Source organism: Mobula birostris, chromosome 6 (genome assembly GCF_030028105.1).
Source record: "Mobula birostris isolate sMobBir1 chromosome 6, sMobBir1.hap1, whole genome shotgun sequence".
Lineage (NCBI taxonomy): Eukaryota > Metazoa > Chordata > Chondrichthyes > Myliobatiformes > Myliobatidae > Mobula > Mobula birostris.
In genome coordinates, this window is record NC_092375.1 from 21,380,683 (window position 1) to 21,452,771 (window position 72,089).

A 72,089-nucleotide genomic window follows, 5' to 3' on the forward strand; every position below is an offset into this window, starting at 1 on the left:
AGCACCTATTGACTTCAAAAGTCATGCACCACGTGTTTCTGCCAATACCAACATAAAGTGGAGCTTTCTGGACCAATTTGTGATCTTCATAGTGATGTTAATTAAAGAGTCCACACTGTGACATTAGAACCTTGAATACAGCATCCACCAGCCTCAGTTTTCAACGCAGGACAGCAGAACCACCATCACTGGTTGTATCTTCTTCATTCATCGCCTATCCACGGCTTTCACATAGGACATGCATGTTGCAGCCTCTGACTGTTGATCACCCTGTAGCTGTCAGGGGAATGAGGTCAGTTGCAAGAATTACATCCAGCATTTAGCAAACAAATATAGCCTGACTTAGGAATTCATAAGGCCCTGCAGAAGGCACTGAAGATAATATTAGCTTCACACATCAAATTTGCTGAACGCAGCAGGCTAGGCAGCATCTCTAGGAAGAGGTACAGTCAACGTTTTGGGCCGAGACCCTCCGTCAGGACTAGTCTGCTTGAATTTCCAGCATCTGCAGAATTCCTCGTGTTTACACAATATTAAGTTGCTCAGTCAGGAAAGACCATCCTGTGGAGGCTGGCCAGACATCACATTTCCCACTTTTCCTGTCTTTTCCCTCAGCTTTGTGGTACTTTTATGCAGTAGCTCTATGGGTGTCACGCGGTGAGACCTTTACCTTCTGACACTTCTCTAATGATCGCCATGACAATGACACAGCTGCCAAAATCTGTCATGCATCTTCTGTCAGGAACCCCTCGGATCCTCCCTGGTTCATTTTCTGAATGCAAGCAGCCATATTGCGATTTCTAACATACTTAAACAACATAAGACCATAAGATACAGGAGCAGAATTAGGCCATTTGGCCCATTGATTCTGCTCCACCATTTCATCACGGCTGATTCATTTTCCCTCTCAGTCCCAATCTCCTGCCTTCTCCCAATATCCCTTTATGCCCTAACTAATCAAGAATCTATCAACCTCTTCCTTATATATACGCAATGACTTGGCCTCCACAGGTACCAGAGGCAACAAATTCCACAGATTCACCATTCTCCAGCTAAAGAAGTTCCTCTTCATCTCTGACAGCACACACAAAATGCTGGAGGAACTCAGCAGGCCAGGCTGCACCTACAGAAAAGAATGTTTTGGCCAAGAGCCTTCTTCAGGACCCCTTCAACTCTGTTCTAAGAGGATGCCCTCCCCCCTATTCTCAGGCTGTCCTCTGGTCTTAGAATCCCCACCATACTTCTGCGTAGTTGCATAACTTTCTGAGCAGTTCACCTGGGCGTTTGTGCTGTACAGTAGATTGTGTATGTTTAGTGTGCCAAAAGAGTGTAAAATCCACTTCCAAAATACGCTTATTCAAATTGCACGTAAGTATTTGCTCTCAAGAAAGTTATATTAGAAACCTTATACAAAATATAATAATGGACAAGCTTACAGATGGGATTTATGATACCTGAAATTTAGCTGCTCCTTTACAAAAGCACTTAATTAGTATGTTAAAAATACCTCTCTGGTTTTTCAAATCTCTCGACAGCTTTGTGTTCTCCCTACCTTTATGACCTGCTCTAACTCAGCAAACCCATGAGATCTCTGCTCTCCTCCAAAACTGACCTCTTTCGTGGCTCCTTAGGGCAATCTAAGCCCGAAGCATTGGAATTCAATCCTGCCCACCACTTTTTCTTGAAGGTTTGGGGTGGCACGGTAGCGTAGCAGTTAGTACGATGCTTTACAATGCAGCTGTAAGTTCGGGGCTCTGTTCCAGGCCCAGAGCCATCAAATGCTCCTTATACAATAACCTTTTGATTCCCAGAATCGTTCTCATGAACCTCCTCTGAACCCTCTCCAGTGTCTGCACAACTTTTCTTAGATAAGGGGTGTAAACTGCTCACAATACTCCAAGTGAGGTCTCACAAGTGCCCCCTCATAAAGCCTCAACATTACATCCTTGTTTTTATATTCTAGTCCTCTTGAAATGAATGCTAACACCACATATCCCTTCCTCACCACCAACTCAGCCTACAAGTTCATCTTCAGGGAATTCTGCGTGGGAGCTTCTAAGTTCCTTTGCACATTGGAGTTCTGAATATCTTCCCCATACAGAAAATAACTTATGCTTTTATGCGTTCTACCAAAGTGCATGACTTCCTGACACTATATGTCATCTGCCACATCTTTACCCATTCTCTTAAACTGTCTAAGTCCTTCTGCAGCCTCCCTGTTTTGTCAACACCACCTGCCTCTCCACCTATCTTTGTATCATCTGCAAACAAGGCAACAAAGCCATCGATTTCATCATCCAAATCATTGACATATAACATAAAAAGAAATGGTCCAAAAACTGACCCCAGTGGAATACCACAAGTCACCAGCAGCCAGCCAAAAGAAAAGCTCCCTTTATTCCCATGCCTTGCCTGCTGCAAGTCAGCCAATGCTCTATCCACATCTGTCCTATAATATCATAGGCTCTTATCTTGTTAAGCAGCCTCATGTGCAGCACCTTGTCAAAGGCCTTTGGAAAATCCAAGTATACAACATACACCGATTTTCCTTTGTCTATCCTGTTCACTATTTCCTCAAAGAATTCCAACAGATTTGTCAGGCAAGATTTTCCCTTAAGGGAGCCATGCTGATTTTAGCCTATTTTATCATGTGCCTCCAAGTACCCTGAGACCTTAACAATCGACTCCAACATCTTTGCAACCACTGAGGTGAGGCTAATTGGCCTATAGTTTCCCTTCTTCTGCCTCCCTAGCTTCTTGAATAATGGAGTGACATTTGCAATTTTCCAGTCCTCCGGAACCATACCAGAATCTAGTGATTAAAATACATTTCTTCAGTAAAGCTCTTGATGACCTCTTGTACATCCATGCAAGTCTGGTTTTGATGAAATATCTTTTGACATTTTCCCATGTTAAAGATGCTGATAAAGTGAAAGTTGTGATTGTTGTAGTTGCTCAGTTAATTGTTTTTTTTTTGCCGGAAGCTAATATGGTATTTTGTGGGGTTATATTACCTTTCTATAGGGACTCATGAATTCCTAAGCCAAGTTATATTTGTCTGCTAAATGCTTAAAATAGTTTCTGTTGCTGATGTTTGGAGACCAAGGAATTGAAATATAGTATTTAATCTTCTGCCTCACAATCTTGAGACTAAGAACTTGAACGGGCTTGTCCTAGATAAATGCTGCTTCATTTTAGTCAAACCTCTAGGGTTTCACTGTTGAGACCTAAGCCTTTATGGTTTGATAAACGTTATTCATCAACACAGTTAGCCACAAGTTAAATTAAAAGTGCACACGGGATTAAAATATAAGCATTTTAGGAGAGAGAGTGAGAAAAAGTCACATATTAAAAGTTATCAGGTTAGAATGAGCTTCTATAGAATCAGACAAAGGATCTCTAAAAATAAAACAGCTTAACAATGAACAATCAGGGGCAAACTGAAAGACTGTGTGGTTATTTTAAAGATTAAAGATTAGCTTGATTTGGTACATCGAAAGTTGTCACGTTTGTGCTGTACATCAAAATATAAAGTGAAAGATGTTGTTTTGCATCAGTGACGAACCAGTCTGAGGATGTGCTGGGGGCAGCCTGCAAGTGCTGCCAAGCTCCTAGCAGCAACATAGCATGCCAGTAACTCACTAACACAAGCTCTAACTGTACGTATTTGGAATATAGGAGGAAACCCTCGTGGGCATGTTTCTTCAGCTTAAAATATTACAAAGTATATTTAGGCCAATATAGGACATAGAGGTGCAGACATTATTGCGATTATGGGAACTACAGCAGACCACTTAGTCAGGGCCAGTGAGATAAGTTACTTGGTGGTCTGATAGTAGTTCCAACAAGGCTGGGCAACGTGATTTAAACTGAACTTACAAAGGTTAGCACAGCAGTTAGCAAGTTTCCACAAAGATACAGAGACATGGGCTCAGTCCTGATTTTGGGTGTCATCTGTATGGAGTTTGCTGGTGACTGTATGAGTTTTCATAAGGTACTCTGATTTCTCCCTACACACCAAAAACTTGCCTGATTAGTTAATTAGCTACTGCAAGTTACTCTTAAAATCTGTAAGAAGCAAAAGAATTAGAGGTTTGACGGGCATGTGAGAGAGAATTAACAGAAGTAGTACACAGAAATTAGAAGAAGGAGAATGTGCCCGATAGGAAGCTCCACTTAGAGCTAACATGAACATGATGGGGTGGATGGCCTAGAAAAGATAAAGATAAAAAGATAAGCTCTATTTGTCGCATGCATACCGAAACATCAAAATATACAGTGAATGTGTCATTTGTGTCAACCACCAATACAGTCTGGGGATGTTTTGGGGGCAGCCCGCGAGAGTCTCCAAGCTTCTGGCGCCATCATAGCATGCCCACAAATTACCACCCCTAACCAACGTATATTTTGGAACGCAGGAGGAAGAAGGAGCATCTGAAGGAAACCCATGCAGTCATGGGTGAACATGCAAACTCCTTACTGTCAACAGAGGAAACTCACATGGTCACAGGGAGAAATTACTGTTATGTTTTGTAACTCGAAAATATAAAACTAATTGGAAGAAAAACAAGGAACGTGAGTCTAGGGAGGGGAGGGGAACGTTGACTCAGACCATGAGAAGCCTGCGTCGGGCATTTTCATGCCTTACAAGACGCAGATTGGAAGTCTATATGGGGCGCCACTCCTCGTATAGACTAGAGCAATGTGTGATTAAGTGCCTTGCTCAAGCGCACAAACACGCTGCCACAGCTGAGGCTCGAACTAGCGACCTTGAGATCACTAGACGAACCCCTTAACCACTTGGCCACGTGCCTGATGTGAGTCTAACTTCAGTTTTACTTTTAGCCAGGTGCACACATATGACTTGGTGGTATATGCCATCCACGTAATGTTACGTATAACCTGCAATGATTCATTTAAACAACAAAGAATGCTTAATCCAAGAATCTATTTACAATATTACTCAAGTAACACTGAAATATTAAATACACAACACGTACAAACTCTACATGGGAATTGAACCGCAGTTGGTGATCTCCAGCGCTGCAAAGCATTTGTGCTAACTGTTATGCTATCGTCCGCATTACTTTTGATTTCTAATAAATAAGTGGGGCCGATCACAATTTTATGTGAGATCTTTGTATCTCGCATTATGCGAGGGTTGGGAAGCTGTGGTAATTAGATTCTACTGCACACTCCAAGATGCAATCACATAACACAAGATCGCATGGTAGCACCTTGCTTCACTGTACCAGGAACCTGCCGCTGCCTGTAAAGAGATTGTATGTTCACCGTGTGACTACGTAAATTTCCTCTGGGTGCTCTGGTTTCCTTTCACTGACCAAAAGGTGCTAGTTGGTAGGTTAATTGGTCATTGTAAACTATCCCATGATTAGGCTAGGATTAAGTCGGGGGATTGCTGGGTGGCGTGACTCGAAAGGCTGGAAGGATATATTCCGCACTGTACCTCAATAAATCAATCAATCAATCAATAAATAAATGCGTTGCATTGAAGAATTTCCAGCTCAATTTGTTTTAATGATGGGGGGTTGAGGTCAGGAAATGAAGGATAATTCTTCTGCTCTCCTTTAAAATAGCTCTGGGATTTGTTTTGCATCCACCCGAGAAATCAGTTGGACTTTAGTTAAACATCTTATCTAAACGACATGAGTTCCATCTGGCAGTATTCCCCTCAGTTCAGTACTGTCTGCCTAGATTGTGCACTTATCTCTGGTGTGAAAGTAAAACCTACAACCTTCAGACAAGATAGAACAAATCAGGTAACTCCCTTGGGTGGTATACTTAAGATAACATTAGATACAGATAGAAAATACATGCATTTCCACTTTACAAGGTACCATGTGCTGAATGACATCATTATAACGGTTTTAGTACTAATCTAAAAATTATTTTTAAAGGTTTGTATCAGGAGCTTAACTGGTTGTTATATGTCTTTGTGCTTTTGTTTCTTTCAAACTAATTACTCGCTGTATCAGAATAGATCCTAAGGAGAATCTTGATCAGAATCAGAATTTTTTATTGCCAGTACTTTATACTTTATACTTTATTGTCGCCAAACAATTGATACTAGAACGTACAATCATCACAGTGATATTTGATTCTGCGCTTCCCGCTCCCTGGAGTATAAATCGATAGTAAATATTAAAAATTTAAATTATAAATCATAAATAGAAAATAGAAAATGGAAAGTAAGGTAGTGCAAAAAAACCGAGAGGCAGGTCCGGACATTTGGAGGGTACGGCCCAGCTCCGGGTCAGGAACCGTTCAGCAGTCTTATCATAGTTGGAAAGAAGCTGTTCCCAAATCTGGCCGTACAAGTCTTCAAGCTCCTGAGCCTTCTCCCGGAGGGAAGAGGGACGAAAAGTGTGTTGGCTGGGTCGGTCGTGTCCTTGATTATCCTGGCAGCACTGCTCCAACAGCGTGCAGTGTAAAGTGAGTCCGAGGATGGAAGATTGGTTTGTATGATGTGCTGTGCTGTGCTGTGTTTATGATCTTCTACAGCTTCTTCCGGTCTTGTACAGGACAACTTCCATACCAGGTTGTGATGCACCCTAGAAGAATGCTTTCTACGGTGCATCTATAAAAATTAGTGAGGGTTTTAGGGAACAGGTCAAATTTCTTTAGTTTTCTCAGGAAGTAAAGGCGCTGGTGGGCCTTCTTGGCAGTGGACTCTGCTTGGTTGGACCAAGTCAGGTCATTTGTAAGATTGACCCCAAAGAACTTAAAGCTTTTGACCTGTTCCACTTGCGCACCACCGATGTAAATGGGGTCGTGCGGTCCGCTACTCCTTCTGAAGTCAACAACCAATTCCTTCGTCTTGCTGACGTTGAGGGATAGGTTATTGTCTTCGCACCATGCCACCAGGTTCTTAATTTCCTCTCTGTACTCAAACTCATCATTACCCAAGATACAGCCTACAATTGTGGTGTCATCAGCAAACTTATATATTGAGTTCAATGGAAACTCAATATAGTGAGTACAGCAGGGGGCTGAGTACACAGCCTTGTGGGGCACCGGTGCTCAGAGTGATTGTAGAGGAGAGCTTGCCCCCTATTTTTACAGCCTGGGTCCTGTCTGTAAGGAAGTTGAAGATCCAGCTGCAGACCTGAGTGCTAAGGCCCAGGTTCCAGAGTTTAGGAATCAGTTTATTTGGAATGATGGTACTAAAGGCAGAGCTGTAGTCAATGAAAAGAAGCCTTACGTATGCGTCTTTATTCTCCTGGTGTTCTAAGGAGGAATGTAGGGCCAGAGAGATGGCATCTGTCGTTGACCTGTTGCTCCGGTAGGTGAATTGCAAAGCGTCAAGGTTGACCGGTAGGCTGTGGTTGATGTGTGCCATAACTAATCGCTCGAAGCACTTCATAGCAATTGATGTCAGAGCCACAGGTGGATAGTCATTCAGGCACACCACCTTGCTCTTCTTCGGCACTGGGATTGTCGTTGCCTTCTTAAAACACGAGGAGATCTTAGACTGAAGCAAGGAACAGTTGACGATGTCAGCAAACACTCCAGCTAGCTCGCTTGAACAGGCCCGGAGAACCCATCCCAGGACGTCATCTGGGCCCGTCGCCTTCCTTGGATTTATCTTCAGGAAGGCCCTTCTAACGTTCTCCTCGGTGATGATGAATCTTGATGCCACCAGGTCCAGTTCATCCGGAGGAAGCAGGACACTCCTCTTCTGTTCGAATCTTGCGTAGAATATGTTAAGTTCATCAGGAAGAGAAGCGCTACAGTTATTGATATTCCCAGTCTTTTCTTTGTGCCCAGTGATCTCATTTAGACCCTGCCATAGTCCACCGACATCCCTCTGGTTAGCCTGGGCTTCCAACTTGGCTCGATATTGCCTCTTGATGCCCTTAATGGCTTTCTAGAGTTCACGCCTGGATTCCGAGTAGCGACTGATATCCCCCGACCTAAAAGCCGCAGCTCTAGCCTTCAAAAGGGACTTGACCTCATAATTCATCCAAGGTTTCCGGTTAGGGAATACCTGACATACCAGAATTGACTGTGGTTCGGTGTCAAATCACAGGACAATACCATAACACACAACACAATAGCAACCAGCAACTTACAAAAACATAGTAAAACAGCCATTAGCAATTAACAATTAGCAAAAATGGTCACCAGTTCAAATGCCAATAATCAAACTTAAGTAAATGTGAACATATGAACAGACTCAATAACTATCAACAGAACGTGAGAGAGCAGGAAAGACCATTTAATAGATGTTGTGTAGGGACAGTTAAGAGTATTAAGTTTTGTTGAGAAGCTGGATAGCTCTGGCAGTTGATGTGTACTTCTGGTGGTGATGGACTTGTAGTGTCTCTCTGATGGGAATTTGCTGAATGGGCATCTGCTCGGGTGGGTGGAGTCAGCAATAATCTTTTCAGTTCTTTTCTTCACTCTGGCGAAGAACGAGTCCTTTAATGTCAGTCACTGACAGCCAATGATCTTCTTTGCCGAGTGGACCACTCACTGCAAGTTGGAGTTGAAGAGGGAGGAGGTGGTGGGAAACCGAACAAGGTGGTTACAACACTTGCAAAGCTGGCTGAGTAAAAATTCATCAGAATAGACCCTAAGATGTTAATTTTTCTAAGCTGGTATAGGAAGAGCGATCTCTGCTGGGATTTCCTAGTGATGAGCGTAATGTGCTTGTCCCACTTCAATGTTTAGGTAATGGTAGTCCCCTGGAATATGAATAACTTGACCACAGACACAGCCTGACCATTAATTTCCAAGAGGGGGCAGGTGGAGGGGTTGTCAGCAGATGCCAATCCTCATTTCCACTGTCTTGATAGCATTCTGCTCCAAATTGCTATAAGCACACCATGCTTATATAGTCTACCTCTCAATATTAGACCTAAGACCAACTGCAGTTGCAAATAATTACATTAATCGGTTTGCTACCACAGACCAGACAGCATATATGGAGAGGAATAGAAAGTCCATTTTTTTTTTGGGCAGGCTCCTTTATTGGGTTTGATGAAGAGTCTCAGCCCAAAACAACAACTCCATTCCTCTCCATAGATTCTGCCCGAGCTGCTGTGTTCCTCTAGGATTTTGTGCGTGTTACTCTGGATTTCTAGCATCGTCAAAATCTCTTGTGTTTATGATTTACTACCACAGACTGTTATAGTTCAAAGTTATTTGCTGAAGTGAGTTGCAACCTGCCCTCCTTCCTACACTTTATTCATATGTGGTCACTTTTTTGCAGGGGTGTGATGGTCTTATTAAGAACACAAATAGTACAAAGCATTCACGTACAAGTTGAGCAATAAAATATTCACAATCCATAGACAACTTGTACTCTAAAGTTAGAGAAAAAAGGACATTAAATCCAAGAGTATATTAGTTGAGTTATAAAAGTACAACTTCATTACTTCCAGGTCCAAACCAGTTAGTCATTTCATTTTTTTGTTGGTTACATATTAATTGCTATTTGAGAACAAATATTGTATTATATGTACATCAGTAGAGAAAGTGAACATTGTTAGGATTGTGTGTGTGTGGAAGATGTGTCCATCTTAAAATAGTGGTGAGCGACATTTCATTGCCATGGTAACAGAAAGGAGAAAAGACAAGTAATTGAGGTCTGCAGAGGGCAGTGTTAAAACCTGCTGTTTTGCATGTTTTTGCTGTGTTAGCACCTGCACTCGTTTGGCAGGTGAAAATTTGCAAGACCTTACTTGTCAAAACATAATGCTGACTTAAAAAGAATGTATCAGCGCAGGCTCATAGTTCATAAATGTTGTATAAATCAAAGGTACCTAATGGGCCTAGTGATTTACCAAAATTAACCCATGGAGTAAAACTCAATTCAGTAATGATAACACATTTATGAAGTGCCTGTATAACTGGTTGATTTGTCGTATTTGCTGCACCCTGTAATGACTTACTGGACTCAAAGCTGGTATCATCTGTGGCTTTCTCATGTCTCAGCTGGAATTTTATGGCTTGAGTTAACCTGAGATAGAGAGTCAAAATCTAGGTGACACTTCACGAGAGCTTTGAAAGAAGGTCATTGACCTGAAAGGTAAATTTGGTTTCCCTTTTCTCTACAGATTCTGCTTGGCCAGCTGAGAAAATGTGTCTTTTTCTCTTCTGAAAGCAGAAGGATAATAGTGAGTATTGTACAAAAGAATGTGACAACCTTTAATTAAAGTGCCTTCTTAATTCGTAAACTCATTCGTAAGGCCAGTGATGTTGTGGGGATGGAACTGGACTCTCTGATGCTGTCTAAGTTGCATGCCATCTTGGTCAATGTCTCCCATCCACTACATAATGTACTGGTTGGGCACAGGAGTACATTCAGCCAGAAACTCATTCCACCGAGACGCAACACAGAGCGTCATAGGAAGTCATTCCTGCCTGTGGCCATCAAACTTTACAACTCCTCCCTTGGAGGGTCAGACACCCTGAGCCGATAGGCTGGTCATGGACTTACTTCCTGGCATAATTTACATATTACTATTTTATTGTTTATGGTTTTATTACTATTTTATTATTTATGGTGCAACTGTAACGAAAACCAATTTCCCCCCGGGATCAATAAAGTATGACTATGACTATGACTATGACTAATTGAAAGTTTAAAAATAATCTCATACACTGTTCTGAAAAGTAGCATGCCACGATCTCTCCAGTATGGACAATTATTCCTCAGACAGCAGTTCAAACTTATCACGTTACTCTTGCCACCTGCTTGCTGCGCACAAGTTAGCTGATAGATGTTTGATGTTACAGAACGGAGCACACTTTAAAATAATCTTTATAAGATATTAAGAGCTTTTGAATGCCAGAAAGGAGGACAAATTCCGACCATGATGGCTAAACAATTGTGTATTGTTTGTAATGACCTCAATAAAAGGAGAAAATAACAACTCAAGGCATTGTATGAACTGGAAACTGGAAATTAATCTCTCAGTATCAAATGTATCTAAGCTATTACTTTATTGATGTTATTAAAATTATATATTACACTATTGTTTTGGTGGCTTACATGAAGGCATCAAATATTATATAGCTATAACCATACAAAGGCAAACTGAGTTTATAAATCAACTTGCAAATATCCATTCCCTCTCATCTCCCTGCTGCCATCATAAGAAGGTATAAGAGCCCCAGGACTCACACTATCAGGCTCGAGAACAGTTACTACCCCTCCACCATCAGGCTTTGAATAGAAAGGGATAACTACTTTCACTTGCCCCATCATTGAAATGTTCCTACAACCAATGATCTCACTTTCTTTATCTCATGTTCTCATTCTTTATTGATACTTAATTATGTGTGTGAGCACATGGCCAAGTGGTTAAGGCATTGGACTAGCGACTTGAAGGTCGTGAGTTTGAGCCCCAGCCGAGGGAACGTGTTGTGTCCTTGAGCAAGGCACTTAATCACACATTGCTCTGCGACGACACTGGTGCCAAGCTGTATGGGTCCTAATGCCTTCCCTTGGACAACATTGGTGTTGTGGAGAGGGGAGACTTGCAGCATGGGCAACTGCTGGTCTTCCATACAACCTTGCCCAGGCCTGTGCCCTGGAGAGTGAAGACTTTCCAGGCGCAGATCCATGGTTTCGCAAGACTAACGGATGCCTTACATTTGTATTTGCACAGTTTGTTGTCTTCAGCGCTCTGGTTGATCTTTCATTGATCATATCATAGTTGCTATTCTGTACATTTGCTGAGTATGCCCACAAAAAAATTATACTCAGGGTGGTATATGGTAACATATATGTACTTTGATAACAAAATTTACTTTTAACTTTGAACATTTTGGCCATTAGTGTTCATAATATATATGTTGTTCATATTATATATACAAACGTGTATAATATATGTAACACCCTGGGAAAGGTTTCAATACTAGCCTAAAGGTCTTCCAGGTGGATGGACACAATAGTGACAAGTATGAACATAAGGCTTTCAATAATAAGCCGACTCTGTGAGGATTGAAACTCATTCTGGGCAACTATCCATACGATCACCATGAGTCAACGAAGACCCGATGGCACTTAACAACAACAACAGATGGACTTCATTAAGGACTTTGACAAGGTCCCACATGGAATTGAATTGAATCTGAATATGAATTGAATTGACTTTATTTCTTACATCCTTCACATACATGAGGAGTAAAAATCTTCACATTACGTCTCCATCTAAATGTGCAATCATAGTAATTTTTAATAATTTATAATAAGTAGAACAGTCAATGTAACATAGAAGTACACTCAAATTGGCGTGAGTTAATCAGTCTGACAGCCTGGTGGACAGTCTGATCTGGAAGTTTAGGTCACATGGAATTCAGGGGGAGCTAGCGAGGTGGATTCAGAATTGGCTCAGTGATAGGAAGCTGAGCACAATGGCTGAAGGTTGCTTCTCTGACTGGAGGACTGGGACTAGTGGGGTACCTCAGGAGTCAGTATTGGGACTTCAATGGTTATTATTTATATAAATGATTTGGATATGAATGTGCAAGGGGCAACAGGTAATTTCGTTGCTGATACTAAATTCTTCCTTAGGTTATTAATGCTTCCTTAGGAGTTTGTGAAGATTCGGCATGACATCTAAAACTTTGAGAAACACCTATGGATTTGTGGTGGAGAGTGCATTGAACGGGTGCATGGAGAGGAGGGGTTTGCACAGTTATGGGCTGAACACAGGCAACTGGGTCAAGCATGAAGAATGCTGTGGTTGTCATGACCTAGTTGGGCTGAATGGCCTGTTATCCTACTGTATTACGCTACGATCTCAATTAGATCATCTGGAGGAGGAGCTGTGATGAAACAATGGCTGAACAGTTAGGTAGTATTATTCCAAATGAATCCGCAACAACCCAATTTTCCTACTCATGGTTTGTCTGGTCTAAAATCAGTTGACGGATTTCAATTAAGAAATACACCTGAACAGTCAAGAAGAGTCAATGCACAGTGAAGATGCGGAGAGACTTATCAGTACCCTAGCACCAGCAATTTCAGCTTCTCTGAAATTTTCCAGTCTTTGGTTTAAATGCCCATTGCCTGCCCCCTACTTCCAGCCCCCCGAATTGTATTAGCCTTGGACTGTGCTTGTTAATGAGGCAACCATTCATTTCTTACGAATACAATGGCTGCCTAGATTCAAGACTCACCTACAAATTTGTACCACATACATCTGAACCAAAACGTTGATCACCTTAGCATTTTGCTGTGCAGTTCTACGCAGTGAGTACTAAAACTGACTCAATGTCTTCATATTGGAAGGAGACAATTCTAATTGTCCACTGCAGTGTTGGTAGAAATTCATAGAGATTCCGCTGGAATAGCTTTATAAAATTTATATGATGTGTTGGCTGAATTTACAGCAAGAAATTGGGAAATCTGCTTTGTAAGTTAATTGTCTAACTACTTAAGCATTGCACTGAGGGCTTGGATACTTAATCTTTAATCAAAGATCAGAGTACAGCTGAATGCTCAAGTGATGTTTAAAAAGCGACGACACTGCTACCTAAAGGTTTCAGCCAAGAAGCATGAAAGCAGCAGAGATTGCATTATAGCAGGAGAGCCTAGAGACTGATTTATGGGACTGCATATGTAATACAGTACCAGAAATATAAAATCTTAGAAAAATAGGAACAGAGGGATGCCTAAAAAGTTTGCTTAAAACTTTCATAGATACACATTGGGGAGTATCCTGAAACTCCATTACCTGAGAATGGAAAAGCCTACAAAAAGTGGTAGATACAGCTCAGTCCATCGCAGGGAAAACCTTCCCCACCAGTGAACGCATCTACAAAGAGCACTGCCACAAGAAAGCAGCATCTGTCCTCAAGGAGCCCACCATTCAGGCCTTACTCTATTCTAGATGCTGCCATCAGGAAGAAGATACATGAGTCTTAGGTCCCACACTGCCAGGTTCATGAACAATTGCTATCCTTCAACCATCAGGCTCCTGAACCAGCAATGAACTTCCTCAATTCTGAACTGAATCCACAACCCATGGCTCTACTTCAAGGTCTCTTTTTGCATAGTTTCTCTTCTTTTGCTGATTGATTGTATGTCAGTCATGTGTAGTTTTTCACTGATCATATTGTATTTCTTTGTTCTACTATGAATGCCTACAAGAAAATGAATCTCAGGGTAGTATATGGTGATATATACAGGTATGTTCTTTGATAATAAACTTACTTTGAATATTTGTCTTTTCAAGTCTGTCTACCTTTCAAAATAATCATTGCTGATTCTATAGTAACACACACACACACAAAATGCAGGTCAGGCAGCACCTATGAATGAGGCCTTGTGTCTGTGAATTACTGACTCTATGCCTCAGTATCAAATTCCTGCTCTTTTCCCATACCCTTTACAATCTCAAGATGATCCATGAAGTTGGTCTAACAAGATTCACCTTTTGAAATCTATTTTGACTATCCATAATTATGTTCTTCAGTTGAGATTCAATTACTTTTGTACTGCCAATGCTCAGCTGACTCTTAAAAAGTCCCAGGATATGTTCAATTCCTCTTTTTAAATATATGCATTTTATTAGCTACCCACTAGACCTTTGATTTAAAACAAAGGATTAAATATTCATGTTTCATCTCTTCTTAATTTTAAAATACCTGAATGAAATATATCTGTTTCAGATCTACTGCTTAAATAATATCTTCATGAAATTTAAAAGAACTAATGCAACTTCACTTGCTTCTTAAGTATATGGTTTTCTTTATTTTAATTATGGAGGCGAGAATTTACTATAAAATGGATCTAATATTTTTCAGGTAGGTTAATTTTAATTAGATGTGAGTAAATGCCAACCTTGAATGTAATTATAATGCAGTTAAAAAAATAGCTCTTAAAAAAGGTTATTCATGTTAAGTGACATAAAGCCATACTTACAACACTTAGTGATGCTGTGTTACCACCTCTTCAGTCATCTTGAAAAGGTTAGCAATATAATAAGGGGTATATCGCCTCCACAGTGCAAGAGTTTAAAACACATGCACCAGTTGTTTAGAACTTCACTGAAGCCCAGTGGTAAACACATAGCAAAGAAGCGTAGAGAATCACGCAAAGCTTTGCCTCTCAAAAATAAATTCTAACCCATTATACTTCCTTTATTAATTTTCATATTGTAAATTCCAAAATCACTTTGGTGTCAGCTGAACTGGACCTAAATTCTAAAATTCCCTCCCTAAACCCGTTTGGTCTTCTCTACTCTCCGCATCTTATTTCAAGAATATAGACATTGGGGAGGAGAAGATGGTGGCGCGACGCAGCGTGTGCGGCCGTTCCGAATGATATCGTATGTGTTAACTAGGGGGCCGTGCGCAATCCTGATTTGATGGAGACAGCCGTGTGAAGCACAGAGGAACATCTGGAGAAACTTCTGAAATGCCCGCTTCGCTGCCGCTGCTACTGTGCGATCGAGAATCTCCTGAGGGGAAGGTCCCAAATCCTCGGCTTTGCCTATTGCCTGTTGCTGGGGCCGGGGTCGAAGTGCTCGGTGTCGGAGAGCTGGTCAGAGGCTCGGAGTCGGACTGTGGTCAGATGCTTCCAGGATGCTGCATCGGCAAGTTTGCGGCGCTGGAGGTTCACCGTCTGTGTGAGATGATGGGACTTTCGAGAGACTTTGAGACTTTTACTGTGCCCATGGTCTGTTCTTATCAAATTACGGTATTGCATTGCACTGTTGTAACTATATGTTATAATTATGTGGTTTTTGTCAGTTTTTCAGTTGGTTTGTCATGTATTTCTATGATATTATTCTGGAAAAACATTGTGTCATTTCTTAATGCATGCATTACTGAATGACAATAAAAGAGGACTGCGTGTCCTCATAATCTGATCTAATCCAACAGCTCATTTAATTTGACAAGGGTCCTGTAGCGTACAGGAGAGTTGATATATAAATTCAAGGCATTATAAGCCGGGGAGGGGGCGGGAGGAGAAGAGAAATGTATTTGCAGATGAGGATAGTATCGTCAGGGAAATAGACACAACTCTGTGTTGCCAAGATCGAGTGTCCCGAAGGCTGTGTTGTCTGCCTGGTGTCTGGGTTATTTGTCATCTCACCTGACCTGCAGAGGAACTTGGAGTGGGAGGGGAATGATCTAGTTCTGGTCCATGTGGGTACCAACATTGTAGGGAAAATGAGCAAGGAGGTTCTGCTGAGGGAATTTGAGCATCTAGGGACTAAATTAAATGCAGACCCCAAGGAAGGTAATAATCTCTTGATTGTTAACTGAATTACGTGCAAATTGGTGCAGGGTTAATAAATAAGATTATTGGAACTATCTGCGTAAAATTTTTCACAGCTTCCGTAGTTTACTTTAATTACAACGTTGTGGCATCTTAGTGTTATTTCTCCCAAATACTTGACTTGTGCATGCAAAGAAACTCCCACAGAACAATCAATACACTCTGCTAATGTTCGTACATTGTGAGATAGACATAGACATTGACATAGACCAGTACAGCACACGAGCAGGCCATTTGGCCCACAATGTTGTGCTGAACCAGCTAAAAGCAAATCAAAAACACCCAAAAACTAATCCTTCCTACCTACACAATGTCCGTATCCCTCCATCTTCCTTACACCCATGTGCCTGTCCAAACGTCTTTTAAAAGCCTCTAATGTATTTGTCTCTACCACCATACCAGACAGCGCATTCCAGGCATCCACTACTCTCTGAGTAAAAAACTTGCCCCTCGTATCCACCTTGAACCTACCTCCTCTCACCTTCAATGCATGCCCTCTGGTATGAGACCTTTCAACCTTGGGATACTCCCTGTCTACTCCAGCTATGCCTCTCAGACTTTGTAATTGTGGCCCGATTAAAATAAAAGCATGTAGGCACTATGAAACACATCGACACAAGTAACACATACATGAGAAAATCTGTGTGTTGCAACACAAGAAATAAAATAGTGCTGTATGCCTTGGACCAATTGTTCCCAATTCTAACTCTACCTCAATGCAAGTTCGTTGGTGATTAACATGATTCTCATTACACTCACTCATTTGTAGTTCAACTTCCTGTTGTCGTGCATTCAGCATGATTTTGTGTCAACATTTAACACTGTAAATATTGATATAAATATTTAGAATGGAATCCTATACATACACATTAGCTACCAGATGACTCATGACTGAGAGCTCTTTAAGTTTTCACAAGCATTTCACTTTTTGGCATATGTACATTAAATGCATTTTCTTCCACTCGACAGTTACAGGTGTTATTATTATTCAAAGATCTGTTGGCCAGATTCTAACATACATCACGAGCCATTCATCCATTACCCTTCTGAATGTTAACCAGCAATGCCTTAGATTTAAATTTTTCCAATAAGCTTAAGTCCGTGCAGCCTACTGTCCTCTGAAACTCCTCTAATAGAAGTGTTCAAGGGCAAGCACGATTACAACAGAATAAAAAATGTTGCAGCCTATGAAACAACATGAAAAACACCTTAACTAATTTTGATTTGTGGAAATTGCAATTTCGGCAATAATTAGTGCTCTACTGTGCTGATATATTGGGGAGACTAATAGATGTATACTAATTTCTTATCAAAACATTGTTGATGGTTAGACACAGAGTCAAAGACTACTGCAGCATAGAAGCAGACCCTTTGGTTCATCTATTTTGTGCAGACCTAATTTCTGCCTAGACCAATTCACCAGCACCCATCTCCATCCCTCCAAGTTCCTCTCACTCATGTACCTATCCAAACTTATCTTAAATGTTACAATGGAACCTCCACCTGTATCCACCACTCCCGCTGGCAGTTCATTCCACTCTAACGCTACCTTCTGAGCGAAGAAACTTCCCCTCAGATTCCCATCAAGTATTTCACCTTTCACCATAAACCTCCGACCTCCAGTTCTATCTCACCCAATGTGAGGGGAGAATGCCTCAGTACGTTCACTTGATCTTCGACATAACATCCCAGCTCCTGTACTTTGGTTAACGAAGACCAATACTCTAAGTTCACTCTTTATGACACCAGCTACCTGAAATAACACTTTCAAGGAATTATGAGTCTATGTTCCCAGGACGCTTTGTTCAACCACACGACTCAGAACCCTGTCATTCACCGGGTAAGTCTTACCCTGGTTTGTCCTTCCGAAGTGTAACACCTCACAAACGTCTGCCTTAAATCCCATCTGCCACTTTTCAGTCCATTTTCCCAGCTGGTCAAGATCATACTGCAAGCGTTGATAGCCTTCCTTGCTCTCTACTATGCCCCCATTTTTTGGTGTCATCTGCAAATTTGCTGATGCAGTTTATCACATTATCACTATATAATTAATATGGATTATAAACAGCAATGGCCCCAGCACCATTCTCTGCAGAACACCGCTAGTCACAAGTATCTGGTCAGAGAGACAACTATATATTACCAGCCTCAGTCTTCTTCTGCTAAGTCCATATTGGATCCAATTGTCTAGTTCATCCTGAAAGATAACCAAAGGTAAATAAGTGTCAACCAAAACAGTGCACCACACTGAACATACAAGACATGGACTAATTCTATACTTGTGCCATACATAAAAAGAATGGCTAAAACAAAAATGCATTTTGGCCTTATCAAGCAGCAGTAAATCAAGGCAGCTGGTCTTGTTGTATTGTCTAGAAGACATTTCGCCACTCGTCCGAGAGGCTTTTTCAGTTCTGATCCATGGTGGGTAGTTTTCCGGCTTATAAACTCGGTGAGTTGTTTAAAAGTATAGCAATCACATGAAGGTTTTTAAGAATCGTAGAGGTATACCTTTAAACAACTTATACCTTTAAAGCTACTTACAGATTTGAACAACTGACAGAGTTTATAAACCGGAAAGCTACCCACCATGGATCAGAACTGAAGAAGCCTCTCGGATGAGTGGCGAAACATCTTCTAGACAACACAGCAAGTCCAGTTGCCTTGATTTAGTACTGCTTGAGATACAATGACCTGGGTGACTGAGAACGTTCATGGACGTCTTGGCCTTAGTGTTCAAATATGGGGAAAGCAATGTTAGCTGCTATCCCGAACAGTTTTACCAGTCTGGACAAAGTTCGTGATAGAAAAGAGAGGAGTATTAAATGTTTGACCAGTGAAGCCAATTCCTTAGCAAGTCTTGAAGCAGCATCTGATATTTTGCAGGCTCACAGTTATTTTCCATATAGCCTAGTCTGTTAATATTCTACTGCATAAATCTTCGTTAATTCTACCGTACAAAGTCCATGCCTTACAAAATTCCAACCCATGACTATTTTATTGTTGTTCTTTTCTTAGTTGGTAAAGTTTGTTATGAATTTTATTGCCAATTATTCATCACAATGTTTCTGCCCCTTTCTAATTGTCAGATGTGTTTACTACTGATGCACTTATGTCATTTCAAACGTAAGTGGTCCAATAAATACTGTACCTTGATCTGCTGATGTGATGTTACTTGTAAAATGTGATGTAAGCAAATGGATAGCCAAGAGATATTTGACAATGTGCCAGTTTGAGCTTAATGACTAGAAATACCAAATTCCTCCAGAATCTTGTATGTAAAAATGCTTCTGCAATTGTGAAGAAAGGTTATTGAACTGAATCGTTACTTAAGTTTCTCTTTCCTCAGATGCTGCCTGACCTGCTGAGTATTTCCAGCAACTTCTGATTCCAGGTCGGCGGTGAATATTGGTAGCTCAGGCTGAGGTGTTGTGCTGTTTTTTGAGCTTGGCAATTAGCTAGCAGACGCATTTCATCACCAGTCGAGGTGGTATTCTCAGTGTGCAGTTATTGGTGTTTCTCTCTGGGAGTGCTTACATTTATATAGCCCCTTGTTCACTTGCCAATCAGAACCGAGGCAAGCGAATGGTGGGTGTTGGGGGGGGGAGGTGTTATATAAACATGAGCACTCCCAAAGAGGATGTCTCCTCAGCTGGTGAGGAAGCATCTGCAGGCTAATTGCCAAACTCAGCAAACACCACAACATCAAACTTCGGATTTTATTTCAGATTTGCATTTCTTGAACCAACTGTCTTAACTCTATTCACTACAGTCCTGCAACACTGTGATTGTGCTCTAGAGTTCTTGTTAAAATTATGTATAATTTATGGTTTTTTCTCCTGAATGCTGCTTATATGATGCTTTGTGTCTATGATGCTGCTACGAATAAATTTTGCATTGCAATCGTGCATACAGATACTTACTTGTGCGTACAAAAATAAACTTGACATTAATTTCAGGAAAAGAGTACAGTCGACACTTCCGGCCGAAACCCTTCGGCAGGACTGGAGAAAAAAGCTGAGGAGTAGATTTAAAAGTTGGGGAAGAGGAGAGAGAAACACATGTTGATAGGGGAAACCTGGAGGGGGAGGGGATGAAATAAATTGCTGGGAAGTAAATTGCTAAAGGAGACTGAAGGCCATGGAAGAAAGAAAGAGGGGGAGAAACACCAGATGGAGGCGATGGGCAGGCAAGGAGATTAGATTAGATTATGAGGACACACAGTCCTCTTTTATTGTCATTTAGTAATGCATGCATTAAGAAATGATACAATGTTTCTCCAGAATGATATCACAGAAACACATGACAAACCGACTGAAAAACTGACAAAAACCACATAATTATAACATATAGTTACAACAGTGCAAAGCGATACTGTAATTTGATAAAGAACAGACCATGGGCACGGTAAAAAGTCTCACAGTCTCTTGAAAATCCCATCATCTCACGCAGATGGTGAACCTCCAGCGCCGCAAACTTGCCGATGCAGCATCCTGGAAGCATCCGACCACAGTCCGACTCCGAGTCCGTCTGAAAACTCCGAGCCTCTGACCAGCTCACCGAAACCGAGCACCGAGCACCATCTCTGCCGAGTGCTTTGACGCCGGCCCCAGCAACAGGCAATAGGCAAAGCCGAGGATTTGGGGCCTTTCCCTTCGGAGATTCTCGATCACACAGTAGCAGCGGCAGCGCAGCGGGCATTTCAGAAGTTTCTCCAGGTGTTCCTCCATGCTTCTCACGGCTGTCTCCATCAAATCAGGATTGTGCACGGCCCCCTAGTTAACACATACGATATCATTCGGAACGGCCGCACGCGCTGCGTCGCGCCACCATCTTCTCCTCCCTCCTCCCTAAGGTGAGGGAGGGAAAGGAGGATGGGAAATGGTGAAGGAAAGGGGTTTGGGGGGCATTACCGGAAGTTTGAGAAATCGATGATCATGCCATCAGGTTGGAGGCTACCCAGACGGAATATAAAGTGTTGTTCCTCCAACCTGAACGTGGCCTCATCGCAACAGAAGAGAGGGCCGTGGGCTGATACGTCAGAATGGGAATGGGAAGTGGAACTAAAATGGGTGGCCACTGGGAGACCCTGCTCTTTTAGGCAGGTGGAGCATAGGCGGTCCCCCAATCTATGTCAGGTCTCACTGATACACAGGAGGCCACAACAGGAGCACCGGACACAGTATATGACCCCAACAGACTCAGGTGAAGTGTCGTCTCACCTGGAAGGACTGTTTAGGGCCTGAATAGTAGTGAGGGAGGAAGTGTAAGGGCAAGCGTAGCACTTGTTCCTTGCAATGAATAGTTGACATTTCAAGCCGAGATCCATCTTCAGGACTGGGGGGGGGTGGGGGGGGGGAGATGCCAGAATAAAAAGGTGGTGGGGATGGGGAAGAGGCTAGCTGAAAGGTGATAGGTGAAGCCAGGTGGGTGGGAAAGGTCAAGGGCTGGAGAGGAAAGAATCTGATAGGAGAGGAGAGAGGACTATGGGAGAAAGGGAAGATGGAGGGCCATGGGGCAAGTAATAGGCAGGTGAGAAGAATGGAAGGCCGGAGTGGGGAATAAAGTGGGGGGGGGTGCGAGATTTGATCACACAAAGGAGAAATTGATATCTATGCCATCAAGGTGAAGAGTACCCAGATGGAATATAAGGCATTGTTCCTCCACGCTAAGAGTGGTCTCATTGTGCCACAAGAGTAGGCCATGGATTGACATGTGGGAACGGGAATGGGAATGGGAATTAAAATGCTTGGCCACCGGAAAGTCCTGCTTGTGGTGGATGGAGCAGAGGTGCTCGACGAAGTGGTCCCCCAGCTTACAATGAGTCTAACCAATGCAAAGGAGGCCGCATCAGGAACACCGTAGACAATAGAGGACCCCAGCAGACCCACAGGTGAAGGGTTGCCTTACCTGGAATAACTATTGGGGCCCTGAATGGAGGTGAGGGAGGAGGTGTACGGGAAGGTGTAGAACTTAAAAGCTACTTGAAGGGATAAGTGGCTGGTGGGAGATTAGTGGGGTGGGACGAATGGACAAGGGAATCACAGAGGGAGCGATATCTGCAGAAAGTGCAGGGGGGTGGGGTTTGGCAAAGATATGTTTAGTGTATGCATACATGAACCCATAAACACCGGTGAAGTAGGGTTTATGAACCCGCAAGCACCACCTCGTTATTTTGCTCCCTTTTTTCACCACTATTTATTTTTTATCTTTCTTATTGTAACTTACAGAATCTTTTATGTATTGCACTGTACTGCTGCCACAAAACAACAAATTTCATGCCACATCACTGGTAATAAACATGATTCTGACTCAGATTCTGATCTTATCTACTTCCTTAAATAACAAAGGATAGATTAGATACCTGCTCATAAGTGTTAGATCAAATTGCCTCAATGACAGGCAAACAAGACATTGCCAAAGAAGTAAATGATAGATTGAAAGATATTTGTAGACCAGTAGAAAAGGCTTATAAGTGCTTAAAAGATATCTAGTCCCATACAGGGATAGACAAGGTTTAAAGCAGGAATTCCCAACCTTTTTTTATTCCATGGACCGATACCATTAGGCAAGGGGTCCATTAGCCATAGGTTGGGAACCCCTGTTTGAGAGGAATGTGGGCCAAACATAGGCAAATACGATGAGCTCAGGTAGGCAGCTTAGTTCTCATGAATCAAGGGTCTATATCTATACTCTGTAACCATTTGACTCTAAAACTGCAGGAAAGGAATTTCAGAACAGCACAAGGGATACCTGGAGTTACTGCCATCCACAATGGTCCAAAGCTGTGGATTCAAGACCCATATTCAAAACAGGTGCGCGTTTGTAAGACTGGCCGAGGACCTTGTACATCAGAAAGATTTTATGAGGCCATAAATGTTTTTTACATAGAGGCTGTCTGGAAGAGTTGGAGCTAAACAGAGCAGAGGTGTTTAAGAGACTCTTAAGATTGGAGCAATAATGTGCAGAGATGGAGGAATATAAACATTGTGTAGGTAGAAGGGATTAGTTAAGTTAGGCATTTAATTATTGGCTTTAGTTTTTCACAACATTTTGTTCCTGTGCTGTACTGTTCAATGTTCTATATAAAAAGAATGAATTTATTTAAATCTTACATCCACCCCACAATGTGAGGGAGTAAAAATCTTTGCGCTATAACTCTGTTACAATGTACAGACATGTGAATTCATAAGTCTAATGGCTTGTAGAAGAAAGCTGTCCATAGCCTGTTGGCCCTGGCTTTAATGCTGTGGTACCGCTTGCCAGGTGAAAGCAGTTGAAACAGTTTATGGTTGGGGTGACTGGTGTCCCCAATGATCTTCCAGGCCTTCTTTGCACATCTGCTGCTCCAAATCTCCTCAGTGGAGGGAAGTTCACGTCCACAGGTGCACTGGGCTGTCCGTACCACTCTCTGCAGTGCCCAGCAGTCAAGGTTGGTGTAATTCCTGCAACAGGCAGTGATACAGCCAGTCAGGAAGCATGATGAGGGTTTTAATTTTAAGACAGAGTTGAGGCAACCATTGAGAGTCATCAAGGATAATGCTAAGTTTTAAATGAGAACTATTGCAGGGAAGAGATTTGGACTGGTTGGGATCGTTGGGGGGTTGAGGATAGGAAGCTAGTGAGGGGAATCACAATTGGAAGTAACAAATAGTTTTGATGCATGGATGAAAATGCATAATAAGAGGGTGGCGCAGTAGAGTAGCGGTTAGCACAACGCTTTACGGCACCAGCTGTATCTCCAATCAGGGTTCATTTCCTGCCACTGTCTATACGGTGTTTATACTTTCTCCCCATGACCATGTAGGTTTCTTCCAGATGTTCTTGCTTCCTCCCACATTCCAAAGGTATATGGTTAGGGCTGAGGTTAGGGTTAGTAACTTGTAGGAAGGCTCTGTTGGCACCAGAAGCAAGGTGACACTTGCATGCCACCCAGCACGATCCTTCCTGATCTGATTTCATGCAAGCAATGCACTTCACTGTATGGTTTGATGTACATGTGACAAATAAAGCTAATCTTTTAAAAAAAATCTATAATGGCATTCGTAGCATTAAGAAAACATCCTGATTCCCCAAGTATCCCCAGTAACATGAATACACAGCTGGAAGGGTTTGAAGGAACTGGGAATACTGGTCCATAATTCCTTGACGTTGGCATCACAGGTAGATAGAGTTGCAAAGGAAGCTTTTGGCACTTTGGGCCTTCATAAATCAACGTATTGAGTACAGGAGTTGGTATGTTAGGTTGAAGTTGTGTAAGATGTTTGTGAGACCTAATTTGGAGTATTGTGTGTAGTTTTGATCACCTACCTACAGGAAAGATGCAAGTAAGATTGAAACAGTGCAGAGAAAATTTACAAGGATGTTTCTGAAACTTGAGGACCTGCGTTATTGGGAAAGGTTGAAATGGTTAGGACTTAATTCCCTTGAATGTCGAAGCCTCGAGGGAGATTTGATATGGTACACGGTATAGATAAGTGCAAGCAGGTTACTTTCCACTGAGGCTACAACTAGAGGTACTGGGTTGAAGGTGAACGGTGAAACGTTTCAGGGGAATATGAGGGGGAACCTTTTCACTCAGCAAGTGCAAGTGGTGGACGCGGGTGGATTTCAACATTTAAGAGAAATTTGATAGGTACATGGATGGAAGGGGTACAGAGGGCTATGGTCTGAGTGCAGGTCAATGGGACTAGACATGTTACTGGTTCAGCCCAGAACAGATGGGCTGAAGTGCCTGGTTCTGTTCTGTAGTGTTCTATGACTCCATGACTCTACGCCATTCATCTTATAGAGGAGAAGAATGCAACTAAAAGCATGACTGGGGAGAAATCACGGGGACATGTACACAGTGGGTCACACTGAGAAATGTTCACTGGTTTAGTATACCATACTGAAACATTTGCACTGGTATTGTGGTGGGTCCCCAAAAATGTGTACTGTGATTGTGATGGGTCACACTGGAAAATATGCTCTGGGATTGTATTGGGTCACACTGGAGAATGTGCACTGGGATTGTGGTGGGTCACACTGGAGAGTGTGCGCTGGGATTGTGGTGGGTCACACTGGAGAGTGTGCACTGGGATTGTGGTGGGTCACACTGGAGAATGTGCACTGGGATTGTGGTGGGTCACACTGGAGAATGTGCACTGGGATTGTGGGGGTCACACTGGAGAATGTGCACTGGGATTGTGGTGGGTCACACTGGAGAATGTGCATTGAGATTGTGGTGGGTCACACTGGAGAATGTGCACTGGGATTGTGGTGGGTCACACTGGAGAATGTTCACTGCGAATGTGCTGGGTCACACTGGAGAATGTTCACTGCGATTGTGCTGGGTCACACTGGAGGAAGTTCACTGCGATTATGGTGGGTCACACTGGGTCTCCTATCATGCCAAGGAGCTTAGATGGAGCAAACTTTGAGAGGTGCATCCAGGAGATTTCTTGCAACAATATGTATATCTAGTGACGGGGCTATGGACGATGTTTTAGTAGCAACAAGCTTGGATTGATTTCTCTAGAGTGTGAGCAGCTAAGGGAAGACCTCATAGAAGAGTATAAAATTACCAGAGTCATCAATAGTGTAGATAATGAGAGCCTTTTTCTTAGGGTGCAAAGCTCAATTACAACTCCATTCTCCTGCTATCTCCCTGTAACCTTTGATGCCCTTCCTAATAAAGAACCTATCAATCTCTGTTTTAGATATACTGTACCCAATACCCTGGCCTCCACGGCCATCCGTGGCAATGAATTCCACAGATTCATGCACCTCTGGCTAAAAAAAATCCTCCTAATCTCTATTCTAAAGGGACATCCCTGTATTAACAATTCCTGTTTTTTCCTTATTGTTAATGACCTACGTTGTTCTTTTGTCAGTCCTTCCACTAATTATGCTCCTTTTTCATTTAAGCCTGCTGCAGCCCATTTTTAAGTCTGTTCTTTTCAAATGTAAGGGTCAAATAAAGCATGTAGCTCAGGATACTGAACCTGGGATGTGAAGCTTAACACATTGATAATATAGATGTTGTTGGAGATTGTTGGAAGTTTAATAATTAGCCCCATTCTGGATAATATTTAATTGCAGCTAATTTCAATTAATGACTAGTTGCATCTGAAAGGGTTGTTGAGTCATTTGAGAATGCATATATAAAGAAAGTCACATACCATCCGGAATGTATTTCACTCATGTGAAGGAACAGTAGAACCAATCACTACTCATGGCTTGTGGGACCTTTGACACTGTTGAAGAGAGCAGCAAGAACGGAAATAACAGATGTTATCTGGTGTCAGTCATGCACATGGGAAGCCAACCCACCCATTCCTAACCAGTCTGATCGGAGCGCATACTGCTTCCCCTAGTCACTGCCATTTTTTTGTAAACATCTACAGTATATGTGCCCATTTCCATAAGTGATATTTAGTTACGAAATAATTTATTTATGAACAGGAAAAACCTGTCCCTTTTTTTTTGACCATCTGCACATCGTACAATAACCATCAACATCTCCCTTCAGAAACACGAGTACTTGAACTGCCTGGTTCAGCCACATTCTCTGGTTAGTTATGCTCTCCCTATGGTAAGATTTGATCAGGGAAATTCTTTGTATGGCCTCCAATCAACTTCTCAAGTTTCATGAAGTGGAAATTCGATAATGCAATACAACTTCTTTTAAATGTTACATAATGCATTTTTTAAATATTTAAAGATCCATTCACTGAGAACACCATGTACTTTCAGAAACTAATTCAATCTTCCATGTATGTGGCATCCTTGACTTAGTAGTGATGCCAGTTAAATTAGTTGCCCACAATGGATGTTAATATTGCAATATTCTAATAGAAACATGCTTTGAGGGAATGCTGGACAGGAGCCAATCCCGGCTTAAAATTCCTTCATAGAGACTGCCGTTGAAGTGAGCACTGCATAGTCTACCAGAGCTGAACCTTCCTGCTTGTGGCAAGATCCAGAAGATCCAATTCACTGCCTTCCATCTCAAAAGCTTGTCACTTGTCACCACTTTCTGCCAATTCAGCAGTAGAGACCAGCTTTACACCAGGTCAGACCAAGCAAGGGTTGGAGATCCCATTCATTTTACTGGGGTTTCTTAGCCTTAGAGATGAGTCATTTTAAAAAAGTAGTTTTTTAAACTGAAGCATTGTGGAGTGTTGTAATCGAGTTTCTATTTTTAAAATTGATTTTGTTTCAACTTTTAGAAGAAATCTAAAAACATTTTGAAGCCCAAGGTTCAATTGTAAGTTGAAGTCCCAACAGCCAAAGCCCATGGTCTATGAGCCTGAAGTCCACTGGGCAATTAGGAGGCCCAGTGTCTATGAGGCTACTGGAGACCCAGAGGCCAATCTTGGGGATGGAGGACTGCCTGTTTGTGTGAATTGGTGGGTGGGTGACAGGGAGAGAGTCAAGAGGTTGTTTTGCTGTTGTTCTGTTGCTTGTCGTGTTCTGCTTTGTTGCGCTCTGTACTGTTCTGCCACGCATTGTGTGCACACCATGTTGGCGCCGGAATGCGGAATTAGTAATTAGTAATTAGGTATTACTAATACCTCCACAACATTTTCAGCTACCCCTTTCCAAACACTGGTGTGTAGTCCATTTGGTCCAAGTGACTTTCCTACATTCAGACCTTTCAGTTTCCCAAGCACCTTCTCCTTGGAAATAGAAACTCATTCACTTCTGCACCCAGACGCTCTCAAATTTCAGGCAATCTGCTAGTGACTTCCACAGTGAAGACTGATACAAAATATTCCACCATTTCTTTATCCTCCATTACTACCTCTCCAGCATCATTGTCCAGTGGTCCGATATCCACTGTTGCCTCATTTTTAATCTTTGTATTTCTGTAAAATATTTTTCTTTATTATTTATTGAGATACAACATGGAATTGGCCCTTCTGACCCTTTGATCCATCCAGCAACCCCTGATTTAACTCTAGCCTAATTATGGGACAATCTACAATGACTAATTAGCTTACAAACTAGTGCATCAGGAGGAAACCCACGCGGTCATGGGGAGAACGAGCTCCTTACAGGCAGCCGCCGGAATTGAACCCAAGTTGCTGGTACTGTAAAGTGTTGTGCTAACCACTACGTTACCGTGTCACCCCAGAGAACAGAGGGATCTTGGAACACAGGTGCACAATTCCTTGTACGTGGCTTCATGGGTACTAACGTCCTAGAGAAAGCTTTTGGCACATTGGCCATCATAAATCAAAGTATTGAGGACAGCATTTAGGATGTTGCATTGAAGTTGTATAAGGCATTGGTGAGGTCTAACTTGGAGTATTGTCTTCAGATCTGGTCACCTATCTACAGGCCCTCTGTTGGTGAGGTTGACTATAGTTATTGCATCCTCGCTGCGTTGTTGTTCATCCATCGTTGACGTCGATGAGGACCTCGACACCATTATGATGGTGTCGAGAGTAGCGCATGATTTGGATTTAAGTGAGGGAGAGTTGCGCAGCGTCAGCCTCACTCTCTCTTCCCAATTCCCATCTGGATCCAGTGGCAAGACAGAGTCTAGACGGCTGGAGATGGGACTAGGCGCAGTGGATGACCAGGACGTCTTCTGTGTCTTGTCCCGCTCTACACGTTCCATGACACTTGCAGATACCGCCTTCATGACCATTGGACCTTCCACAGGTCTCGTCCGCTCAATCCGCCAGAGTCTGTCTTCACATGCTGGGATAGACAACTCCCTATCTCACCGAGGGTTTGAGACCTGTCGGCTACCCTCACCTGGTTTAGCCGGCTTGTCGAAGCCGTTGCCCGGGGTGTGGCTGCTGTCGCATGCAAACAGCTACGGGGAGCCACAGGTGAGAGCTGAGTGGCAGGTGGGGACCAAAGGTGGACTAACCGCCCTGAAAAGGATGCGACATGTTCCCCCACCAGAGGTGCTACCCCTCCCTGACACCCCATACACCCCATACATGTATACGTAATGCGCAGGCCAGTATGCGAGCCAGGGCAATTCGATATGGAGAGTAAGCGGTGCCCATGCAGCAGGCTTCCCCTCTCCACGCAGCCGAGAAATCTTTAAGGAACGGCAGAGACCAATACATTTTGGCCCCAGCAGCAGCAGAGTAGTTGTCAGTCAGCATTGAACTCAATGTAGGGCCGCTTTAGGGACCCCAGATCTGGATTTTTCCCTCAGGCCTTCCCCATGAGTGGGTATAGCTACAAGGCGGAGGAGGCTTGAGATCAGAGATTTCCTACTCCTAGATGAGCTGCCAACCATGACTAACAAACCCCATCTGGGTGGTGGAACACACTACCAGTAGAAGTGGTGGCTGCAGGTTCTATTTCAATATTTAATAGAAATTTGGACGGGGGAGGTACAGACGACTATGGTCCAGGTGCAGGTCAATAGGTCTAGGCAGATTAATGGTTCAGCATGGACTAGATGTGCCAATATCCTGTAGTGATCTAAGACTGGGGCGGTAGTCGGAATTTTGATGGCGAGGATTAATGGGCGGAGATGTTGATCAGCCTGAGGGCTTGTGGAAAGTAATTGTCTTTGAGTCTGGTGGTCCTGGTGTGGATGCAGCGTAGCGTCTTCCCTCATGGGAGTGGGACAAACAGTCCATGAACAGAGTAGGTGGGATCCTTCTTGATATTGCTGGCTCTTTTCAGGCACCTTTCTGTATATACGTATGTCCTTGATAGTCAGTAGACTGGTGCAGGTGATACATTGGGCAGGTTTTAAGTATCCGTTGTAGAGACAGTTGAGACCCAGTCACTACTTCTGGCCACTCCATTTCTCAGGATGGTTATTACATACAGACTTTCACATCAACAGGGCCACAAGGCTAGTGAAGAAACAAGAGGCAGATGCGGGCTCTCAGCAAAACTGAGCACAGTCTGACTACAAACAATTCCTGATTCCGTACACTCATAAGAGAGGTCTTTTATACCCCAATACAAAACTGTCTCCGTTTTGCAAACACCCACAAAAGGATATTATGTATAATCTGGTCTTCAGTACATAATGTACAGTATGAAAGAGGAATTATTACATGATTAATCTCAGTAAAAGTGTTGAATATCAAGGGAATCAAAAAAATACAGGATTGGTGCAAGAAAATGGTGCTGAGATGAAATATCAGACCAAATCTATCAAATGGAGAAATGTAATGAATTACTTCTGTTTTCTTTTCCTTATATTTCATGTTGATGGTGTTGTGGGGTGGGGAAGGCAAAATTTATGGGAGAAATTTTGGTCCATGTCAGAGCCAATGAAGATTTGTGGAATTGGTGTATTACTCTCACATGTACTGAGAAACAGTGAGAAGCTCATCTTGCATATTGTTCATACAGATCCATTTGTTACATTAAGGTAAAACAAAAACAATGTAGAATAAAGTGTAACAGCTACAAAGAAAATGCAATGCAGGTAAACAATAAGATGCAAGATCATAACAAGGTAGATTGTGAGAACAAAATTCCATCATATCACTTGAGGGAACCATTGTAACTTTATAACCATTATAACTATTATAACAGTCTTATAACTGAGGGGCAGAAGCTGACCTTAAGATCCATGCGTTGTAAATGAGGAAACAGATTTGGTAGGTCTCAAAGGCAAGGACTCTGGACACAGTCTTGGTGTAAAGGATTTTATTTACAGAAGGCAAACATGGGAAAATAGCAACACACACACGCACACAATTTACAGTTAGTCGGATCAGCAATAAAACATACACGGACACTTAATAACGAATGTGGGAAAATCACGTGGGGACAAAATACACGCACACACACCCACATACAACCAAGAGAAAAGTCAATATGATACCCGTCACTCCTTGACTCTGTGCAGGCACGGCTCTCTGCTTCTAGGGACAATAACCAACGCTCCCAACCCTATTCAATGCGCAACTCACCAATAATTTCTCCAGCCCTGTCCACGGTTCTCAGCCTAGAGTGAAGCAGGGTGATCCCTCGAGTGGCAAAGAGAGAGAGGGTCCCGCACACACAGCACCCTTTATAGTGCAGCAGGGCTGGAGGGTCCCAACCAGGTCATTCACAGGAAGGCCAATTGCCCGAGGCCAAGTACAAGGCTAATTAAAGGGGCCAATGGTTAGGTGTGCATTGATGGGCGAGGAGGGGTCAAACCTTGATTGGCAGGTGGCGTGTAATGGACAGTGCTGTCACGTGACAGTCATGACCCCTCCCATACACCATGGTACATGTTTTCAGGCTTTTGTAACATCTTCCCGATAGGGTGGTGGGGATGGTGGGGATTGTGGAGATGGGGTGGGTGAGGACTTTGATTATACCGAATGCTTTACTGAGACAGTGAGAAGTATAGTGAGAGTCCGTGGAGGCGACAATGGTTTCCACGATGTGCTGATCTGTGTCCACAACTCTCTGCAGATCTTTGCAGTCACAGGCAGAGCAGTTGCTATGCCAAGCTGATATGCATCCAGATAGCGTGTTTTCTATGTTGCATCAATAAAAATTAGTAAGTGTTGACAGCGACATGTCAAATTTATTTAACTTCCAGAGGAAGTAGGGGCATCAGTGAGCTTTCATGGCCTTGGCTTCTATGTGCTTGGACCAGAACAAGCTATTGGTGATGTTCATGCCAAGGAAAGTGAAGCCCTCAGCCCTTCCAACCTCATTGATGTAACAGGAGCACACGCACTGCCCTCGTTCTTGAAGCGGGTGACTAGACTGTTGTTGATACTGCAGATAGTGAGAGAAAGGCTGTTGTCATGTTGTCATGCACAGAGCACCCCTGTGGCCATTTTCCTCAAAAGTAAGTATACTGTTTTGGATACCGTTGTGGGGGATGACCTCCCAGGGGAATGCCACAGAGACCAGCTGACTGGCACTGAGCATGGGTCCCTGGTGCAGAAGGTAGAGAGGGAGAAGAGAGAAGCGGTAGTCATAACCAGAGGAACAGACAGGAAATTCTGTCTTTGTGAACAGAACACCCAGAGGGAGTGTTGCCTCCTAGGTGCCAGGGTCAGGGATATCTCGGATCGCATTCACAGCATTTGAGAGGGTGCAGGAGAGCAGCCAGATGTCTTGGTACACATTGGTACTAATGACATAAGAAGGAAAAGCAAAGAGGTCCTGAAGAGAGAATTTAGAGATAGGCAGAAAGCTGAGAAGCAGGACCTCCAGGGTAGTAAATTCTAGATTGCTACCTGTGTCACGTGACAGTGAGGGTAGAAACAAGGTGATTTGGCAGATCAATTCGTGGCTGAGAAGCTGGTACAGGGGGGAGGGCTTCAGGTTATTGGATCATTGGGATCTCTTTTGGGGGAGGTATGACCTGTAAAAAGGGACAGGTGCACCTGAACCCGAGGGGGACCAATATTCTCACGGGCAGGTTTGTTAGAGCTGTTGGGAAGGGTTTAAACTAATTTGGTGGGGGAAAGGGGTTGGAACCAGAATGAAGGGACTCAGAAGATAGGATGGATGGTAAAAAAAGCAAAGAGAGCATGCAGCCAGACTGTCAGGAAGGGCAGGCAGATGATAGGACAAAATTGCACCCATCAGGGTGAGTATCAGTGCATTAGAGATGCAAAATCAAAAGGGTCAGTAAATACAGCACTCAAAGTGATGTATCTCAATACATGAAGTATAAGAAATAAGGTGGATGATCTTGTAGCACTTTTACAGATTGTCAGGTATGATGTGTGGCCATCACTGAGTCATGGCTGAAGGATAATCGTAGTTGGGAGCTGAATGTCCAAGGTTACACATTGTATCGGAGGGATAGGAAGGTAGGCAGAGGGGGTAGTGTGGCTCTGTTGGTAAAGAATGGCATCAAATCAGTAAAAAGATGTGACAGAGGATTGGAAGGTGTTGAATCCTTGCGGGTTGAGTTAAGACACTGCAAGGGTAGAAGGACCCTGATGGCAATTATATACAGGCCCCTCAACAGTAGCTGGGATGAGGACCACAGATTACAAAAAGAAATAGAAAAGGTGTGTCAAAAAGGCAATGTTATGATAGTCATGGGAGATTTCAACATGCCGGCCAATTGAGAAAATCAGATTGGTAATAAATCTCAAGAGAATGACACACATCAAAGTTGCTGTTGAATGCAGCAGGCCAGGCAGCATCTCTAGGAAGAGGTACAGTCGACGTTTCAGGCTGAGACCCTTCGTCGGGACTAACTGAAGGAAGAGTTAGTAAGAGATTTGAGTTTGGTGAATGCCTGCGAGATGGCTTTTTAGAGCAGTTTGTCATTGAGCCTACTAGGGGATCAGTTATACTCGATTATGTTATGTAATGTACCGGAGGTGATTTGGGACCTTAAGGTAAAAGAGCCCTTAGGAGCCAGTGACCACAATATTATTGAGTTCGACATGAAATTTGATAGGGAGAAAGTCTGATGTAGCAATATTTCGGTGGACTAGGTGAAATTACAGTGGTATGAGAGAGCAGTTGGCCAAAATAAATTGGAAGGAGCTACTGGCAGGGATGATGGCAGAGCAGCAATGGTATGATTTTCCAATGGTATAGAAAAATGAGGAAGATGCAGGACAGACGTATTCCAAAAACAAAGAAATACTCAAACAGCAAAATAGTACAACCGTGGCTGACAAAGGAAGTCAAAGCTAATGTAAAAACAAAAGAGAGGACATACAACAAAGCAAAAATTTATGAGAAGATAGAGGATTGAGAATCTTTTAAAAACAAAGAGCAACTAAAAAAATCATTGGAAGGGAAAAAGATGAAATATGAAAGCAAGCTAGCAAACAATATCAGAGTGGATAGTAGAAGCTTTTTCAAGTATGTAACAAATAAAACAGAGATGAGAGTGGATATAGGACCACTAGAAAATGAGGCCAGAGAAATAATAATGGGGCCAAGGAGATAGCTGCTGAACTAAATGAGTATTTTGCATCAGTCGTTACTGTGGAAGACACTAACAGTGTGTCAAATGTTGTAGTGTGTGAAGGAAGAGAAGCAAGTGCAGTTACTATTACAAGGGAGAAGTTGCTCAAAAAGCTGAAAGACCTAAGGATACATAAGTCACCCGGACCAGGTGAACTGCACACTAAGGTTCTGAAAGCGGTAGCGTTAGAAATTGTGGAGGCATTAGCAATGATCTTTCAAAAACTCTTGGACTCTGGCATGGTGCCAGAGAACTGAAAAATTGCAAATGTCACTCAACTCTTTAAGAAAGGAGGAAGGCAGCATAAAGGCAATTACAGACCAGTTAGCCTGACCTCAGTGGTTGGGAAGATGTTGGAGTCATTTGTTAAGAATGAGGTTATGGAATACTTGGTGACACAGGACAAGATAGGACAAAGTCAGCATGGTTTCCTTAAGTGAAAATCCTGCCTGATTAACCTGTTGGAATTTTTTGAAGAGATTACAAGTAGGATAGATAAAGGGGATGCAGTGGATGTTGTATATTTGGACTTTCAGAAGGCCTTTGACAGGGTGCCACACATGAGGCTGCCTACCAAGTTAAGAGCCCATGCTATTACAGGAAAGTTGCTAAAATGGTTAGAGAATTGGCTGATCGGTAGCAGACAGCAAGTGGGAATAAAAAGATCTTTGTCTGGTTGGCTGTCAGTGACTAGTGGTATTCCACAGGGGCCAGTGTTGGGACAGCTTCTTTCTATGCTGTATATCAATGATTTAGATAATGGAATACATGGCTTTGTTGCCAAGTTTGAAGATGATACGAAGATTGATGGAGGGGCAGGTAGTGTTGAGGAAACAGGTAGGCTGCAGAAGGACTTGGACAGATTAGGAGAACAGGCAAGAAAGTGGCAAATGAGATACAATGTTGGAAAATGCATGGTCATGCACTTTGGTAATAGAAATAAATGTGCAGACTATTTTCTAAATGGTGAGAAAATCCAAAAATCTGAGATGCAAAGGGACTGGGGAGTTCTTGTGCAGAACACCCTAAAGGTTAACTTGCAGGTTGAGTCAGTGGTGAGGAAGGCAAATGCAATGTTAGCATTCATTTCAAGAGGTCTTAAACACAAGAGCAAGGATGTGATGCTGAGATTTTATTAGGCACTGGTGAGGCCTCACTTTGAGTATTGTGAACAGCTTTGAGCTCCTCATCTTAGAAAAGATGTGCTGGCATATTGGAGAGGGTCCGGAGGAGGTTCACAAGGATGATTCCAGGAATGAAAGGGTTATCAAATGAGGAGCATTTGATGGCCCTGGGTCTCTACTCACTGGAATTTAGAAGGATGAGGGGGGGCTCTCATTGAAACCTTTCGGATGTTGAAAGGCCTACACAGAGTAGATGTGGAAAGGATGTCTGGGACAAGAGGGCACAGCCTCAGGTTAGAGGGGCGACATTTAAAACAGAAATGCGGAGAAATTCCTTTAACCAGAGGGTGTTGAATTTGTGGAATTTGTTGCGGCATGCAGCTGTGGAGGCCAGGTGGTTGGGCGTTTTTAAGACAGAGATTGATGGGTTCTTGATTGGACATGGTATCAAAGGTTACAGGGAGAAGGGTTGGGGAGGGGATTTGCCATGATTTAATGGCAGAGCAGAATGGATGAGCCAAATGGCCTAATTCTGCTCCTATGTCTTATGGTGTTATGGCATTCTGTCAGCATGTTACAAAGCTCTCTATCTCCTTCCTGGAGTGATACAGCTTACAGGACTGGTATCTGTCATTTCTGGAGTTGCACTTTTAAAGTCATTCTGCCTGGATTTCTTTTCTGAGAGATGAGGTGGAGATGTCCAGACACCGTCTTGCCTCGGGCCTTACAACTACTACCTCATCCTGGAATACCCTGACGGTCATATGCAGTTCACACCAATATGGCCTCTGAATTGTTTTCGCCTGACTTTAATAATCAAAGACAAAAAAAAATTGTCTTTTGACTTTTTTTAAGAAGTCATGAAAACATTAAAAATGAAGCCCACTGAAAAGCCATTTGTACGTTGGTCCCCCTGGTGTGAAGTTGAGGGGCAGGTGCAAAATGTATCAGCCTCCTATCCCCAGTTCTGTCATGGACAGCTTCTATTCAGAAACTACATCTGCACTTCCACATTATTTTATTTACAAAGTGATTGCCACGCTACCAGATGACATGTTCAGCAAATAACAAAGATTGCTCTACATATGGTACATGTTATTGCTATCTGATTATTATCAAATGCAGGGTAGGTTATAATCAAGATTCAAGCCTATACCCCTGAGTTTCAGGTGGAAATGACCACAGGTGGAATCGCTTCATTTCACCTTTCTTGAGTTCCTGGATTTTTTTTTGAATTAGGTCCACCTGTCCAAATTTCCTTCTTGATTTAAGAGTGAGAGACATGTGGGTGACTTTTACCTCTTTGAACCCATTCCCGCCGACCATGGCTGATCCTCACCTTGACCCAAACTACCTACCTTGCTTCTGAAATATTCAATGCCCTTTCCTAAAGAAGATTTCTCAGTCTCAGCTTTGAAATTTTCTATTGTGTTGGAACACCGACTTTCCAGAAAGAATGTTCCAGATTTCCAGATCACTTTGTGGGAAGAAACGATAACACCCTGAACTGCTTAGCTTCAATATGTCCTCTTGATCTGGATTTCAATATCAGAGACAATAGCCACTCTTTCAAACTTATAGTCATATTAAGCTTCTCTGTCATAAGGTGGCGGCTGGGAACGGACCCAAGTGCCAGACACAGACACTGAAGTACTAGGGACAGGACTAGGATATAGGGTGAGGGCTAGGACATGGACATGGAAACCGGGAACGCGGAACAGGACTGGACAAAAGAGCTAGGAGCCAGGGCTTGGACTCCAAGCCAGAGACTGGACAAGGACCCAGAACCTGGGTCTTGCCTCCAGAACTAGGCAAGGATGTGACTTGGCTGGCAGGCAGGAAGAGGTTGGAGTCTTCAGGCTTGAGACTTGAGGTGAGGCTTGGGACCAGAGACTTCAGGCGAGGCTAGAGACCAGAGACTTGAGGTGAGGCTAGAGACCAGAGACTTGAGGCGAGGCTGGAGATCAGAGGCTTGAGGTGTGGCTGGAGATCAGAGGCTTGAGGCTTGGGGTCACGAAACTTGGCTTAGGGCAAGGCTCGGCTAAAGGCTTGGGGTCTTGAAGCTCCTCCTGGGCATGGCGCGGTACTCCACCCGACGGAGGCAAGGGACAGGAAGAGACAGAACCCACCGCAGGGTAACGGCAATCTGGCCTGGCTTACCCGACGGAGGCAAAGGACAGGAAGGGACAGAGCCAACCGCAGGGTAACGGCAATCTGGTCTGATTTACCCAGTCAGGCAAGGAAACAGAAGGCAGGGGAAGGGATACAAGGAGTAAGGATAAGAACAATCCAGCAGCCACGCTCTGGTCTCTGGTGGTATTTATGCAGCCAGCCCCAATGAGAATCAGCTGCCTCAATTAGTGCTCAACAGGAACAGAAACAGGGTAGAGAGGAAGACCTGGAGCAAGGGTCAATGGACCGGACCATGAACCGGAATGCAGACTCCACGGACCGGACCATGACAGTCTCAGGTGAATTATCCTCTACACTCAAAGTAAAACACTATCACTCTATAAGACCAATATCGTTTTTTAAAATTCAGACCTCATCTTCTAACTGATGGCAAGGTGGCACAGTCACGTAGCAGTTAGCATAATGTTTTATCGTCCCAGCTGTAACTGGGGTTCAACTCCCGACACTGTCCGTAAGGTGTTCTACCCTCAATGTTTGGGATTCCTCCTACATTCCAATGACATACAAGTTAGGGTTGGTAAGTTCTGGCATGCTATGTTGCTGCCAGAAGCATGGCAACATTTGTGGGCTGCCCCTAGATCATCCTCAGAATGTGTTGGTCATTGATACAAGCATCACATTTCACTGTATGTTTCAGTGTACATATGACAAATAAAGCTAATCTTTCTCTTCGGCTGGGGCCTAATTTCATATTCTGGTTACCATTAATAGCAACCTAGTCAATCATGAAGTACGTTAAAGAAATTGATTCAAATTGCCATAATGTGAGACGCACTATTCTCACTGTTGCTATCTCACCCTGAACTTTGCAGGCGTTTCATTTGGAAGGCATGAGCTTCGGAGTGACAAACAAGAGAAAAGCTGCAGATGCTGGAAATCCAAGCAACACACACAAAATGCTGGAGGAACTCAGAAGGCCAGGCAGCATCAATAGAAAAAAGTACAGACCATGTTTCAGGATGAGACCCTTCAGCAGGAAGCTTCTGAATGAATTTGATAGATTCAACATCACTGCAACTCACAAAGTAAAATTATCTGAAGATTTGGGAGAGCTTTAGTGAACAGTGATATGATATTAAATAAACATTCATCCTGCCTTTTAAGAGTTTGGGGATTTGCATGAAATTATTTCTTTGCCTGATCTATGACTTCAGTCAATTCTATATAATTGCATAATACATAATTAATAACTAGGGCATTAAATGATAGCTGACTTTTAATTCCATGCATAGTAATGGCATAAAGTGAGTGAAGGAACCTAATCTCAAATGTATAACTGAATCAAAAGTTTTAATTAGAATTCCTCTTTGCAGACTGCAGTCTTTAAATAATAGTACCATAATTTGCCTAATGGGAATTCAATGGCGATTGCTCTAGGACTGTTAATTTACAACTCAGTTTCATATTTCTTTTTCATGACAAGTTGTTCAATCTGAAAGTTGAAAACATCTCAGCAGGCCAAACCCGTTATGCTTTATCTCAACTAATCATTTGAAAGTCCTGGGACATTAATAGTTCCAGGGCTGAAAAGGAAATATAAATTAGTGGGTGAATTCAATGTCAGATCGAATGCAGAAAGAGAAATAAAGTGAAGGAAAATTGGAAAATCTGAAGAGAGCAGATAGAGTATGATGGAAAAGTTCAAAAAGGTCACAATTTTTACATTATCAAAACTTCAGGATCTTCTTTAGTGTTTTATAATAAGTACTTCTTGAATTGCAGTTACTGTTATGAGAAAGCAGCATCCATCATCAAGGATCCCCACTCTAGATCATCCAGGTGCAGAAGCCTGAAGACACGCACTCAGCGATTCAGGAACAGCTTCTTCCCCTCTGCCATCTGATTTTTAAATGGACATTGAACCCATGAATACTACTTCTTATTTCTGTTTTTGCACTGCTCATTTATTTAATGTAACTATTTAATATACACACACACACACGCTATGTATTTATTTATATATGTATGTGTGTGTGTATAGATTTCTTATACACACACACATACACTTAATGTAATTCAGTTTTTTTCTATATTTATCATACATTGCGTTGTACTGCTGACACAGGGTTAACTAATTTCATGACATTTGTCCATGATATTAAACCTGGTTCTGATTCTGAACTCTCTTCTCACTCAGAAGCACAGATCACTGAAACTATGAAATTTGGACTCCAATAGAATAGACCCCAGAGATTGCTTACAATGGAAAAAGAGAGAGATTCAAGATTGTGTAATGTCTTTTCCGGTACACAAGTGTAAAGGAGAACAAAATTATCGTTACTCCGGCTTCGATGCAGCACCAAAAAATAACACGGTAAGATAGAAAAACACAATAATAAAAACACATTAAATATAAATACATAAGATAGTTCACATACGCACATTAATTGCATCTTCATAAAGTGATGTTAGACACAGGAGTATCTGTACATAAGGTGGCTGACAGAAATTGATAAAGTAGTGGTGGTGGTGGGGGGGGGGGGCGGATGTTAGTAGGTGGAGGTGTTGATCAACCTTACTGGTTGGCGAAAGAAACACTTTTTGAGACTGGTGGTCCTGGCATTGAGTGCTGTAGGGCCTCCTTTCAAATGGGAGTTGGACAGACGGTCTATGAGAAGGGTGGGTGGGATCCTTCATGATGTTACTGGCCCTCCTGCAGCACTCTTCACTATGTACTATAAAGTACATCCATACATGCAAATCCACAAAGCTGCTGTACTCAAAGATGAAAAAAGGTGACTTTATTATCAGCAAGTGTATGCAGAGGTGCATTGAAAATCTTACCTGCAGCAGCTTCACAAAAGCAGAGGTCACAGGAAAATTGAAAATTATACACAGATTTTATAAAAAAGAAGAGTCCATTTCAGTGCAAAGTGGTTATAGTGTTGCTATACTGAGGTAATGATTCGGGCTGGCACAGTTTGGCTCAAGAACTGAATGGATGAAGGGAAGTAAATGTCCTTGAACTTGGTGGCTTGGGACGTCAGGTGTCTGTACATTTTGCTCAATGAATGAACTGAAAAAAATGGCATGATCTAGATCGGGGTTCCTAACCTGAGGTCCATGGACCCCTTGCTTAATGGTATTGTTCTGTGGCATAAGAAAGATTGGGAACCCATGACACAGATGGTAGGGACTTTGATAATGGATCAGGAAACACATCCTCTGGATATGAGTGATGGAAGTTTGGTATGTGAGCGTAGCTTGCGGCAAAAGTCAGAAGAGGGCAAATATTAAAACAAGAACAGGAAGCTCTGGAGATGATCAGCAGCTCAGGCCGCATCTGCAGGAAGGGAAGCAGGGTCAATTTTTCAGGTCAGTGACCCTTCGTTAGGCCTAAAAAGGAAACAAAAAAGCAGCAGAGAGGATGAGGTAGAGGGATGTCACTGATGAGGCCAAAACAGGGTGACCGTGAGAATAAACAAGATCGCCTGGTCAATGAGTGAATGGGAACAGCCGGAGATTGAGAATATAGGTGAAAGAATCTGAGAGTCCCACGATGCAGAGCAAGGTGACAAGCTGCTTCTCGGGCTCGCTTTGGGCCTCACTGCCAGTGCTGAAGGCCACAAATGAGAGGTCAGAGCAAGAAAGGGAACGGGAATTGAAGCGGCAGGCAACGGGCAGCTCAGGATCACTGAAGACTGAACGCCGGTATTCCACAAAGCAATCCCCAATGTGCGTTCCCTTTCCCTGCTCGGGAGATTTCCAGCATAGAGTCATAGAACTCTACAGCACCTAAACAGGTCCTTCAGCCTATCTCGTCCATGCCAAACTATTAATCTGCCTAGTTCCATTGTCCTGCATCCAGACTATAGCCTCCATACCCCTCCCCATCAATGTACCTATTCAAATTTCTCTTAAATGTTGAAATCAACAGTACTCCTCATGTAACTCATTTGCTCCTCCTTGCCTATACCTGCTGTGCACCTCCTTTTCTGAACAAGGGCATCTGCAGGTTTTTTTTTAAATTTTCGCAGATTATATAAACACTCAAGAGGTCAGCTGGCAGCTGAGCAAAATCAAAAATCAAGTTATTATTTCAGGGGGATGACCCCTTAACAGAACTGCGGTGGACAGAAAACATTAAGGTTTTGAATATCCCACTGATAATGTGACCGTGATGGCAGCTCGAGAGGTAAACAAAATGAAATTAAAATGTTCAAATATGTTACACCAGTGGTTCCCAAAGTGGGCGATATCGCGCTCCCCCCGCGGGTTGTGGGGGTTTCTAAGGAGGCAATAAAGATTAAGTGGGTGGTGGGGGCGTTCGGCAGCAAAGGGGGCCTATGAGGGATTATGACTTAATTTAAGGAATACATAACCTATTGTAAACATTTGATCCTCAGTGCCTCATAATTAATTATAATGTAATCAGCTCATCTCTGGCTAACCCATCATTCTCTTAGACTTTGCATGAAGTGAATTATAGTTTTTTTTTATTTATAGTTTATTTTATTTACAGGATGTGGGCATCACCAGCTAAACCAACATTTATTGTCCATCCCTAGTTACCCTTGAGAAGGTGGTGATGATCTGCTTTCTTGAACCACTGCAGTCCCTGAGGTGTAGGTACACCTACAGTGCTATTAGAGAGGGAATTCTATAATTTTGACCCAGCGACAATGAAGGAATGATGATAAGTTTCCAAGTCAGGATGGTGAGTGACTTGGAGGGGCATTTCTGGGTGATGGTGTTCCCAGATACCTGCTGTTCTCGTTCTTCTAGATGGTAGTGGTTGTAGGTCTGGAAGGTGCTGTCTTAGGAACTTCAGTGTGTCGTTGCAGTGCATCTTGTAGATAGTATACACTGCTGCAACGCTTCATCAACGGTGGAGGAATTGGATGTTTGTGGAAGTGGGCTGCCTTGTACTGGATGGTGTCGAGCTTCTTGAGTGTAGATAGAGCTGCACTCATCCAGGCGAGTGGCGAGTATTCCATTACACTCCCGACCTGAGCCTTGCAGATGGTGGACAGGCTTTGGGGAGTCAGGAGGTGAGTTACACACAGTAGGATTCCTAACCTTTGACCTGCTCTGGTAGCTATTGTGTTTTTATTCCTGTTGATGGTAACCCCCAGGCCGTTGATAGTAGGGGATTCAGTGATGGTGATACCACTGAATGTCAGGTGATAATGGTTAGAGCCTCTCTTGTTGGAGATGGTCATTGCCTAACATTTGCGAGGTTCAAACGTTACTTGCCACTTGTCAGCCCAAGGATACCCAGGGATATTGCCCAGTTCCTGCTGCATTTGGGTATGAACTGCTTCACTATCTGAGGAGTCATGAATGGTGAAGTACATTGTGCAGTCATCGAAAAACATCCCCACTTCTGACCTTATGACAGAAGGAAGACCATAGATGAAGCAGCTGAAAATGGTTGGTCCTAGGACATTTCCCCAGGGAACTCCTGCAGTGATGTCCTGAGGATGAGATGTTTGACCTCAAATGAGACAATGAAACCGTCCAGGCTCCTTGAACATTTCAAGGGAATACACTCTGATAAAACAGGAACTTGCCTTATCTTCAGTCACTTTCTGAAAACTTACAAAAATGAAAAAACACTTTGCCAGCACTTTACAACAAAACAGTAATGGTTTGCATGCTTCATACCTGTACAACATTTCATTGCTTATCACTAAATCTGGAAAGCCCAATACAATTGGAGAAGAACAGATTCTACCAGCAGTAAGGGAGGTTATGAGTACAGTTTTGCATATGACCAGACCAAATAATTAAAGCAATTCTACTCAGTGACAACTCTATTCAAAGACAAATAGATGAAATGTCTGAGAACGTGGAAGACATATCATGAAACTTATTTAAGGCAACAGAATCTGCTCTGCAGTTGGATGAGTTAATTTTGTCAGGCAACAACTCTTTGGTTTTTTGTTATGTTTGCTTCATAGAAGATGAAAGCATGGTTCAACAATTATTATTTGCAAGGGGACTATAAACAGATAAGAAGGGGGGAGCCAATATATCAGTTGTTCAGCAATTTTTCAAAGAGAAGGACATTCTGCTCACCCAACATTCTTGCTTGTGCAACAGTTGGGGCACCATCAATGACAGGACACCACCACAGGGTTATTACTTTCTGGAAAAAAGCTGTACCTGACATAATTACTTTCATGGCTTGACTTCGCGAATGAAGATTTAGGAAGGGGACTGCTCACATCTGCTGCAGGTTCGCTGGTGACTGACGAGGCCAATACGGGATAGGCAGGGCGACCACAGTGGCTGCAAGGGAAATTCTGTTCTGGGTTTGATGCTGCTGTGTCACGGTTCTTCCTCCTTCTCCTTTTGTCCTCAATGCCAGCACTGCGTGCGTTCTCGAAGGAGGAGACAGATTGGTGAATGGTGTGTCACCAGGCCTCGCGATCACAGGCTAAATTAGACCACCGGCGATGTTCAATGTGATAGGCACCAAGGGATTTCTTCAGAGAGTCCTTGTACCTCTCCTTTGGTGCTCCTCTGTCATGGTGTCCAGTGGAGAGTTCACCATACAGCACAATCTTGGGCAGGCGATAATCTTCCATCCTGGAGACATGTCCTGCCCAGCACAGCTGCATCTTCAACAGCATGGCCTCGATGCTGGTGACCTACACCTGTTTGAGGACTTCGAGGTTGGTGACGAAGTCACTCCAGTGGATGTTAAGGATAGTGTGGAGGCAGCGCTGGTGGAAACGCTCAAGGAGTCGTAGGTGGTGATGGTAGGTGACCCACGACTCGGAGCCGTACAGGAGGGTGGTCAGTACAACGGCTCTGTACACACTGATCTTTGTGCCTTTCTTCAAATGCTTGTTGTTCCAGACTCTCTTGTACAGCCTGCCGAATGCGCTGTTTGCCTTTGCCAGTCTGTTGTCAATCTCTTTGTCGATCTTGGCATCTGACGAGATGGTGCACCCCAGGTAGCTGAACTGGTGGACTGTCTTCAGCTCTATCTCATCGATGGTGATGTGGGGAGGGTGGTAATCTTCCTCAGGTGCGGGCTAATGGAGAAGTTGTCTTCTTCGAGCTGCCTTCCAGTCCGAGGAGCTCGGCAGCCTCTGCGAAGCAGGATGTTATACGCTGCAGGGCTGTCTCTGTGTGGGCAATAAGGGCAGCATCTTCGGCGAAGAGTAACTCTCAGATGAGCTGCTCCAATGTCTGGGTGTGGGACTGTAGTCGCCTCAGATTGAGCAGGCTGCCATCGGTGCGTTATCGGATGTAGACACCGACCTCATCATCAAGGTCTTCTGTGGCCCTTTCGAGCATCATGCTGAAGAAGATGGTGAACAGAGTCGGCGTGAGGATGCAGCCTTGTTTTACTCCTTTGCTTATTGGGAAGGATTCTGAGAGGTCGTTGTTGGGTCTGACTTGGCCACTCTGATCTTCATGTAGCTGGATGACCATGCTGAGGAACTTCTGGAGGCATATTTACTATTCACTGTATAATTCTCAGACATCATCTTGTCACCAAAAAAACCCTAAGTGATCAGCTGCACAAATCATGAAAAGTTGTTATCACAGCAATGAACAAAATCAAGTTCCATGCTCTCAATTCTCAACTATTTCAAGAGCTTTTTACTGAGAATGTACATTTGAATGCTTATTATTGCTCACAGAGGTCAGATAGCTCTCAAAAGGAAACTGCTTGAGGCATTTTATGCTCTTTTTGAAACTATGATAAAATTCTTTGAAGACACGAAAACATCATTGAGTAATCAACTCAAGAATATTAGGCATGACATTGCCTATTTGTCTGAATTATTCACAAAGTTTAATGAAAACAGTCTTCAATTGCAAGGAAATTATGGGAATCGTATCAAAGACAGATCAGTTGTCTCAACACTTCTTTCCAAGTTAACCCTATTTAAGTGCAACATTGGCTATCGTGGCCTTTTCTAAATTCTGAGCTTCTGAATCAGAAAAGAAAGAAAGAATACCAGATGATGATCTTCAAATATACTGTGCCCATCTGCGTGAGCTACGTAAAGACATATCAGAGACTTCAGGATTTTCTCTGGATCAAAAATTCCAGATTGGGTTATAAATGCATTCCTGAAAGGTTGTAATGAGGAATTCATAGGAAGAATGACTAGGAACTGATCTCATTACAAAACGCCTTTGAGCTGAAGCCAAAGTTCAAAATAAAACATGAAGACTTTTGGTTGCAGAAAGAAATCTCTGAACACTACCCTGAAATGTGGAAAAAGGTCAAAATGTTCTTTATTGCTTTTCCAACATCAGTTTTAGTGAAGTGTGACTTCAGTGCAATCGTCCAACTAATTTCAAAGCAACAAAACAGACTGAAAATTACTGAACATGGGGATCTGAGACTCCTGAGTAACATTCAGACTAATGTTGAGAAGGTGGTATCACTACACCAAGCCCATCCATCTCATTGAAAGGTGAAAAAGGTAATGAAATAGTGAATAGTTGGACTACTGATGTACACCCTAAAATTGTTGATGAAAATTTTTTTACTGTAATTAAATAAACTTTATTTGTAGCTTTGAATAGATTTGAATAATTTTTGCAATTATTTGTCACTGCTTTGAATTCACAGTTCCTATTTTCCTTCATTTTCCCTCATAAATCAAAAATTCTTTATAGATTTTAACGGCCTGAAAGAGGGACACAGGAGCATAGGAGATGTTGTCTGGGAGTGATGGAGGTGGTAGCCCGAAAACATTTGGGAACCACTGTGTTACATTGATCAATCTGAGTTGTTGCTGACATCTGAAGCTGAAGGGAGAATGAAGTAGTCTTCAACATGAAATGTTAACTCTTTCTCTTTCCACAGATGCTGCTGGCCTATTGAATGTTTGCTGGATTTTCTGCTTTTAAACACAAGAAGAACATTGATCTGACAGCAGATCAAAGAGTTTCTGTGGGGAGAAAAATATAGCTACATAACAGATGAATAATGGAAACACAATAGACGGCAGATACTGGAATCTAGCAGGAGGAACTCCGCATCTGTGGAGGAAAACTGAGTTTTGACATTTTGAGATGAGACCCTTCATCTAGATCCGAGATATTAACTCTCCAATTCCGTCCATAGATAGAGTCTAAGAGCAAGGTTACATATCGTAAATGCTGGAGGAATTCAGCAGGTCAGGCAGTATCCATTGAAATGAACAAACAGTCAACATTTCAGCCAAGACTCTTCTTCAGGACTGGAAAAGAAGGGGGAAGATGCCGGAATAAAAAGTTGGGAGGGACAGGAGATGGAGAATAGCTAGAAGGTGATAGGTGAAGCCAGGTGAGTTGGAAAGGTAAAGGGCTGGAGATGAAGGAATCTGATAGGAGAGGAAAGTGGACCATAGGAGAAAGGGAAGGAGAAGTGGACCTGAGGGAGGCAATAGGCAGGTGAGAAGAGGTAAAAGGCCAAAGTCGGAAATAGAAGAAGAGGGGAAGGGGAGGGTTTTTTTTATATTGGAAGGAGAATTCAATATTCATGCTGTCAGGTTAGAGGCTACCCAGACAGAATACAAGGTATTGTTCCTGAGGGTGGCCTTTTCTGACTGCGGGAGGAAGCCGAAAACCCACAGGGTCACGGGAAGAAGATACAAACTCCTTACAGACAACAGTGGGATTTGAACCCTGGTCGCTAGTACTGTAAAGCATTGTGCCAACCACTCTGCTACCGAGCCACCACATACGTGTAAGCAGTTCATAGTTATAGTGTAAACCTTTGGCCCCTTCTTGCACAGAAATGTTTCCTCATTCTGCAAGTTCTTCTATTTAAATAATTTTCGAGAATAAATGAGGAAAAAATACTAAGAGTACTGTAGTAAGCTTCCACACATCAGTGGAATAGTGAACAAGTAATATACTGTAATAAGGTGTTGAATGTTTTAGTAGGAAATAAATATTGTGCAGTACAGGAAGATGACTCCTTCAGCTTCTCTTCCACGGAGAGTTACAGGAAGGCGAGTACCATTGAAAGGACTGATGAGGAATCGTGCTCTGACATCACTTCTGAAAAACAGCAGCACAGATATTACAGTTCAGTAGTTTACTAGAACGTCAGTCTAGATTCTGTGCTAAGATTTCTGGTGAGGAATCTGAAAACTCAGAAGTGATACTTTTCCTGAGCCAATACAAAACACTACTCGGGTGCAATACGAAGCAGAGGCTGGGTGATATCTTACTGTCTCACTGAGATGGGCTGTTTCATTATCATCTCATTTGAAATCTCTGAAAAGAAAACAAGTTATTTATTATTTTTCATTCAATATACAGGACAGTGAGTAGAGGCTTTATTCTTGCCTCCCTGTTGTAATGAACATAAATGCAGCCTTTTTACTCCTCTGCATCTTGTTCTTAATGTTGATCAGAATGCGGGGAAGAAAAATACATTTGGACTGAAGTTGTGTAAAAGAAAAAAGGAGAATCCAAGGTTTGGCCAAGCCTTTATCCTTTAGCATCTCTGCAAGTGAACTAGTCCTTAAAAAATAATCATCATTTACTCAAGCGCCTAACATTTTTGCTGACATGAGTGTATAATAAAGTGACAGCGCAGAAAAGCTTATGGGACCAAAACCAAGGCTGCAGTCAGCTGCTTACACACTGTCAATACAAGAGCATTCAGCCATGAAATTTGTTCTTAAATTCAGTTCAAAATCAGTGTTATCTCTGACAAACAAGTTTAATTATTGAATGGAGGCAACTCATCGCAAAAAACGTTTTCATCTGGCGAATAAATATTAATGGAACTTGATAGTGCAGTAGAATGGTTTGCTTTGTAATCTGTTTGGCTTGTACCAATAATTCTTGTAAAGCTCTAATAGCGCTTACTTTTCCCAGAAGCAGTGGCTCAAAAAGGCAGGTTGATGCCACCTTCATGGCAATTAGGGTTGGCAATTAGTGCTACCCTCATTCTATAATGAATAAATTCAAGTCTTAGTTTCTTCAAGGCATATTGGAAGAGTTGACTACTTTGAAACACTGGGCAACAGGAGACCTGGCACTATCCTTCCCCTCAGCCGAACTTCGCGTTATGCCAGTAAAGGAAACAATGTTATGTAATGTTACAAGGTCCACTGCTCCTTCCTTCCTGGAATGAATGCATAACTGCTCACTTGACTTCCTTCGTAATGGGAGGGAGAATGGGTTTGGATGGCTCCGCTCCAGATCACAAGATGTCATTTCAAACCACAGGCACCAACGGTATTGTAGGCACTATAAGTATTGTTGAATGAGCAACTCCCAACCCAGCTTTATGCCAGTGTAATGACACTGGTTAGGTCAAATCACAGGTCCTTTGTATTTATTTATTGACATACAGCACGGATTAGGCCCTTCTGACCTTTGAGCCACGCCACTGGCCAGCAACCTCCGATTTAACCCTAGCCTAATCACGGGACAATTTACAACGATCAATAATCCTACTGAGTGGATTGTGGGAAGAAACCAGAGCACTTGGAGAAAGCCCCTGCATTCCACGAGGGGGACTCACAGATTCCTTACTGATGACATCGGAATTGAACTCTAACACCCCGAGGTGTCATAGTGATGCGCTAATCACTACACTACCGTTGCGCCACAGTAGTCCAGTATATGGTACATGGTTCAGTAGGTTTTCAGGCCTGGGTTTAACTGGCTGTTTGACTGACAGAAAGAGAGCATCAGATGCCTTTGCTGGATCCCAGTCAGAAAGGAAATTCCTCTAAGGGGGCAGGAATGGAAAAAAATATTCCATTTTTTCCACTGTTTTTCAACTCTTTGCACGGGTATTTCAAGTTAATGCACAACACCCACAAATGGCGAAAACGTGGGATTTGCACAAGCATGAAGTTACTAAGGGAATGAGCATTGGATTGAATTAAGAAATATGAAAGCATGAGGACCGCCCCGTCTGCAAATGGAGTAGCAGTAATTTTGTGCTGCTCTTAGTTTTCTTTCCCTCCCCCTAGTTTAAACTTCAAACTTAAAATTTTTATTTGCTGATTCTTGAGGGGGAACAATATGTCTATGTCAACGATAAGTGGGAAGAATTTACCTGAACCTAGTGATAAAGGTAATGGGAAAGGAAAGGTGCAAAAGGCAAGATCTGATGAAATGCCATCGTGGGCTGAAGATATCATTCGGACACTGAATTCAATTAAGGATCAGAATGGATCAATTAAAGACCAACTGGAAAAGAATAGTAATGAAATGAAGTCATTTCTGGGAAAACTTAAAGACCTGGAAACTCAAATTATTACACACGAAGAGGAGTTGAAGATAACTAAGCAAAAGTTGTCTGAAGCTACAACTCGTTTGGAAAGATATCAAAATAAGATTATAGACCTGGAAACTAGGTCTCGCGGAAAGAATATACGAATTGTTGGGCTGCAAGAAGGAGCTGAAGATGGAGATTTAACTGCTTACTTTGGTAAGCTTTTTCACACTTTATTTCCTACCATTTTATTAAAGAAATATGAAAGAATATAAGAATGTATTGATGTGTTTGGATAATGTCAGGAAGGAAAGGTTTGTATGAGGTACAAACAAGTTAGGCCAGCGAAGTTGTCAATCCTTTGTTACAATGCATGCTACTTGACAATTGAGAGACAGTTTGAACACTTAACTTCTTTACATTTCCACCACTGCAAAACAATATTTTTCTATTTGGCAGCAGTGAGAACTTTTCACGATGCCTGAACAGCCTAGGTTGCAAAAGAAATCTGACTGCAAGACATCATGTGGAATTTATAAGAACTACATCCCTTTCTCCATTTTAATGTTGTTAAAACTTTTATCCAAACTACAGAATGGGTCTGAGTCAAATCTTGATCCTTCTTTTCTATCCTTACAGCCAAGTGTTCCTTCAGCATGTACATATGTTTACTCTTTTCCATCCCAGTGCAAGTGTTATTTATGTTTAAATCCATCTGCCATTCCTCAGTCCATCTGCTCAAGTGATTGGGAGCAGATTAATGCTGATCATGGAGTCTTACAGTCAGTGGGACTTCAGCCCATTCCAACTGAGCCAGAATGCTTTTTTTTTGTCATCTGGATAGTGTGGTGATTATATCATAAAGTGACTAGTTTTTTTCTCAAAGAGGCTACACTTCAAAAACTGCTCATTGTACATTTGTAAAACAGGTGACAAACTCCCTTGAGCAATGGTTTATGTAGGAGCCATGTATTTTGTGCTGTAACTAGTCACAGTAGTGGTGGGGGCATGGTAAACGAGAAAGGAATAAGTTTCATATCCTTGCTTATTTCATGGCACTTTGTGGCTTGGGACTGCAGAGTTCGCATCTTTCCTAACAACTTAATATCGCTTCAAGGGTGTATTTTTCTTAATTGCTAATAAAGGATCAAATAAAAGAAATAGATGGGTCAGGCAGTATCTGCGGAGGGAAAGGATATTCAGTATCTTGAGTCAAGATATTGCCTTGGGGCAATGTTATAATGTCATGGGAGATCTTAACATGCAGGTCGATTGGGAAAATCAGATTGGTGATGAATCTCAAGAGTGAGTTTGGTGAATGCCAACAAGATGGCTTTTTAGAGCAGTTTGTCATTGAGCCTACAAGGGGATCAGATACACCGGATTGCTTATTAGGTAATGAACCAGAGGCAATTAGGGAGCTTAAGGTAAAAGAACCCTAAGGAACCAGTCATCACAATATGAATGAGTTCAACTTGAAATTTGATAGGGAGAAAGTGAAGTCTGAATAGCAGTATTTCAGTGGAGTAAAGGAAACTACAGTGGTATGAGAGAGGAGGTGGCCAAAGTAAATTGGAAAGAGCTGCTGGCAGGGATGTCAGCAGAGCAGCAATGGCGTGTATTTCTGGGAAAAATGAGGAAGGTGCAGGATAGATGTATTCCAAAAATGAAGAAATGCTCAAATGGCAAAATAATACAACCGTGGCTGACAAGGGACATCAAAGCTAACATAGAGCAAAAGAGAGGACATACAGAGAACAACCAAAAGAATCATTAGAAGGGAAAAGATGAAATATGAAAGCAAGCTAGCAAACAATATCAAAGTGGATAGTAGAAGCTTTTTCAAGTATGTAACAAATAAAAGCGAGATGAGAGTGGATATAAGACCACTAGAAAATGAGGCAGGAGAAATAATAATGGGGGCAAGGAGATGGCAGATGAACTAAATGAGTATTTTACATCAGTCTTCACTGTGGAAGACATTAGCAGTGTGCCAAACGTTGAAGGATGTGAGGGAAGAGAAGTGAGTGCAATTACTATTACAAGGGAGAAGATGCTCAAAAAGCAGTACGACCTAAGGGTACATAAGTCACCCTGACCAGATGAACTGCACCCTAGGGTTCTGAAAGAGGTAGTGTTAGAGATTGTGGTGGCATTAGGAATGATCTTTCTAGCATCATTGGACTCTGGCATGGTGCCAGGGGACTGGAAATCTGCAAGTATCATTCCACTCTTTAAGAAAGAAGGAAGAAAGCAGAAAGGAAATTATAGGCCAGTTGGCCTGACCTCAGTGGTTGCGAAGATGTTGTAGTCAATTGTTAAGGATGAGGTGATGGAGCACTTGGTGACACAGGACAAGATAGGACATCAGCATGGTTTCCTTCAGGGACAATCTGTCCTGACAAACCTGTTGGAACTCTTTGAGGAGATCATAAACAGGATAGATAAAGGAGATGCAGTGGATGTTGTATATTTGGACTTTCAGAAGGCCTTTGACAAGGTGCCACATATGAGACTGCTTACCAAGCTAAGAACCTATGGTAGTACAGGAAAATTACTAACATGATTAGAGCATTGGCTGATTGGTAGGAGACAGCAAGTTGGAATAAAAGGATCCTTTTCAGTTTGACTGCCAGTGACTAGTAATGTTCCACGGGGGTCAGTGTTGGGAACGCCTCTCTTAATGCTGTATCAGTGATTTAGGTGACGGAATAGATGGCTTTGTTGCCAAGTTTGCAGATGATACAAAGACTGGTGGAAAGTCAGGTAGTATTGAGGAAACAACTAGGTTGCAGAAGGACTTAGATTAGGAGAACAGGCAAGAAAGTGGCAAATGAAATATAATGTTGGAAAATGCATGATCATGCACTTTGGTAGTAAAAATAAATGTACAGACTATTTTCTAAATGGGGAGAAAATCCAAAATTCTGAGATGCAAAGGGACTTGGGAGTCCTTGTGCCAAACACCCTAAAAGTTAACTTGCAGGTAGAGCTGATAGTGAGGAAAGCAAATGCAAAGTTAACATTCATTTCAAGAGGTCCAGAATACAAGAGCAGGGATGTGATGCTGAGGCTTCATAAGGCACTGGTGAGGCCTCACCTTGAGTGTTGTGAACAGTTTTAGGCTGCTCATCTGAAAAACGATGTACTGGCATTGGACAGGGTCCGGAGGAGGTTCACAAGGATGATTCCAGGAATGAAAGGGTTATCATATGAGGAACATTTGATGGTTCTGGGTCTGCATTCACTGGAATTCAGAAGAATGAGAGGGGTTCTCATTGAAACCTTTCTAATGTTGAAAGGTCTAGACAGAGTAGATGTGGAAATGATGTCTAGTACAAGAGGGCACAGCCTTAGGATAGAGGGGTGTCCATTCAGAACAGAGATGCGAAGAAATTCCTTTAGCCAGAGGGTGTTGAATTTGTGGAATTTATTACCACTGGCAGCTATGGAGGACAAGTTGTTGATGTACTTTAGATAGGGATTGATAGGCTCTTGATTGGCCATGGCATCAAAGGTTACGGGGAGAAGACTGGGGAGTGGGGCTGAGGAAGGAAAAAGGATTAGCCATGACTGAATGGCAGATCAGTCTTGATGGGCCAAATGGCCTAATTCTGCTCCTTTGTCTTATGGTCTAAGATCCTATTTTCGGACAGACTGTAAAGGCTTGACAGCCAGCATACTACTGTGAAGGAGAGGAGTGAGGTAGGACCCGGCTTGTAACAGAAACATCCAGGGAGAAGAGGTTGACAGGCAGTCAGAGCCAGGTGGTAGAGGGTAAGGTGGAAGTAGCAACAGAAGCTGGGAGGCAGGTGATAACGTAGACAAAGAGCTGCAGATGGAACCAGAAGCTGGAGGGGAAAAGAAACTGGGAAACGGGAGGCTGGTGGTGAAGGGGATGTTGAAAAAAAAAGCATCGTGTAATCAGGTCCGGGTAAGGGCAGAATGGAATAGAGACTTCCTATATTTTATATCGGCACTCGCAAAAACACAAGACTAGTTTGCTGGCCTTTATTAATCAGAACATTGAGTACAGGAGTTTGGAACGTAATGTTGAATTTGTATAAGGCATTGGTAAGGCCAACTCTGGAGTATTGTGTACAGTTCTGGTCACCGAATTATAGGAAAGATGTCAATAAAATTGAGAGAGTACAGAGGAGGTTTACTAAAATGTTGCCTGGGTTTCATCTCCTAAGTTACAGAGAAAGGTTGAACAAGTTAGGTCTTTATTCTTTGGAGCGTAGAAGGTTGAGGGGAGACTTGACAGAGGTGTTTAAAATTATGAGGGGGATTGATAGAGTTGACGTGGTTAGACTTTTTCCATTGAGAGTGGGGAAGATTCAAACAAGAGGGCATGGGTTAAGAATTAGAGGACAAAAGTTTAGGGGTAACATGAGGGGGAACTTCTTTATTCAGAGAGTGGTAGCTGTGTAGAATGAGCTTCCAGCAGAAGTGGTTGAGCCAGGCTCTATGTTGTTGTTTAAAGTTAATTTGGATAGATATATGGACAGGAAAGGAATGGAGGGTTATGGGCTGAGTGCAGGTCATTGGGAATAGGATAGGGTAAGAGTTTGGCACGGACTAGAAGGGCCGAGATGGCCTGTTTCCGTGCTGTAATTGTTATATGGTTAGTTATGGTTATATGGTTACACTGAAGCAGGAGTGGGGTATTTAGTGCCTTCTACCTGCTCCTCCATTCATGGTTGTTATTTATTTATTGAGATACCATTGAGGTAGCATCATTGTAAATAGTCCTATGGTTAGCCTAATGTTAACTAGGTGAGTTGCTGGGCAGGAAAGGTCTGATCTGCACTGTATCTCTACATGAAATAACCAGCACGGTAACCGGCTCTTCCGTCCTATTGAGCCCGCACTGCCCAATTACACCCATGTGACCAAACAATCTACCAACCTGTACATCTTTGGAACGTGGGAGAAAACCAGAGCACCTGGAGGAAACCCTCGCAGTCCAGGGGAAAGCAGACAAACTCCTCAGAGACATTGGCGGGACTTTTTCCTGGGCCACTGGCACTATAAAGCCGTGGTCCCCAACCTCTAGGCCGCGGACCGATACATTGCCGCGAAGAATGCAGGGGTGTAGCGGTAGTTGGAATGCACCCAGCCTATCTTTAAGGAAAAAAGCTGAAATAAACAAGCTAATTAATTAGGTGCCACATGGCACATAAATGTCAGCCCAGATCTCTGATCACTTTCCTACATTAAACCCTTTTCTCCCTCAATCTCATTAATACCTTGACGATTTATTATTTGTCTATATCTTGAGTATAGCCAGTGATTTCCACCCACAGACTCAGTTGTTTACTGGACTTGTACTTTAGTTTCTTTCTCCTGCATTTTTATTTTAATTCTTTTTTTATTTAAATTGGGTTATTTTCGGTTTTTGCTTTGTGGCTACCTGTAAGCAAGCAAATCTCAAGGTTGTATAATTTATACATCCTTTGATAATAAGCCTACTTGAACTGACTCTGTTCCCTATGGGAAGAAATTTCTTATCCCTGGCCAGAATGACTGACCTCTCATTCGAAGAAGATGATGAGCACATATGTTCTGTCTGCCAGAAAAAGTGGATCTCCCAGTACCCAGTCATTTTAATTCTACTTCCCATTCCCATTCCAACGTGTCAGTCCATGGCTTCCTCTACTGCTGCAATGAGGCCACACTCAGGTTGGAGGAGCAACGCCTTATATTCCATCTGGGTAGCCTCCAACCTGAAGGTATAAATATCAATTTCTTGAACATCCAATAATTGCCTCCTCCCCTCTCCTTCACCATTCCCCATTCCTATTTCCCTCTCTCACCTTATCTCCTTACCTGCCCATCACCTCCGTCTGGTACTCTTCCCCATTCCTCCATGACCTTCTATCCTCTCCTATCAGATTCTCCCTTCTCCAGCCCTTTAACTCTTTCACCAATTGACTTCCCAGCTCTTTACTTCACCCGTCACCCTCTCCCAGTTTCACCTGTCACCTCCAACCTTGTACTTCTTCCTTCCCCTCCCCACCTTCTTGCTGTAACTTCCCATCTGTTTTCTCCAGTCCTGATAAAGGATCTCAGCTTGAAACATTGATTGTTTCCTCTTTTCCATAGATGCTGCCTGGCCAGAATTTCGTGTGTTGCTTTGATTTCCAGTGTAATGCCCTGGTTCACATATTTACTGCTATGCTGTCGGTATCTCTTTTAGCAGCTCTGTAAGAGCTGCTGTTCTGCTTTCAGCCAGTTTGGGTTATTGTTGAAGATAAGGAATGATGTGGAATATGTGCCATCTAATTAGCAGGAGGTTTTCTTGGTGAAGGGCAATAAGGTTGGGCTTAAGGTTTCCTTTTGTTCGAGAGGAGATGAAGAGAGAAGACACTGGGGAGAACTGGTCGCAGCATACAATCGTTTGTTCAAGATGAATTGCGAGCGACATTCAGAAGGTGGTGCGTGCTTTCATATGGACTGAAGACACAGCACGTGAATGACAGAGATGTTCAAGCTGATCTCCTTGTGCACATTTGACTGTTTAATTAGAATATGCCCTTTTCTTTCTGTTATTCTTTTCTAACCCTTCAGGTAAGATTCATAAATATAATTCCACTAATCATATGCAACGCTGGCATTAATTTGCAACGCTGGCATTAATTTGTAACAGGGTAGCAAATGACACAGCGTCTACGCAAACCAAGGTTTGCGGTGGGATCAAGCTCTCCTCAATCTCACGAGTTTGGTGGGGTCAGAGGTCACCTTCCCTAGACTTACGCAGCCAGGGAAACCGGGGTGTTTCCCCATCATCTGCAGACTTTTTCTTGTTTAAGAAGATGACTTCTGGTTTTGCACACTCCAACCAAGAAAAAAACATTATCTTTGTATCTGGTCTCTCAATCCCTTAAGAATTTTAGTATACTTGAACTATCATTTCTCATTCTTCCAAACTTCAGACCATAGGATTTTCAGAAGGTAAAAAGATTTGAACCAATTTATGTTTTCCAAAGTTGCCTTCCAGGTGATTTTATCCTGGGGATTTATTGGTCATTAATTTCTCCAGTTCTAGTTTCTTAAAATTATTAATACTAGTTTTGGAGTTCTTCATTGACTGAACCTGTAGTCTCCTTCACCACATCCCAGAGATTTGGTGTCTTTTAGAAAATATTTGTATGATTTCTCTGTTCTATACACCTATAGTTTATCTAAATGCTGCATTCATTCAGATTCCTTCAATTTGGTCTTTTTACAATTTCCCCTTCTTTGACTCAAACTTGAATATTATTCTTATTTTTATATGTTCTTTCCCTTCCTAACACACTGATTATCATCCGGTGCTCCCGACGTGGCCTTCTCTATATTGGCGAGACCCGACACAGGCTGGGAGACCGTTTCACTGAACAGCTACACTCTGTCCGCCAGAGAAAGCAGGATCTCCCAGTGGCCACACATTTTAATTCCACATCCCATTCCCATTCTGATATGTCTATCCACGACCTCCTCTACTGTCAAGATGAAGCCACACTCAGGTTGGAGGAACAACACCTTATATTCCGTCTGGGTAGCCTCCAACCTGATAGCATTAACACTGACTTCTCTAACTTCCGTTAATGCCCCACCTCCCCTTCATACCCCGTCTGTTATTTATTTATTTATTTTTATTTTTTTTTTCTCTCTCTCTCTTTCTCTTTTCTCCCTCTGTCCCTCTCATTATACCCCTTACCCATCCTCTGGGTTTTCACCCCTACTTTCTTTCTCCCTAGGCCTCCTGTCCCATGATCCTCTCACATCCCTTTTGCCAATCACCTGTCCAGCTCTTGGCTCCATCCCTCCGCCTCCTGTCTTCTTCTATCATGTCGGATCTCCCCCTCCTTCTCCAACTTTCAAATCTCTTACTAGCTCTTCTTTCAGTTAGTCCTGATGAAGGATCTTGGCCCGAAACATTGACCATACCTCTTCCTATTGATGCTGCCTGGCCTGCTGCATTCACCAGCAATTTTTATGTGTGTTACACTGATTATCATTCTCCATTTTTGTATCATACACAACCTCTGCCTCGTTCATCACCGCCACACAGATTGCAATGTCTTAGACCTATTAGACAAATGCAATGGAAGATGTCCTCAGGAATTCTTCTCCAATGCTGACACCTTTTACCTCCACAAATGATGCTCATTGGGTCTTTGTTACAAATTCTAGTATCTACAGCCTCTTATCTTAGTCTCTTCTAATGTTAACTTCTTAATCCCCATTCATACCTAACACATTCACTCCTTTTGAGTGAAAATTTCTGCAGTACTTAATAGGAGATCTGTGACTTCCTCCTGAAAGTGTGCCCAGGTAAGTTTCCCTTTTCCTGACCTATCAAGTGTCTGAATTTCAGAGTCTGGTTTATTATCATTGACATACATCATGAAATTTGTTGTTTTGTGGCAGCAGTAGAATGTAATACAAAAAATTACTATAAGCTACAATGAGAAATATAAAAAATAAATAATTGGTGCCAAATAGCTAACTAGTGATCAAGACCATTCAGAAATCCTGATGGAAAGGGAAGAAATTGTTTCCAGACAGACTCTAATTCTTCAAAAGAGAGTTTAATTTTCCCAAAGATGCAGACACTCACTGCAGGTCAAGTTATTATGGATTACAATGGCTTCAATTAAATCTTCAACTACATCGCTTGGCCTTTCATCTCCATCTAAGAATATCTACTTACTTAACTTATTTAATCATGTCACAGTCTTACCTCAATGAACTTCCTCACCAATTGAGCTCATACTCAGAGAACACTGTACTCCCACAAAACTTTCTCCTTCTTCTCTCCTTGTCCTTCTGAACTGGAATGTAGGTCAGGATATCTAGATCCTGAATTTTTAGGATATTTTTTTAAAAAGACTTGTATTCTAAAGGAATTGCAGTATACGATAATAATTTCTGAAAAATATTGCTGAAGTGCAATTGTATTTTGTTCTGTGATAACTTTAAAATCAACCATCGCCTCTCTTGATTACAGTCGACCCTCCTTATCTGCAGGGGATTGGTTCCGGGACCCCCCACGGATACCAAAAAACGCAGATCTCAAGTCCGTTATATAAAATGGCATAGTATTTTCATATAACCTACTCACATCCTCCCATATACTTTAAATCATCCCTAGGTTACTTATAATACCTAATACAATGTAAATGCTATGTAAATAGTTGTAATACTGTATAGTTTAGGGAATAATGATAAGAAAAAATGCTCAATCAACAAGTGCTGGAGAGAGAACTTCCGGGTTTTCCCAGTCCGCGGTTGGTTGAATCCACGCGTGCGGAACCCACTGATAAAGAGGGCCGACTGTATATCTTAAACACCTCACCAGTACATGCTCAACTGTTTCTTGTGGATTATGACATTCGAACTGCCTTTTATTGTGTTTCTTCATTAAATACAATGTACTGTTTAACCCTGTGTACCAAACCTCAATATCGAATATTATTACCTCCCTCAAACACGAGGAAATCTGCAGGTGCTGGAAATTCAACCAACACACACAAAAAATGCTGGTGAACGCAGCAGGCCAGGCAGCATCTATAGGAAGAGGTGCAATCGACGTTTCCAGCCGAGACCCTCACGCTCTTTTCTGCATTCCTTGACCATCCCACTCCTTTCTGGATATTATAAAGATGCCTTCCTGTTCTCTCCTCATCCCATTGTTTTTTTCCACTTTTATTAATTTCACTTTTAATAACATTTTTATTTCTCCTTTACTGTAATTTACCAGGGGTGATTGATAAGTTTGTGGCCTAAGGTAGAAGGTGTCAATTTTAGAAAACCTAGCACATTTATTTTTTTATCATGGTCCCCTCCTATTTTTACACACTTAGTCCAGTGGTCATGGTGCATATGGATCTTGGACCTCCAGAAATTGTCCACAGATGGGTGATTGATAAGTTTGTGGCCTAAGGTAGAAGGTGGTGAGTTATACAGCTCTCGTTACATGCACATGCAGGTAAACTGTTTGAGTGGTTATGCAGAAAGTTTGAAGTTAATAACTCATTTCCTTCTACCTTAGGCCACGAACCTATCAATCACCCCGATGAGTTATTAACTTCAAACTTTCTGCATAATCGCTCAAAGGGTTGAACTATATGTGCATGCAACGAGAGCTGTATAACTCATCTCCTTCTACCTTAGGCCACAAACTTATCAATCACCCCTGCTGTGGACGCTTTCTGGAGGTCCAAGATCTGTAGGCTCCACGACTGCTGGACTAAGTGTGTAAATGTAGTAGGGGACTATGTTGAAAAATAAATGTGCTAGGTTTTCTAAAATTGACTCCTTCTACCTTAGGCCACGAACCTATCAATCACCCCTCGTATTTGAATGCCCACTACTTCTCTTCTAGTTGCTTCCTTTGCTTACTTATCCGAATGCTAATTCCCTCTAATACGAACGTGTGCTGGAACCCACATAAAACATATGCAGAGTCCCATCACTTTAAGTCTAAATAGGGTTTGTTTTATCTCATGCATAATGCCTGGTCTTATCTCTGAATGTAAATCTTTCAGGCTCCCGATTGCTGTGCCTGAATCAGACAATATTACAGCTCTCCTCAGCTTCACTTCCTCCACCCACTGCAAAGCTAATAGTACAGCTGTCATTTCACCTGTATACACAGAGAAATCAGCATTTATCCACTCTGCTTTTTAAGTGTTAAAATAAGGCACTACCAATCTTCCCCCAATCAACTATTACCATTTTTTTCAGCGTGCTGTGCTTTTGGCTGGTCCCACAGATTTATAGTCACAAGTGATAACACAGGTCAGCTGACTTCAACTGGCAGATTTAATTGCTTAACTAATTACTGGAGGGAGTCTAAACTGGGAGAAACCTGAGATTGCTAAAGCTTTTTTTTGAGGTTGATGAAAAAATGTTTGTTGGGTAGCTACAGTAGTTCTACCATTCTGCATATGTTCCTGAGACATTATTGTTAAGATGGTTCCGCAGGCGTTTCATAGAGTCATCAAGAAGTACAGTACAAAATCAAGCCCTTCGGCCCATCGAATCCATGCCAAAGCCATTTAAGCTGCTTACTTCCAACGACCTGCACTGGGACCATAGCCCTCCATACCCTATCATCCATGTACCTATCAAAACTTCCCTTAAATGTTGAAATCGAGTTTGCATACACCCCTGTGTTGGCAGCTCGTTCCACACTCTCACCACCCTCTGAGTGAAGACGTTTCCTCATGTTCCCCTTAAACGTTTCACCTATCACCCTTAACCCATGATTTCTGGTTGTAGTCCCACCCCAACCTCAGTGGAAAAAATCTGCTTGCATTTACCATATCTATGTCCCTCATAATTTTGCATACCTCTATCAAATCTCTTTTCAGTCTTCTGTGTTCTAAGGTATAAAGTCCTAACCTATTCAATCTTTCCTTATAACTCAAGTCATCCAGACCTGGCAACATCCTTGTAAATTCTCTGTACTCTTTCAATCTTATTTACATCTTTTCTGTAGGTAAGTGACCAAAACTACACACAATACTCCAAATTAGACCTCACCAAAGTCTTATACAACTTTAATATTACATCCTATCTCCTGTACTCAATACATTGATTTAAGAAGGCCACGTGTTGGCGCGTGGCCAAGTGGTTAAGGCGTTCATCTAGCGATATGAAGGTCGCTAGTTCGAGACTTGGCTGAGGCAATGTGTGTGTCCTTGAACAAGGCACTTAACCACACATTGCTCTGCGATGACACTGGTGCCAAGCTGTGTGGGTCCAAATGCCCTTCCCTTGGACAACATCGGTGGTGTGGAGTGGGGAGACTTGCAGCATGGGCAACTGCTGGTCTTCCATACAACCTTGCCCAGGCCTGAGCCCTGGAAACTTTCCAAGGCCAAATCCATGGTCTCACAAGACTAATGGATGCCTATATGAAAGCCAATATGCCAAAAGCTTTCTTTATCACCCTATCTATTTGTGACACTAATTTCAAGGAATTATGGACCTGTATTCCCAGATCCATTTGTTCTATCACAGTCCTCAGTGCCCTACTGTTCACTGTGTATGATCTACCCATGGTTGGTCCTACTGAAGTGTAACACCTCGCATTAAGTTCCATCTGCCATTTTTCTGACCATTTTTCCAACTGATGCAGATCCCTCTGCAAGCCATGATAGCCTTTGTTGTTGCCCACTGCACCACAAATCTTGGTGTCATCCACAAATTTGCTGATCTAGTTAGCCATGTTATCATCCAGTACGTTGATTTAGGCGACAAACAGCAACAGAACCAGCACCGATCCCTGTGGTACTCCAATAAGTTCATTGATTTAAATGGAATGTATTGCTTAGGTTTCATATTTGAATGGTCAGGTTTGTGCAAATATGTTTGACTTTTTTTGGACCTTTTATAGATCTCAAAACAGCTGATGTGCTATGGCATGAAATGTGGGTGTTTAGAAAATCATTTTTGTGAACAAGTAGGCAGTTTTTGAATAATACAAGAATTATTTCTAAAAGCCAAACAAATTACTGAATAAGCCATTCTGCTGCATAAAACTACCTCTGCCAAGCTTCATTAATATTTATTTAACAGTAAGAAGCTGGGAGGTGAGAGATGGAAGATGTAAAGGGCTGAAGAAGAAGAGATCTAATGGAAGACAATAGGGAGAAAGGGAAGGAGGAGGGGAACCAAAAGAAATGTTGGGCAGGTGAGAAGAAGCGAATGGGTAGGAGGGTAACCAGAACTGGGAAAGGAAAAATAACTTAGGGGAGGGGGAGAAATTACAGGAAGGTAGAGATATCATTTTCATGCCAATGGGTCAGAGGCTACCCAGATGGAATATGAAGTTTTACTCCTCCAACATGAGGGTGGCTCCATCGTGACAGTACAGGAGGCTATGGGATGACATGTTGAATGGGAAATTGATTGAAATGACCAACCACTGGGACATCCTACCTTCTGTGGCAGATGGAGTGAAGATGCTTAATGAAGCAGTTTCCCCAACCTATGTCAGGTCTTACCAATACAGAAGAGTCTGCACCAGGGCACCAGGTAAACGAGGGAACAAGGACAATGGCATTGCTCTGTGAGGTGGCGAAGAAGTCTATCAAATCTATTTCATGAGGAAATATGAACATCCAGTATAAATCATGAGACAAAACAAAAAGGAATCAAAAGGACTTTTGATCTTAGTGCATAACTTAAATGTGATAATACTGTAGTCTCAGTTTGGCTCCTGTGCTTCCATCCACTATAACAATGTACTTTGTCGCCAGTAAAACATTTAGTGATATTTGAACGATGCTACTGATTCTTTCTTTACTTTTGGCAAGAGGCTTAAAAGTAAAACTTGCATGAAAACAGTGAGGCAACAGAAAGAGCTGACAAAGAAGATCCACAATGAGCCTAAACCATTCTTCAGCTTAAAACACATGCCTATCCCATCAAATGCTGCAACAACACCAAATACACAAATACATCACAAGCAGATGTCTGCAATTTTCCTAAAATTATGTGATTATTATGGCTCATAAATCCTCTTCAATACCAAGTCAATGGAATCACTTGCTATGTTTTTCTTCTGCCCATGGCATATGTTATAAATTCACACAAAGCTTCCATCTACTGGCATCAGTTTGACTAATCTACTTCCCTTCATCAACAGTAAAAATTAATAGCTTCCATGTGAATTACACCATAGTCACACGACATCACAAAAGAATTTCACACCATACGAATGTATTTTGAAATAATTATAGTTGTTGATAAATGTTACCTCTAATTTGCATATGGTAGGATTTCATAGAACAGCTCGTGAGTAAATGTGTGTGTAAACTGTATATTTTGTGCTGTGTTAGCTCAGGGCAGACAAGTGACCAAGGGTATATTGCATCATAGATTTGCAGAGTATTACAGAACAGAAAAAGGCTCCATTTAGTCTTTTGGCCCATCTAGTCTCCGCTGAACTGTTATTCTGCCTAGTCCATAAGACATTAAGAGCAGAATTAGGCCATTCAGCCCATTGAGTCTGCTGTGCTATTCCATCATGGCTGATTTATTATCCCCTTCAATCCCATTCTCCGGCCTTCTCCCTGTAACCTTTCACATTCTGATTAATCAAGAACCTATCAACTACCTCCTTAAATATACCAAATGACTTGGCCTGCACAACCATCTATGGCAATGAATTCCACAGATTCACCAACCTCTGACTAAAGAAATCCCTTCTCCTCTCTGTTCTAAATGAATGTCCCTCTATTTTGAGGTTGTGTCCCCTGGTCCTAGACTCCCCCACTATAGGAAACATCCTCTCTGCGTCCACTCGGTCTACGCCTTTCAATATTCGACAGGTTTCAATGAGATCCACCACCACACCCCCACCCCCACCCCATTCTTCTGAACTCCAGCGAGTACAGGGCCAGAATCATCAAATGCTCTACATATGTTAACCTTTTCATTCCTGGGATCATCCTCGTGAACCTCCATTGGACTCTTTCCAATGCCAGCATATCTTTTCTTAGATCAGGGTCCAACACTGCTCACTTATTCCAAGAATGGTCTGACCAATGCCCTATAAAACTTCAGCATTACATCCTCTCTTTTATATTCTAGTCCTCTCAAATTGAATGCTAACGTTGCACTTGCCTTCCTTACCACTGTCTCAACCTGTAAGATAACTTTTAAGGAATCCTGTACAAGGACTCCCAAGTTCCTTTGTACCTCTGATGTTCTCCCCATTTAGAAAATAGCGTATGCCTTTTCCACCTATCACCTCCCATCTTCTCATTTCATTGCCCCACCTTTCCCCTCAACTAGCTTCACCTATCACCTTCTAACTTGTATTCTCCCTCACCCCTCTTTATTGTGGCTCCTTCCCTCTTCCTTTCTAGTCCTGATGAAGGGTCTTGGCCCGAAATATCGATTTAAAAAAAATTCATTTCCATAGGTGCTGTCTGACCTGCTGTGTTCCTCCAGCATTTTGTATGTGTTACTCTGGATTTCCAGCATCTGCAGAATCTCCTGCGTTTATAATTGCATTTTTTACAGTTGGTTTCTGCACAGTGCAGATTACAACCAGTTTCATGGCAAAGGAGATGAGGCCTGTCAAAGGCAAATCTCATCATATTTTTCTGAGCCTCAGCGAAAAAAAAAATCAGGAATGTATCTCATGCTGTTACAATCAGCTGTCCGGGCTTTAGGTCATCTTCCTGATTTTAATATCCAGGAAGTTAGCAAGGGAACAGGAAATGTATGTGTGGATGTTCCCACCCCAAGTCCCAAAAATGTTCTAGAATGCCTTTTAAATGCTGATTATTCATGTAATTTTCCAACTCTTTTGATGATGTTCCAAGCTCTGTGTAATTACCTGAACAGGACGCTGAAGAGAACTATGAAATCAACCCTTCTTTAAATCGATGAAGGTTATGCTCCTTGCTACATTTGATCACCACTTTTGAAGCCTACCCAAGCAGAAAATTCTAAATAGAACGGAATGATTCCAATAACCTAAGATAGCCAAGCTAATCGATCACTTTGCATTTTACATGGAGCCTCAATGGTAGCATGAACACGGTTGGAAAATTAAACCCCTCTACCTTCATAACGAGTGTGATTTTCTGATAGGCACCTAGAGGGAAGAATTGGGCCGAGCTATGGTCATCCTTCTGTTTTGACTTCATTGATGACTCATTCAAAAAAAATTAAATTGTACAGATGTCTTGCAGGCATCTATGACAGGGTCACCAGGGAACCAACTCAATTCTCATGTAAAAATAGTTCTATTTTTATGTATAGCACTTAAAGTACAGGAAATCATTTAATGTGGTGACTTTTTTTTTGTTAATTATTTACCATTACTACCAAGAATCGGTCAAATTCTTTGAAGTACATCAGATCACAGAAATCCACCTTGGTTATATGAACAAATTAGCTATGAGATAGAGGATTCACAGAAATCTCAGAGTCCTTAAGCAAAACAAATCTCAAACGGTTGATGAGTGTCAGCTGAACTGTATGATGTTTTGCAACCTTGAAAGCCACTTCCATGTATTTACTGACCCTCACAGGGATTTCCTGTTGCATGTATTTTAATATTTTGTTGCGGTCATGTGGAGAGGCTTGCTAAGGAGATTAACCGTGAGAGGCATTTGAGCAGAAAGAAATAGAACAGGCAACAATTTCATTGCAGTTTCCCAAGAGTGGATTTATTAACACCGAATATGTGACTTTAGCTAATGTTAAGAAGCTTACTTAATGACGATGCACAACAAATTAACAATTGATTTTTATTTGCTGAGCATTGTCATAAATTGGAGCTTTTATGCAATCATGTAGAATTATGGATAAGTTATTCATGCAGTTTGATGTATTTAAAAATGAATCAGTGTGAGCAAGCTTGGCCTAATATCCCTACCTCCCATTGTCTCCCCAGTTCTTAAGTGCTGTGTACAGTTTTAGTTATCACAGTACAGGAAGGATGTGATAGCACTGGAGATGGTCCAGCGGAAATTTATGAGGACATCATCTGGGCAGCCGAATTATGGTTGTGAGGAAAGACTGGAAGGACTGAGGTTGTTTCCTTTGGAGCAGAGGAAACTGAGGTGAGGTTTAATTGAGATAATAAATAATGAGAGACCCAGACACGATGTATAGAGAAGACCTCTTCTCCTTAGCAAAGAGGTCAATAGCAAGGAAGTCATAGATTTAGCTTAATAGGTAAAAGGGTTAGAAGTTGAGGAAAGAGGTTTTTTTTTGGTTCTTTGTTACTTACTACTTGAAAAGATGGTGGAGGCAGAGCTCAGATAGTGGAGGACAAACCTTTTATGAGCATTTGAGCATGTTTACAAAGCTATTGTTCCATAAGACCATGTGACACAGGAGAAGAATTAGAGCATTCTGCCCATTGAGTATGTTCTGCCATTCCATCATGACTGATTAATTTTTCCACTTAACCCCATTCTCTTGCTTTCTCCCCATAATCTTTGACACCCTTACTAATTAAGAACCTATCACCCTCCACCTTAAATATACCTAATAACTTGGCCTCCACAACTGTTGTGCTGTTGTGGCATTAGATTCCGAAGATTTACCACCCTCTGGCTGAAGAAATTCCTCCTTACCTCTGCCATAAAGATATGTCCTTCTATTCTGAGACTCGGGTCCGAGACTCCCCCACTATCAAAAATATCCTCTCCACATCCAGTCTAGGCCTCTCAGTGCAGTATTCGATAGGTTTCAATGAGATCCCGCCCCACCATTCTTCTAAACTCCAGTGAGTACAGGCCCAGAGCCATCAAATGCTGCTCTTAGGTTAACCCTTTCATTCCCGGGATCATTCTCGTCAACCTCCTCTGAATTAGTCACAGCAGCACTTTTCAGCTTTTCCAGGCAATTTAATTTGAATGTCTTCCTTCAGTTCTATAAATTTCAATAGTTCTATGATTCACCGAAACACTGATTTTTCTTACAAGTAATAGGAACAAAAATGGCAAAACTGGGATTACCGGCTCAATGGACATGATAGTAATGACAATGAACAGCTAGTGCCACAGAGTTAATAATGAGTAAAAGGGAGTGCAGAGCAGTTAAATGAGGCAGCAGCATTTCAGCCAGAAATGTACTCATAACTTGTAACCCTGTAATCAGGAGAAATTACTCCAGTAAATCCTTGTCATTTTTAGCAGAAACTGATAAACTGAGCGTGCAACTTAACAATTCATCCTTAAGATAATCCATTCACACTGTAGCAGAGGTTGCAGTTAGATAGTTCTCAATATTATCTACCTATCTATCTATCTAACTAATCGTTTGCCCCTTTTTACACACTGGCTGTTTGACAGTCCTTCTTTGTCTGTAATTTTTCATTGATTCTATGGTATTTCTTTGCTCTATTGTGAATTCCTGCAAGAAGATGAATCTCTGGGTAGTACTTCGTAACGTACCTGTACGTACTTGGATAATAAATTTACTTTGAACTTTGACATCCAAAGGCCAAAGGCCTTAACGTTTCTAACTCATCCCTCTGTCCTTATGAAGCTCATCAAGGAAAGGCAACTGGACCTGTTTCTCATCCTCTGGTTTAGTCACTGAGACACATGGGGTTTGGAGATGAAGGGTAACTTTAACCACAGAAAGCTAAAAGGATGCATGGTGCTGGAAGATGAACTTCAAAGTACCTCAGGTCCCACTCCAAGCCACATGCATCACTGCTGTTTCTGATGGAGGGAATTCAGAGGGTGGCAAGAAAACAACACACTCCAAAGGAATGAGCATCTTCATTCTCCCTCCCCGATTAGAGTTATTCTAACCACTATCCTACTGCCATCTAACTCAGGATGGTTAAGCACTTCTTTCACAAAATGTCAGCAGCGAGATCATAAGACCATGAGGCACGGTAGCAGAATTAGGCCATTTGGCCCATCGAGTCTGCTCCACCATGGCCTTCACAGCTGTCTGTGGCAATGAATTCCACAGATTCACCTCCCTCTAGCCAAAAGATTCCCCCTCATCTCTGTTCTAAAGGATGTCCTTCTATTCTGAGGCTGTGCCGTCTGTTCCTAGTCTCACTTACTATAAGAAGCATACTCTCCATGTCCACACTATCTAGGCCTTTCAATATTTGACAAATTTATCCTGCACCTTCCAAGTCTGCAACTCTTCAATGTCCCTCACCCAAAAACGAGCCAAGCCTGTCACTAAGACCAGTACTGTAGAGTCAAAACTTCATTCGGGTGGTGTCTCTCAATCCTTTGGGCTTCCCTGAAAATTTTACCCCTTCTCCACTCCCACCAATCCTTTTAACAGCAGCCCAGGAATAAATCATCCATTGGCATTTCCTTTGTGTAGTTACCTACCTTTTAGTCAATAATTCCTGACAGCAAGAAGCCCAGTATCAGTCACTTGATAATGTGTCTGACTCAAACCTAAACTGCCATATGGAATATGCAGTATACAATGTTCTTACAAATACCATCAGTGTCCTTCCTGTCATTGTGTTCGTCAACACTGCATTCCAGTGTGTATTCTTCTCATTTCCTTTCATTATTACCTTACTAAAATATCCAATAGGTCCTGTGTAGACAATTGCTTCAACAGTAGAGTGTGGCTGCCCTAGGGAAGAAACCAGGTTCACCATAACTAGCCAGAGCCCAAGCTGTTTTTATTGGAGACAAGCCGTTCCCGGTTGGCACGCATCCCAGAACGTTGTCAACCCCACTTTGTTCTTCTTAAACTGCAACTGTGGCAGCTGGAACTGTGAGCTGCCGCTTGCACACGATAGCTTCAGCACACTTGAGAATTGCTCTTTTCCTGGATGGATGTGCGACAATTCCCACCGGAAGATGCACATTGGGGCTAGGAGTCTTCAGACGATTATCCCAGTGGGAGTGATTAATTGCTGCAAACGGAGCCAGGCAGACATCTGTAGTCAGGTGGAGCCAGATGGAAGTTGTCTTCTCCTCAGGCAGTCACTAGGGGGTCAGTCATTTGGGTTCTGAAATGAATAAAGAGGCCAATATGGACCCCCCCCAGGATCCCTCACGGGGGGCAGGGAGTGTTTAATAAGGTGAGTGATTGAATGATGAATGGCTGCTTCCTTCCATTATTTATTTACACTGAACCTCAGAGAAATATTGAGTCATAATTACAAATAAATACGAATTCAAAATAAAAATGGCAGATTATCACAATGGTAAATATAGCAACAGTTATTTCCTCATGGCACGGGGTCAAATCCCTTTACTACCCTGTCCTTGTTGATCTGCAGTGCACAGGGATAATCGTTTTCAGATTCCTGCCGTCTCTGTGCATTTCAGCATCCAACCAGCCCTCTGAGATGTCTGTACTTCTCTAACTTGGTCCCCTGATCATCCTTGTTTTTGCATTCCACGTACCTTCAGCCACCAAAATTTGGATCTATTTACCTCAATCTCTTGGCATCTGTGCCTCACTTTCAAACTTTGCAATCTCCCTAAATCACCTGATCGCTTTTTTTTAAGATGGCACTGAGCTGCAGTCTCTTTTGGGATCAGGGCTCCAAGTTAGTTGTTGCTTAGGTTTGTAGGGATGGTTTTGAGGACAGAGGGGGAGTCAGAGGTCAGACTAGGGTTTAGGTGCAGGGATGCGGAGAAGTTAGAGGTCAGGCTTTTGCTCTGCGCTCAGCGTTCAAAGTCCAGTGAGGTGGATGGGTTACGAAGGACATCTACGGACCAGGCCTCCACTCCGCATCGAAGGTCAGCAACCAGGAGTCAGTGAGAGCAGGAGGTATGATGGCCAGACAGTTGGCAGGCCTAGTGCTCGAGCCTGAAGTTCGCGGTCCCATATTTGGCTAGTATGAGGGTTTATACCAAAGAACGGAGCCCGAAGGCCGATCAGTAGTCTGGAAGTCGAAAACCAATGGCTGAAGCCGGGAGACTGGAGGATAGAGGTCTGTCCTGGAGTTGGAGGACTGTCCATGTGTGTGGATGGGTGGGAGGGAGGGAGGAAAGGGGTTTGCTTTGTTTTGCTGATGTTGTTTTATTGTTTGTTTTGTTCTACTTTATTGTTTATTGTTGAGTTCCATGTTATTCTGCTGAACATTGAAGCCATGCTATGATGACGCCGAATTGTGTGTCAGGAACAAAGGTGATGAACTGAGAGCTTGGATATATACATGGAATTATGATGTAGTGGCCATTACAGAGACTTGGCTGGCACCAGGGCAGGAATGGGTTCTCAATATTCCTGGATTTCAGTGCTTTCAAAGGGATAGAGAGGGGGGTAAAAGGGAAGGAGGGGTGGCATTACTAGTCAGGGATACTATTACAGCTACATAAAGGGTGGGTAATGTAGCAGGATTCTCTTTTGAGTCAGTATGGGTGGAAGTCAGGAACAGGAAGGGAGCAGTTACTCTATTGGGAGTATTTTATAGGTCCCCTGGTAGCAACAGAGATACAGAGGAGCAGATTGGGAGGCAGATTTTGGAAAGGTGCAGAAATAACAGGGTTGTTATCATGGGTGACTTTAACTTCCCTAATATTGATTGACACCTGATTAGTTCCAATGGTTTAGACAGAGTAGAGTTTGTTAAGTGTGTCCAGGATGGATTCCTGTCACAGTATGTTGACAGGCCGAGTAGGGGGAATGCCATACTAGATCTAGTATTAAGTAACAATCCGGGTCAGGTCACAGATCTCTCAGTGGGTGAGCATCTGGGGCACAGTGACCACTGCTCCCTGGCCTTTAGCATTATCATGGAAAGGGATAGAATCAGAGAGGACAGGAAAATTTTTAATTGGAGAAAGGCAAATTATGAGGCTATTTGGCTAGAACTTGCGGGTGTGAACTGGGATGATGTTTTTGCAGGGAAATGTACTATGGACATGTGGTCGATGTTTAGAGATCTCTTGCAGGATGTTAGGGATAAATTTGTCCCGGTGTAGAAGATAAAAAATGGTAGGGTGAAGGAACCATGGGTGACAAGTGAGGTGGAAAATCTAGTCAGGTGGAAGAAGGCAGCATATATGAGGTTTAGGAAGCAAGAATCATATGGCTCTATTGAGGAAAATAGGGCAGCAAGAAAGGAGTTTAAGAAGGGGCTGAGAAGAGCAAGAAGGGGGCATGAGAAGGCCTTGGTGAGTAGGGTAAAGAAAAACCCCAAGGCATTCTTCAATTATGTGAAGAACAAAAGGATGACAGGAGCAAAGGTAGGACCGATTAGAGATAAAGGTGGGAAGATGTGCCTGGAGGCTGTGGAATTGAGTGAGGTCCTCAATGAATACTTCTCTTCGGTATTCACCAATGAGAGGGAACTTGATGACGGTGAGGACAATATGAGTGAGGTTGATGTTCTGGAGCATGTTGACATTAAGAGAAGAGGAGGTGTTAGAACTGTTAAAATACATTAGGACAGATAAGTCCCTGGAGCCCGACGGAATATTCCCCAGGCTGCTCCACGAGGTGAGGGAAGAGATTGCTAAGCCTCTGGCTAGGATTTTTATGTCCTCATTGTCCACGGGAATGGTACTGGAGGATTGGAGGAAGGCGAATGTTGTCCCCTTTGTTCAAAAAAGGTAGTAGGGATAGTCCAGGTAATTATAGACCAGTGAGCCTTACGTCTGTGGTGGGAAAGCTGTTGGAAAAGATTCTTAGAGATAGGATCTATGGGCATTTAGAGAATAATGGTCTGATCAGGGACAGTCAGCATGGCTTTGTGAAGGGCAGATTGTGTCTAACAAGACTGATAGAGTTCTTAGAGGAGGTGACCAGGCATATAGATGAGGGTAGTGCAATGGATGTGATCTACATGGATTTTAGTAAGGCATTTGACAAGGTTCCACATTGTAGGCTTATTCAGAAAGTCAGAAGGCATGGGATCCAGGGAAGTTTGGCCAGGTGGATTCAGAATTGGCTTGCCTGAAGAAGGCAGAGGGTCATGGTGGAGGGAGTACATTCGGATTGGAGGGTTGTGACTAGTGGTGTCCTACAAGGATCTGTTCAGGGACCTCTACTTTTTGTGATAGACAATAGACAGTA